The sequence below is a fragment of the Electrophorus electricus genome, chromosome 3 (assembly GCF_041902795.1).
Source record: "Electrophorus electricus isolate QZ-2024a chromosome 3, ASM4190279v1, whole genome shotgun sequence".
NCBI lineage: Eukaryota > Metazoa > Chordata > Actinopteri > Gymnotiformes > Gymnotidae > Electrophorus > Electrophorus electricus.
The window spans coordinates 24,789,547-24,856,910 of NC_137499.1; the positions used below are offsets into that span (position 1 = coordinate 24,789,547).

A 67,364-nucleotide genomic window follows, 5' to 3' on the forward strand; every position below is an offset into this window, starting at 1 on the left:
ATTTTGGGTTGAGTGTTAAAATGTTGTCAGTCATTTCACATTAAATAATATAATGTGAATGTTATCCTGTAATTAGCTGAAATAAAAAATAGGTGATTATTAAATATCTCATCTTGAAGGAATGGATATCCTCATAACTACCAGGAAAAAAAAATTCTCCCAATTCTTTTTTTTTTTTTTTTTACTCCCCCAATTGTTTGGAAGGCAATGAGCATACTGAAAACATTTTTATTCTAAAATGTTTTTATTTTAAAAATATAATGTGTCCACTACAGTGGACATCTGAACACGCTACCTATGAAACTGAATCGTAATCACAGTAAATCAATCACAAAGAAAATACCAAGTTGTCATAAGATTTATGATGAAAACTACCAACAGGTGAGAGAATCTATATGTAACTCTTTTCTAGTGTTTGTATTTTGATGTTATGGAGTTATATTTATGGCGTATGATATTTCAAAAAGCAATTCCCTTTCTTTGAAACACAGAGGAAGATCTTGCACTTTGTACACATCACATATGTTTTGCTGTTGCAACCAGACAAGCAACCCCTTGATGCATGTGTTTCATCCACCATCACATACGTTTTGCTGTTGCAACCAGACCAGCAACCCCTTGATGCATGTGTTTCACCTACCATCTTTGGGAAATGGATGGCCCCATGGTGTCTCAGAGCTGCATTTGGCTGAGGTTTCCACTTTTGACATGGGGGAGTGTGGTCATCTTCACTCTACTGGAGATTCCTACTTGGACCTGAATAATCATCTGCTCACCAAGGTGCAATTTGAATTCAAGGAACTTCAGTGGTTTCTTTCCCAGAACTTGGCAGTCAGTCTTATACTGAAGCCATGCATTGGTGATTGCCAAATCAAAAAAGTGGAAAATTGTACACACTGTCCATTTCCGAGTGCGAGTAGCCATCCTATAGAAACTTAACATCCTGTCAGCCATGTCCACATTACCCATGTTTTTGTTGTACTCAGAAATTGCTACTGGTCTTGACACCTGGACATACCTTTTCTCTTTCTTAGACCATCTATTGCATGTGTCCTGTGGCTCAATGCCATAGGCAGAGGATACCATGACCACTGGTTTGTTGTCTTGACAGCAAGTTCAGGATCTTGCCTGACCACCATCTCAGATGCCCCTCTTCCTTTCTTTTTGATTGCCTGATCCCCTATAATGTTGCACTCCTTTGGAATTCTGTTCTTCATGAGAGTTCCTGTAACTCCCAAGCCTTTCTCCATCATGGTGTCCAGGAGATTGACAGTTGTAAAGAACCTGTCAAAAAACAGGTGGGTTCCTCTGGGAACAGTCTCTGCCAAATGAAGGACAGCTTGTTTTCCAATGCCCAATCCCTTTGTGACTCTGAAGGTGGTCTTACCTCAGTAAACCACAAAATCTAAGACCATACCACTTGGTGTGGCCAAGACAAACACCTTCAATCCAGTATGGTTTGCCCAGTACATACTGGCAAATTGGGTAGCGACCAGTAAATGGAATCATTTGCTCATCAATGGACAATTTTCCTGTTCTAAGCTGATTTAGACATCCTTGCCTCACTTTGTTCAGAAGGGGCCTGACTTTCCACAAGTGTTCTCTGCTTTTGTCCTCATCTGAAATATCAAAGTCATTGACAATCTTAATGGAATTTCTTAGTTTATAGAATCAATTTTTGGTCATGCATTTTTGCCACTACTTGAACTCTGGTGTTTGAGGCCCCATACATCTCTATATTTGGATAACCTAGACAGGCCATGAAGACAGAACTAACAAAGAATGTTTTCAACTCTTCAGGAGTGGTGTTTAGCGTTGCCTCAGACACAAGGACTTCACATTGGTTTGTGCACATAGCCATTTCTTCAAACACAGAGTCCTCAATGTACTGTTGAAAATAATTCATTGGGGTCCAATTTTGGCGTGTTATGGCATCATTACTCTGAATAATGGGAGAATAATCCAGTTGAGGGTTGAATCTTAGGAAAATAATAAAGCTAGAAAAAGAATATGTCTGAATTATTGTTATAATGAATTATCAGAATAAATCATTTTTATGAAAAAAATGTAAGTAAAAATCTATATGTATATATATATATATAATGGTAATATATTATCTTGAGAATACAAAGTCAATGTGTACATTGTAGTCCTGCCCCAGAGTGGATGGTGACTGGATGTGGACATTTTTCCTTGCTCTGACTTTTCTGCCTCTGTTTGCCCTATCTCAGTTTCATCCTCTGAGCTCTCTGAGTCCTCTGCCTCAAAAACTGCATCTTGATTTTCCTCATCAGACAACTCGATATCTGAGTTTTCATCAACAATTCGTAGTCTTCTGTTGTTGGTATATTGTGTTTGTTCCCCGCATTAAGAGAAAGGAGGCGTATCGTAACAAATGTGGGTGGGGCTTTGGGTGGAGAGACTGTCTCTACTGCGCGTGCCCTAGCTCCAGTTTTACTCTATTGTGCAAGAACCCCCAAGATGGCAGCTCCCATGTCGGCCATGTTGGTGGCTTAAAAAAAATCACAGTGGGAGTCAGTGGTGGCTTACAGTGTATGGTCAGTTCACATGTAATGCTAACTGGCTGAAACTCAGAAATGATGGATTTTACATAGACAAATGCTAGCACAGCTAGCCTGCAATGTTTAGATTGTACAGTACCTTATTGTGTGAGTTGTAAGAATTGAACATAAGAAGGCAGTGTTAGGCTTTGTTCTCTCTCACTGAAAGTGATGAGATGAAAGTACTTGTCCATGTTTTGACATGTTCATCTCATCTATGTAACAGAATTAACCTTAGCATGGCAATAGGGGTTGGTGTGGGCAGTGGTCCCCACTACAGAGCTCTACCTTGGGCAGTCTGCAGTCATCACTGAGTGCTGCTTCAAAAGCCTATAATATAAACATTGACCACATTATCAGCATCTTCTTTTTCTATCAACATTGAGCAGGTGATGAATAATAATGGATTAGTAACTAAGTAAGTAACTAAGTAAATAAGGCTGAGCAATTAGAAATGTCTGCAATAGTCACATGCTGAAATCATACACTGCTTAAGGGTAAATGTGTATGTCTATTCTGTTGACATACAACTGTGAACTATAAATTATGAACTGAATTTGCCTGCCATTACCTGAGATTTGTTATAGGTTAAGAATGTTAAAAAAATCTGTAAAGAACCTGAAAATCTGGGTTCAGACCAAATGAGTAGTGTGTGTGTGTGTGTGTGTGTGTGTGTGTGTGTGTGTGGCCTTAATTTAGTTTAATATAATTTCACTCAGTGCTCAATGGCCAATGGTCAGAGTCACTGTGTGATGGCCACTGAGTCAAGGTTTTCCATTCAAATAAATGGGTGGCAGAAGATTTTATTCCATCCAAGCAACCTAATTCCCATTTGTTTAATCAATTCTCAATCTTCAGACAGCTGACTGATGTGTTGTTTCAGGTATCCACTATACAAACCTGCAGCCAGACTGGCTTTTTGCAGAAGATACTGGACACACTGGCTTTTGAGCACAGAGCATTGTTTCTCACCAATCCATACACAGATCCCTTCAAACACATAAAAACACTTGTTAAACATTAATTTATGGCATTTGTGTGTCTAAGCAATTTTTCATTGCCAGTGTAGTTCCACCTATACACAAATTCTAACTGTATCTTGCATTGCTACAGTATTACCTTTACAGTTTAAATGTTATGGTAATGTACTTATTTGGCTTGGCAGGTTCCCTGTCATCAAATAAAATTTTCTAGTTATTCTTAATCATAAATGTGATGCTTCAAGGCAATCAGGATGCGGGGAAGAGGCACGATCAGACACACGTTTATTATTTCAAACAGATAACAAAGCACAAATGTTATACACTCCTTAAACACCAACAAACTTATTATGACACATGAGACATATATACACTCAAGACGATTATACATAATACGGAACAGGTGGACGACACGAGAGGGCGTGGCAAGACAGACGAACACACACACAAAGACGTTTTAGGAGGGGGTGGGGCTGTAACATGACCGAGCCTCCCCTCAAGGGTGCGACTTCCGGCACGCCAGCCTAATGGGCTGCGGACCCAAGACCAATGCCAAATGGTGAGGCCAGAGGCAGCCCGCCACGGGCCAGCGCGAGCAGGAGCACGGGGGGAAGTACCGGGACTAGGATGACAACAGATACAGGAATACACACACTAAGGGGGACTGACATAGACACAGAAGGGAACAAAGTGAAATTTAAGGTAACGGGGAGAGGTACAGTGCTGGGCACAGGCACTACACCATACAAACTGAAAAATTGAACAGTCCGGGGAAGAGTGGCGGAACCCCAGCCAGTCCTCTGATTGTCGGCTGGGTCGGAGGCCAACCAGCCTAGGGGGGAGTGTCTCTCACCTGCTCGGTTGTCGGAGGCTGTCTGGACCCTGGCACATGTGCATAGGGCAGCGTACCATTTGTGTTGCCTGGTTGTGGAGCAAGCTCTGGTGCCGCTGCCTTTTTACCTCCCCGAAGCTTAGGCGTAGGTGCATGCACTTTAGTGCTCCTCGTCTTAGGAGGAGGAGTTTCCTTCTCTGCCGACCATGTGGCCTCTCTGCCAGTCGCCCTGGGCTGCTTGCTTGCCCCAGAGTGGCTTGCCCTGGGCGGAGCCTTAGGTGGAGCCTTGGGTGCTGGGGTTTCTTCATCCTTGGAGCCTATAGTGTCGTTCTGAGAGGAAGGATCCTCCTGAGGTACCTCCTCCACCTCCATCAATGAGTCCTCCTCTCGATCGGACCCCATGTCCGACTCCAGAGCAATGTCACTACACTCCCCTCTCTTGCCATACTCCACGTAGCCCTCTCTATGTTCCATGCAGGTTCCAGCAGATTCCACTTTCGAGTACCGGTCCTCATAGTTTGGCTGGTTTCCGGAAAACCCAGTGGAATCCACCTCCGAGTACTGGTCATCACAGCCAGTCTGGTCTTCGTAGGACCCATTGAGCGAGGTCAGGATGAGCGATGGTCTCTTGGTGGTACGGGAGAAGTCCACGGTGTCCGACTCCGAGGACTGGAAATCATTGTACCAGTCATGGTAGTCAGACGTAGTCCCATGTGGCTCCCCCACTTCCGCACCAGGAACACGCCTTCCTTTTGTGGGAGTCAGGAGGGTACCCAGGAACACAGGAGGCTTTCATGCATGGGCTGAGGAAGTGCATTTACTCCGCCTCTTCCCCTTCTTCTTACCCTTCCCATGCATCCTTCTTCGGTTGGTGTTTCTGTGATGCTTCGAGGCAATCAGGATGTGGGGAATAGGCATGATCAGACATACGTTTATTATTTCAAACAGATAACAAAGCACAAACACTATACACTCCTTAAACACCAACAAACTTACTACGACACATGAGACATATATACACTCAAGACGATTACACATAATACAAGACAGGTGAACGACACGTTAGGGCGTGGCAACACAAACGAACACACACACAAAGACGTTTGAGGAGGAGACAGGGCCGTAACATGACAATAAAATAATGTGAAAAAATAGAGAAAACATTTGGTTTGTGTCTCACAATGCTAGTCTCTTATAACTAGTTTGGGTTTAAATAACTGAAAAAATCTGCAATCTGCATTTTAGATTAAAAAATGAAAAACTTGGAGTCACAGGACAGTTTCATGATTACAGGTACACTTCAAAGGTTTTTGAAGTTGTTTTTTGAATCTTTGTGTTTAAATTCAATTAAACTAAATTAAATGAATAAATTAAATACATTAAATGACTTTATATGATATTTTTAATCACTTTATACAATATGCATTTATATTTATTTTTGGCATATTCCCTTGTCCAGAACAACTTACAGAAGTACTTTGTAGATTCTATCAAGTACTTAGCCTCATGTGACAATAGATAATGTTAATGTTAATAAGTCAATGTTAGGAATACTATCAGGCTAAAGCCCTAATTTGATTGGAGAAGAAGACAGTAAAAGAGTTTTAAGTTCATATTTAAGTGACTCATTGAAGAGGTGACTTCAGTTTTCCTTTGAAGACAGACATTGACTCATTCGAATAGTCAGCCAGTAGAAGTTCAGTGCCAAGACAGTGAAGAGTCTAAATGCATGTCTTCTTTGTTTCTTGAGGGATGGTGGTTCAAGTCGAGCATTGCTAGAGGCTCGAAGCAATGTGGGAATGGGTTTCATTAGAGCTTTTAGGTATGTGGGACCTGGTCCAGTGATGACTTTGTAGTTGAGTGTCAAGGTTTTATATCTGATGCAAGCTACTACAGGGAGACAGTGAAGAGAACACAGCAGAGGAGGGTGACATTATAACATCAGGAGGCTGAAAACAAGCCATACAGCTGCATTCTGGATGAGTTGTTGGGATCTAATGTCACTGAAAGGAAGGCATGCTAGAAGCGAGTTACAGAAATACAGTTTCAAGATGGCAAGGGACTGACAAGCACCTGGAGCTCTTATATTTTCCTGGTGTTTAGTTGAGGAATCTGCATTACAGAGAGAATGATAGTTGGATATGTATTAGTACCTTGTCAGCTGGAGAGATGCAAGAGTTCTCTAGTGAGATCCCAAGTGCTTGACCTGGTTCAGTCTTTCTGAGATTTAGCATCAGTAGATGAAGCCATGAAGAGATATCTGCTAGGCTGTGATACTAGCAGGAACCTGATTGTCAGAGGGTAGAAAATAGAAAATCAGGTATCACCAGAATAGAAGTGGAATGAGAAACCATGTGAGAATGTCTTCGCAAACAGAACAGGAGAGACCAGCAGAGGTCCAAGCACTGTGGCCTTGTGGAACACCAGTGGAGAGTCTGTATGGAGCAGATGTGAATCCCCTCTATGTCATCTGATATGACTGGCCCTCAATGTAGGCCATGGTATCTGCTTCATTACATTTGAGTTGTCCCAAAAATTAAGCCAACTGGTACTCTTAAATCCATGTAATATTATCTGTTAGTAAAGCCAATAAAGGCAAAAGAATGGCTAATCAGAGTTTTCTACTTAACTGTCACAGCAAGCTTCAGGGTACAATAAGGTTTTTTTTTACCCATTCCATTAGTGGCAGACTTTGCATCTTCACAGTAATGCCTGAGATTGTGAATTGTTCTGTAATGTTATTGTATAGCCTTAGTAGTGCAGCAAAGCAGAGCCTATTGAAAGGGGCAGGTGAACAGGCTGCAGATTGTTAGGCATAATGCTCTGCTACACTACAAAAGCATGTAAGCTCTTCAACCAGCAACCATGGGGATTAATACCCTTTTACACAAGCTTTATGTTTGCACTGGGATATGGGGGACCTTCCAGAAGAGCTGAGCTTTTGTTTCTTATGGCAGTGTGCAAGTCATTGATCAGGTAGTTGTACCTTTTAAAAGATTTTCCGACATCTGTTACCTCTGCAGGATAAGAGGAAGCACAGTCAGGAGAGCAGCACAGGGTTTTTGATGAGCCAGGCAGAGTGCAGGTAGAGCTTTTACTGAGTGGCAGTTTTAATGGTGCATGTCAGATTCTTCTTTATTCCACTGGCAGTGAATATGAAGACTGGTATGGCGCCCAAACAGAGGATTGTAAAATATCTTGTTTTTTTGTCTTTCCTTATTGGTGAGTAATTTGGTGTAGTTTTGTTGAAACCAGTAAATTAACTAACCCATGAAAACAATCCAGGAGCATCAAGTCAATGAGCAAATGTGTAAGCAAATTTCAGTTGAATAGAGTTTTTCATGGTAATGTGTTCAGTTTAAATCGTTAGTGAAAACATAGCTTCTGGAGTTACAATACTGGCTTCAGTTAGTTTTAATTTGTTTTTTTGTTGTCACGCAGTGGTCTTGGAATCCAAAGCTGCCTGCATCACTCGCCGATGTCTGGCTAATGAGTTTATTGAAAAGAACCTGATTAGTGCCCCACAATCACAAGAGTGCCTCATTGCTGTGAACCTCACATCCATCCAGTATGAAACTCTCTCTGTCGTAAGTATCAAAATATCATCTTCAAGTTGAGCTTAACCATTCTTGCATTAAGAAGCACATTTAAAAGCCTTCATGTTCACTATAATTATGTCTTCTGCTCTTTCACATCTTTCAAGAACACCAAAGAAATGAAGTTCTCTAGCTGCATTAAAGTTAATATGGTAAGTTCTCTATTCAAATCTAAACAGTACCAGAAGTATTTACATAGTCACACTGGTTATTATTGTATATTATTATAAGTGAATGACACTATTTTGGTTCATTTATTAGCTTTGGCGCTGAGCCAAATGGTGTTTAATGCAGTGTGATGCCACTCCTGTCCTCAGATTTACATTGAAATATGACCAAATATCACCACAAACAACAGTTTTATGAAAAAAAAAACCCCAGAAAAAACACAATTTAAAACAAAGGACAGAAGTTTATTCAGTTTTGCTTTAGATCTATCGCATATATGCACAGCTGATGAAGGATCTCTGTAATGAAACACTTGGTTGAATCTAAAACAAATGTTTTTCTCCATTTTCCAAATGTTAGAAGCATTATGTTTTTGTGCCACCCTCTCGTACTCTGGAGATATTTAAAAAACACAAACAAAAAAACCCTTCCACTACTGTTTGTTAGGAGTGGAAAGACCCAGACATGACATGGTCAGACTCCCAGTACAGATTCAAAGAACTTGTACTGCCTGCTAATAAAATATGGACACCTAAACTCACTGTGGACAATGCGTAAGTCAAATTGTGCTTAGCCATTGATTTTTGACTTGTCTGTGGTAAAGGTTTATATAGTTTTAGGTATAAATCACTATAATAAGTATTCATATAGAGCAAGATTACAAATGTTTAAAAATTGTCTAATTATTTTAGATATGGATTAAAATGCATTTTTAAACTTGATATCATATCCCATAAAATTTCTCATATTGTTTAATGTTGTTTAATTACTGCCTAGATTCTGAGGTGTGTCAGTATGCCCTTAAGTCATCTTACTTAAGTTCTGATCTCTCCAAAATCTTTCCATATTTATAGAATATATCTGGATGTGAAGCCTTTATCTGATGATGCAGTGGTGAGAAACGATGGCACTATAAACTATGCCATTCTCATCTACACCATAGTTGAGTGTGGAATCGACCTCCTCACCTATCCTTTTGCTCGAGGGACCTGCCCCGTGGCCCTCAACGGCTGGAACCAAAGCTGTAAGACCTTAACTAGTAGTCTGTTCAAACAGTACACAAACATGCATTTAAATGTTTATATAGAGCTCCTCACACCGAGGCTTTTTAAATTTACCAACCACATAACAACAAAACTGAGATTTGCACACTTAAGACTCATTGCTCATTGCCAATTTTGTAGTATTTTTTTTACATTCTTAGTGACTGTATTCAAAAGGTAGTGAATCATAAATTGGAATGATCTTTCAGCTATGCTGGTCTTGTCACACTTGTGTTGGTACAGCATGTGAGCTGCAGCTCCTCTATGGTTCAGTAACCTTTGTGGCAGCGGATCGAGGGGAATGGCAAACTGTGTCAGTGGAGCTCTACGAAAGCAACCGCAACTACCTCCAAGTAGTTTGTTACTTCCCTGCTTTGTTATGTCAATCCCCAAATGCACAGATAGTATATCATTATATGTAACTGTAGTAAAAGCTATTAGTGAAAAGGCTTTTTAATATTTCATGATTTTAAATGTGCATCATCATGAGAGTGATTAATAAGTTGAGGATAAGGATGTGTATCTAGAATTATGTGTCCTGAACTAAAGTTAATAGAAAGGGTACATTTTGACAGCAGTATATTAAAAGACAAAAACTGACCGCTAAGGGTCAATAATTAACTTCACACCCACTAAGCACATGTGTTAGAATATGTTAGCAAAATTTCAAAGAAACAAAGGAAAGTTCTAGAGCAAAACTAATGTGGCAAAACTGTTTTTTTCTATTCTCTCCCCCCCCCCCCCCCCCTTTAAATATACCATGACTGGAATCAGGTCAATATGTCTAGCAACCCATTTAAAGCGCTGGTATCCCTCGTCCTGCCCAGCGCATTAATCATGGTGGCTGACCTGGTGAGCTTTGCTCTGCCGCTGGACGGGGGGAAACGTAGCTCTTTCAAGATCACGCTGGTGCTCAGCTTCACCATGTTCCTCCTCATCCTCACTGACTATATTCCAGACAACGGTCCCTGCAGCCCCTTGATCCGTGAGCAGCAGCGCCACTGCACACACACACTGCCGAACACACGTTTTTGCTATGGCAACAAAACACCTATTTATTATCTTAGTACAAAGTACTGCAATCTTGTGTACTACACTTCATAGTAAGGTGGATATTTACTTCAGAGAGTAATGCAGTGATGCAAGCAAATTCTTAGCTTTTTCTGGGTTCCACCTCTTGTGTCTGTTCCTTGGGAGATGACCTGTAGTGTCTGTTAGGTTATCATCTCTAGTGTGTGATTGCTAAATCATGACCTCTAGTGTTTGTTTTTTTGGGTTATCACCCCTAGTGTCTGTTCCCTAGGTTATGATCTATAGTGTCTGTTTGTAAGGTTATGACCTCTAGTGTCTGCTAGGTTATGGAAACTAGTATCTGTTTGTTAGGTTATGGAAACTAGTATCTGCTCATTGGGTTATCACCTCTTGTGTCTGTTCCATAGATTATGACCTCTAGTGTCTGTTCATTAGATTATCATCTCATGTGTCTGTTCCCTAGGTTATGACTTCAAGTGTCTATTCATTAGATTATCACTTCTTGTTTCTGGTCCCAAGGTTATGACCTCTGATGTCTGTTCATTAGGTTATCACCTCTTGTGTCTGTTCGTTAGGGTATCACTTCTGCTTCTGCCTGTTTGTGCTGGTGCTGAGTATGCTCGCATCCATGGTGTTCACGAAGCTGACTACAGATGGCAGTCTCCAGCCCTGCAAACGTGTGAAGCAGAGTACACCAGGCAGGTTCAAAAGATATGTTTTATTAGGACATAATAAATACACTATGTACTTTAAATTCACATTCACTAGCAGTGTTAAAAACTAAAAACACTCACCAACTACTTTACTAGAAACACCTGTCCTAAAGGTGCATTTTATAGGTGTACAATTATAGGTGGCTGATCTGCCACCCTCTATCTTCTTGTTGAGGCTTTCTTAATCTCTAAATAAGCAGAGTTTCAGTGTGTGTTTAATAACCAGAGTATTGGTGATCTTAATGCTTACTGACTATGACCTAACCATTTGGCTCCTGGAAACAGTGAGAATGGTGTAACATCTTTGTCCTCCTTCTTTGGCTAGATCCTAAAGTTAAGGCCGCAGTTCTAAAACCATCCCATTTGACTGCAGATGGGGACACTCTGGCGAAGATTGTGAGTTTTGTGGAGAAATTAGATGAAAAGCAAAGGAAGATGCAAAAGAGGCAGAACTTTGCAAACTACTTGGATAAAATCTGTTTCTGGACATACTTGAGTCTTGATATCATTTACAGTACATGTGTAATTGCTTTCACCAGATTAGATGTCTGTATGGTCAACAATCTGGATTTCTAACAGCATTAATCCATTGTAATCTTCATCCTATACCTGAGCTATACTCTATCACACACACATACAAACACACCAAACTCTCACTCACACACCACACACACACAACATTCACACACACACACACACACACCACACACATTACACACACCACACTCACATCACACACACACCACAATCACACCCATACAACAAACACATACACCCATATACCACTATACACATACACCCATATACCACTACAGACCACACTCACATACACCATACTCACACAACTCGCACACACACACACCGCACTCACACACACACACACACACACACACACACACACACACACACACACACACACACACACACACCACACTCACTGCGCACATATACACCCATATCTTAATTCATTGTCTGAAACAAGTGGAACATTTTTGCATTTTGTTTAATTTTACATAAAAATTTAAATATATAAACAATAAATAAGCATGTTCCTGTCTATAAGTAATAAACTGGTTTTCCTATTGTCACAGTTGGCCCCTCCCAGCATCCCTGTCTCATGATGTTTCATTTTCTCCATTTATGTTCCAGTCCTTCTTTTGGTTTATTCTCCATGACTCTGGTTGTCTCCCTTGGATTTGATCACCTTTCTGCTCTGGCTTTTACTCTTGCCTGTTTTACTTTTACGATTGTTGATTACTCCGCTGTAAATTAAAACTCTGTTATCCGAAAGCATTTGGCCTGTTTGAATTTGTCACACCTATGCTTATCCATGAGGTTCATGTCTTTGCATGACAAGTCACATTTAGATCATGCATACAAATTCAGTTGGTGATTCAGAGAAAATGGTTATTCAGCAATCTTGATGGTCTCTTACTTCTTGGCAGGGATAATCATGAATAAATGAAATGTTCTGACTTTCACGTTAACAATGGAGGGGTATTGGTTTGAATATCTAGAACCTATATCATCAGTCCTCAGATGTAGTAGTGTAACCAATAAGAGGACGTTTACAAAAAGTTGAAACTCCACCAGTTGAAACTGACATTCATCTAATCACTGACTGCATTGGGTAATGACATCAGAAGGCTGAGCATTACAAAGTACTCAATTAATGGTCTGAACTTACCAAATAAAACATTAAAGCAAAAATTTATTATTCTGATGGAGTTTAAGCCAGGCTAAACTTTTCAACTAAACAAATATATTCAGCAATTTTTCATAACCTCATAAATGCTACTTGAGTAAAAAACAGTGAAGCCTGGAATGAAGACCATACCCACTCTTCACAAATGAAACCAATCACATTCAATACCTGTCAGGTCATCTATTTGCCCCTCCCAGTTCCCTGTTTTCTCTTTACTTTGTGGACTCAGTGGGAGTTTGTCCATCCATTGTAAAAATCCATTTGATCTATTTACAGACATGGTGTGTATTTATGAAAACCTGAAAGAGGCTTCTGCTACTATTATTGCTACAACTAACAGAAGGGAGCATAGGTGACATGAGAGACATTGCTAACAACTGTGAAGGAAAAATCAATAGGACTTGAGCCAGATGTGCAAGCTTTATTGGTTCTGTCCCTTATGCACTGAGGGAGAGAAGCCTCAAACATGAATTCATATACCCCCACCATTCCCCGTTGTTCTCTCATGAGGTAATCTCGTGACTCCAGGTGCCAGGCCTCTCAACCGTCCTTGAACATTCTTTCCTGCTAAAAACAAGTTGTTGCTCCCTGCTGCTGCACCCCTGCGCAGCAACAGTTAAGCGATAACTGTCATACTCCATCACTTCTCTATTCGCCTTTCTTGCAGACTGGTCGAGATGAGGGCAAAGGTCACATAAAGGTCACATATTCCTTAGTCCTCCTTTAAGCAAGCATTAAGCATTTTCCCTCACACACTCAATAATTCTACATCTCTTTTCTTGGGGTGATACGGTTCTGGCCACAAAGCTTATTAAGAGACAATTATAATCCATTTTGCAAGTATTAATTCAGCTGTTTAATGTATCACTTTAACATATAACAATAAAAAGATCAAAGGTAAGAACCTTATACTAACAGTGATATATATATATATATATATATATATATATATATATATATATATATATATATATATATATATATATATATATATATATATAAATACAGTATACTGATAAAATGCCTCTCATCCAGAACAAGACAGAAGCAAAACCAACTGAAGCCAGCTAATCTGGACCAACTGACCCCCATCTATCGATAATAACAAGCATTATACTACAGGTGTGCTGTACTGTGCTCTTTCAATAGCTGAATAATTAAAGCCCACAGAACAATCTGTGGGAAGATGAGAGGGGAATTAATTATTTTCAGATATGATTGCCTTTAGAAGTCCATCCAGGCATGGCCCCATCGCAGGTGAATATGGGTAATTAATGCTGTGTTATGACCATGTGCTCAAACAACAAATGAATGCATTGATGAATTAAAATTTTGATAGCTGAGAACTCCAGACCACAGTCTTTGGTCCATGTTTACATTTGTTTCTGCATGCTGTAAATATGAGCTGTGTATTTTGTTCATCTTACCTCATGCAATCGGTTGATTTCAGAGCTAATAGCGCTGCTTTATTAAGAGCCCTCTGCTGTGGGCCCCCTAGAACGGCTCAGAAGAACCACAACTGAGAAGCAGAGGCTCACCACCAAATCATTAAAGGTTGATTTAGGCTGTTTCATGTTCCCAGTGGAGGGTTTTGATTCTGTACTGCAATCAGACAAGAACAGCAAATTCCTCAAGACTGTCCTCAGGAATAAATACTTTGCCCAGCAGATGCAAACGTTTGTTTTGAGAGAAAGCTGATATGGCATTTTCAGAGAGAATCCTAACATCTTTCTGCTTCCTTTTACTTGGTAAGAAGTTTATGTTACTAACTAAATATTAAGACTTGCTGGTTACATCTTAGCATGGCTCTGGAAGGCTCTATTCATCCTCTAGTTAGCACTCTAATTCAACTCCGTAGCTTATAACAATATGTGCCATGAATGAAGCAGGAATGCTGGCAGCATGAAAACGCTACAGTCTGCTGTGCCGTGGCTCTTTATACATAATGAAAAGGTGTTTCTGATAGCCTTTTTTTAGAAGTACTATCACACACTTCACCATTGACACCTGCAGTGTTCATAATAATCAAAATGATCACAAACACTGTAGGAATTTATTCCACACCATAGTTGTAACCACGCTGCTGAATATGGTTTGCTTTGTTACTGTTCATCTTAACTGGTTTATGCTGAGTCAAGAGTCTTCTAGGGTGACTAAGTTTTCTTATGTGACAAAAAACCTTTGTGGGAATGTTTGCACTGGCTTTACTGGTCTCATAGTGTTGTGGCCTGAGGTCGTGGGATCTCAGGACACCTGTGTTTCACGCCGGTGCCTGGCCAACAAGCTCATCAACATGGAGCTGTTCAGTCCCCCTCAGCCTCCATCATGCCAAGTCAATGTGAACCTCACATCCATCCAGTACGAGACCCTGTCTGTGGTACATATCCATCTTTTTAAAAACAGAACTGTATTTCTTTGCTGCTGAGCATAAGTGATCGTTAATAAGTGAATGGAAGAAGTGGATGAAGGCACATGGCCAAACTGAAACTGCTTTTTTGTTCCTTCCTTTAACCATAGGATACAAAAAATCTGCGTTTCTCGAGTCGCATCGTGATTCAAATGGTAAGGGCTGTTCAGGACTGCAGATGTCTGCATTCAGCAGCAGCTCGATAAGCATTGGACATTCTGTATTGTTGCTGTATTTGACAGGCATGGAGAGACCCAGATCTAGCATGGACAAACAAGCCACAGTACAATTTTTCAGAACTAATGCTACCAGCTGATAAAATCTGGACTCCTGATCTGACAGTAGACAATGCGTGAGTTATCCTCCACTACCAATGTCATTACTCTGGTGTTCTGCTTGGCTTTGATTATAGACATAAGAAAAGGCTAAAGGTACATGAAGAACATAAATACATTAAGAGGGCACTATGTGGATTAATGATATTAGTATAGCTTTAATGGTAGATATGCAATAAAATAACTTTAGACTATTATTACAAAACATGTTTTACAGTTCTTGCATCAAAAGATTAACTTTCACATGAAGGTAAAAATCAGAACTACCAAAATTTAAATAAAATGTGTTCAATATTAATCAGGTGCTTACATAAGATCATTCAATTTTACTTATAGATAATTTTGTGCTTTGCAATTGTTGTATTATCCTAGATGTAATGTTGCTCAGTGTCTGATTAATCTCTTGTCCCCTCCTGCGGGTGTAGAGTGGAGACAGATGTGAAGCCCGTTTCCAGTGACATACTGGTGAAACGTGACGGCACTGTGCTGCATGCCATCCAGCTGTACATCACTGTGGTGTGTGCGCTCAACCTCTTCACCTACCCATTTGTTATGGACTCCTGCCCCGTGGCTCTGAACGGGTGGAGCGAGAGCTGTATGTTATACACTGGTTTGGATTCATTTTCAGTACTTAAAGTTATGTGTATAAAATGTATAGATTATTCATTTGGTCTTTCACATTTGTATGGCTTCAGCTTGTGGCCTGCATTTCCAGTATGGAGAGATATTACCTGTCGGACAAAGTCGAGGGGAGTGGCAAACCATGACTGTTGAGCTCCGTGCAGATGGAGGAGATCAGAACCGCAACTACCTCTCTGTAAATGTGCACATTTACTTTCACGAAAATTAATGTGCCATTAAGTGAAATATGGAATACCATTTAGCAATCACTAGGGTTTGATGTGTACTGTAATGTCTTGGTTTTACTGTCTAGAAAGCTGCCCTGCTGGGTATTAATACTGGAAAAGGGTCCATGGAGATGCACTTGTAATGCACTTATAGGCAAAACATTATCAACAGAATGCCATAATATAGTCACTGGCAAAGCATAACCCCTTGTTCTATCTTCAGCATTGTTTCTTACAAAAGTGCTGGCTATGAGCTGCAGCATCTTTTGGGCTTATAGGTGATCAATACCATTGCAAACTGCAAGTCATTCTTCATAATACTATTATTCTATTATTCCATATTCTGAATGATGCCTTTTTCCTCTCGTCTCCCAGGTTACGATGTATACCAACCCCTTCGACACTATAGTGACACTCCTCCTGCCCAGCTTGCTGATCTTGATTGCTGACCTGGTGAGCTTCGCGCTGCCACTGGACGGGGGGAAACGTAGTTCCTTCAAGATTACACTGGTGCTCAGCTTCACCATGTCCCTCCTCATCCTCACTGAAGACTTGCCCGACACTGGTATCTGCAGCCCTATGATCCGTGAGTAGGGACAGCACCCTGATGAAGATATACATTGGGAAGGGTAAAGGCATACCTCAACCAACAAGTGTCATTGCCATGGCAACACTGCATCGTGCTAAATGTGCTAATTGTCACTTATATCAAACTGAATTTGGAGATTAGCTGGTATGTATCTCAAGAGTAATCCAAAAACTTCCAAAAAAGCTTAACATTTATAAGAAATGTTTATAATAAAATAAACATCTCATTTGTATTCACCAGGCTATCATTTCTGTTTCTGCCTGATTGTGCTGGTGGTGAGTTTGCTGACATCCATGGTGTTGTCACGACTTGCTGCAGATGGCAGCATCCTTCTTTGTCCAGCACCAAAGCCACATGCATCAGACCATGCTGAAGCGAAGAACGACAATGAAAAGGGTAGGATGTGTAACCTCAGCAAATGAAATACAAAGTGTGTACATTACAAACCTTACCTATCACAATCAATTAGATTACCAAATTGTACAGACACACTGTTTTACTATGCTGACAGTTCTACTTTTTGTTAACAGATTGTCCACCACTGATATGCTCACAAAAGTAACTTTTAGACTATTTAAACACTTTCCAAAGAAAAAATATTCTGGGATTGATCAACATACTCACAAGTCAAGGTGTCGAAGAGAGAAATCCTAAAAGTAACAATTATAGAATGGTCAGAATGCTTTTGCCTCAATATATCAGTGATGGACAATCAAAGATGATATTCAACTAAACCTATGTCCTTGGGAATGTGTGAGTGATTTCAAAGTGCTCCAGCACCCTGATTGCTTTCTTTGAACAAACATAGACCTGAAAGGTGTGGCAACAAAGGCTGCTGGAGGGCATACTGAAGACAGGTCAATGCACACAATTGTGGCTTTCCTGCAGAACATGGAGAAGGAGCAAAAGGAGACAAAGAGGAGGCACAACTTTGCAAACCGTTTTGACAAAATCTGCTTCATGGTGTATCTTTTCCTCGATGTTGTTTATATCATGTGTGTAATTGCTATCACCAGAACTGACTTTTGTAAAGTTAACAATCTGGATTTTTGGAACTAATCCATTAATGAGACAACAACCAGGAACAGGAAAATGTCATATATCATCATATATGTAATATATGAATATGAAAATGGTTCCAAATGCATGTTCCATTTGAACATTTAAAGTTTAAATTTTACATTTGGCAGCCTTTGTTAAGATGAGATATCAGTTTGATCATACATGAAAACTATGAGAGAAATAAAACCCTTCAGTTAATTAAAATTATTCAAAAAGAAAAAAGGAAACCCTTTTTGGACAATCCATTTTTTATAATAAACTAACTATCCACTCATTGTCTATAACATCTAACAGAACAAATTTTGTAATTGTCAACTGCATGTTGGGTGTATTGTTATTGTATTGTTAACTGTATAATGAGTACCAGAAAGTAATTTTTGGTGTCCATTTGGACCTTAGTACCATCCAAATAAAACGACAATCAACATGTCTTCCTTCTTAGCTTCCATTTTTTATCTTCGGTTGAATGTTAATTGATTGTCACTATGCTGTAAATAGTATTCGAATTGATACTTCTGAAGCTCTCCTTTTCCTGAATGTGTATTTGTACCCTTCAACCCCAAAGAAGATGAAACATGTTTACTGATTGCATCCATATTTAAACATATCCCTACCTTACATTTCCATAACCCTTACCATAGCATTATGATCTCAATCAATCAGATATAAACTGAAATGAACCTATTTTCATTCAAACTTAATCTAGCAGTCAATTGGCCAATCTCAAAAACTAATTTTTCATTGCATAAAACACAAGACAAATTTTCAACACAGAAACATGTAGGCAGTAGTTCTTAGACAGGATGTTCAGAGCAATGAACATTTAGCTGATGCTTTTACCTAAAGCAACACACAATTATGAATGAATACAACTTGAGCAATTGAGGGTTAAGAGCCTTGCACAACAGCAGCAACTTGGTGGTATGGCTGGAACTGTCAACCTTCTGATTACAAATGAAGCAATTTAACTACTGAGCTACCCTAGTGGATGTTTAAATAATAATATTCATTCCATGGAATTCAAAAGCAGTCCCAAATGAGTTTTTTTTTCCATCTCGGGTTTATTAAAACAGTGTGTTTTAGCACTACTGTCACTTTAAAAAGTTACATTGCAGTGCTGAGCCCCAAACCTTTACATGCCCCTGGTAGCTGCTATGGCAATGCAAACATACATGATATTAATACCCATTAGCAATAAAATACCTTGTCCACTGGAAATTCACAAATACTTAATTCTGGTGGTATTAAATTCTGGGGGTACCTTCTCTTGGTTTCTCCAATGTACAGTTAACTGCATCTCTTGCAAAACATAAAATAGGTTCAGTAAAAGTGATCATTTATTCAGAAATTTAAATCTAACCCAAGTTTCTGTCTCAGTAATCTTCCCTGTTCACCTGTGTCTGCCTTTGTTTTGTCTGTTTTTGTTACGTGCCTGTCTTTTGCCATGTGCTTTTGTAAGGGAGACTTGTCCTTAATGTCAGGCTTCTAAAGAGGTGATGATTCCTCAAGCTCCTGAGCACTGAGATGCTTATTGAGAACAGCAGCATTCAAACAAGACCTCAAGAATCTGGCAACACCAGCTCATCCTTAGATGCTGTAGAGCCTTTAGGTGAATCATGACTTGTTCCACACCATAAAGCTCAGCACAATGGAAAACAACAAGTGGTATTCAATGGTTCTTTGAAGAGACCACAATTCTATCTAGAACCAGGTCTGGCATTAGGTACCTCAGGTCTGGAATTAAGTCAGTCACTTTTAGAGCTGTTATGGTTCCCTATGCACCAAAGGGCAGTCTGATGTAGGCTTGACCATGTGCCTATTTTTTTTAACTTGAAGACAATGTGTGTGTGCATACATGTCTAGTGATGGTTGGTGCTCTGTCCTGGTCTTAACCTCCTCCCCTTCCCCTGCACCCAGTGCAGTCCCCCAGGACTTTCCAATTGAAAGTATGCGGTGTGCAAATTGACTGCTGCTTCTCATTGGTGTGTGATTGTAAATGCTTATATCTGCCTGTAAAGCGTCCTTGAGTTTGAGAAAGACACTATATAAAAGTAACTAATAATAATACTATCCTGGCTTTTGGATAAGTGACAAGCAGATTTAGAGAACCTGGTATTATTATCATGCTTATTACCCACTGCCATGTGTTCTTTGGCAGATAGGAAGAGTGGTGAAGACCAACCCTTGATCTGATTTGTAAGTGAGAGTGGCATCTGACCTGTCAGTAGCTTTAGTCATTTTAGTCATTTTCAGTAATGTTAACCTATCCATGTATGCCTGTTGAGCCACAATGCACTTTTGGGCCTTAAGGACGGCATTTATGTGTTTGTGGTCCAAGTAATGCCTTCTCTTCCCCAGTCCACTACTAAAGCTTTCTTTCAACTCACAGGAACCATGGACATGAATGACTTGTTCAGAATTTGTGCTGACACCAAAATTTCATCCTTAACCGTGTACCTGGTAAAATAACATTCTAGATGTGCTTCCCACAATCCCACTCAGGTATGACCTCCCACTGTGCCACACACCCTTCATAGTGTTTCATGGAGGCCCCTGAGAATTGAATTCATTTTTGGCTGGTAGCAGGGTCTTGTATGAAGAAGGTGGCAGGGTTTTGCATGAAAAAATACAGCCTGTGGTATTCTTGAAAGAGTGCAGTCAAGCAGTCTGGCATTCCATAATGTAAGTAAATATATAAGGGGGAAGTATATAATGGGGATCACAGTGTATGCCTTGGAACTATGTCTGCCATAAAAGTACAACTCTACTAAAGCAATTATTTTTCAGTTTGCATTAAAAAAGAACAATAAGGATCATAAAAAATAAAATAACTGCACTTATCATTTCCCATTTTATTTTATGTGAACAATAGTACAGGGAATATTGTTTTATTGGTGCATTACACTGATTATAATATTCACACAAAGAAAGAGCTGAGAATGTATTCAACAACAGCTTTATTTATATAGCATTTAAAAGACAGCAAGTGTCAAGTGATGCACAATTAGACCAACTAAAATGAGATATTCTCTCAATTTTAGCCTTTGTTCATGTCTTTGGTGTCTGTATTTGGAATCTACAGGCATAAACTGAAACTCTACTTTCTATAAACAAATAGCACTTTAGATACTGGAAGAACAGTAGAAAAAAATAATATGCAAAATCTTGAAGGACTTTTCAATCAGCTGTGTTTGATGACTGAACAATGATACATGATTTAGACCTTTTTCATGGGGAAATGTCGCTGGATTCATTGGGTGGCAATTAACACTTCAGAATGGTCACCCAAAGCACACTGCAAAAGCAACCAAGGTCAAGGGAAACATGGCCAAACTAGCCACTTGATATAGCATTTCACCAAAAGGAGACTGGATTCGAAACCCCACAAAGGCATGTGTAAAATATCAGTTTAGTAGTGACATTGCAGTGAATCTTGATCTGCATGTTTTGTAGCTCTGAATTTTATATTAGTTTCAGACTATTTGATTACTCAAAGTTCATTTTTCCAAACACTATAGTAAAACAGTATAATACCACATATTTAAACTACAACATCAAATAAGTGTAGGCTGCACAAACTGATATCATTGTCAGTAAGTTAAACAATATCATATATCCATGTCAACATCAGCTAAAAAGTGAAATCAATTGGACCAACAGAGAAAGTTTATTTAGTAAATCCATTACCCATCTGTTAAAACAGGCTTCATAATTACAGTATTGTTCCCTGCTATTACCAGCAGAATCCACAGCATGAATGATTGAAAGCACAGATCAAATTGTACTTAGATGAGACTATCCATATGCAGTTTTCTGTCCTGCTTCCTCTGTCCTGAATGGGACAATATAGACTTGGTATACAAACTTATAATGCTTGTAGACATAATGTGATCATGCTTATGCTTACTCATGAGTGCTTTAGCTGCACATTTTGCTTTGCATTTTACGTCATGCACCAGACACATGGGTGAGCCAGTGGTGGTACCTTTTAAAGTTGCCATCCCATGTATGCCCTCTGAAGGCTGAAGAAGTACTGAAGTGCAGCTAAGACAGCTAGGCTTTTGACTAAACACTTCATTTTAATTGGGTAATAAAAAGTAGATTTCAAATATTTTTAATGCTTAATTGAGAACAAATGTATTTATCTAATGGTATTAGAGGGTTTCTGTTTTTAGATAGCGCTATGATACCTACCAGGAAGACTCTGAAGTCACTCCTCATCCTTTCTGTCTCAATAGGTAAGTAGTCAACTTGACTATTCAGTTTATTTCTATATAGCAAATGAGTCTTAAAAGTGTTACTTAAGATTTAGATACAATTTAGCTATACTATACATGATATACATAAATCTTTTGAAAATATTTGTTATTTCATGAGGAACTGCTAATGAACAAATATATAATTGACAAAAACTGTGTTTATATGAATGCTACTGTCTGGTTGCATAGTGTTGGCTGGATCCACAACAGACTGTCTGTCGCGTCGATGCCTAGCTAATCAGTTAATTGCAAAGGAACTATTCAGTCCTCCACAGTCTTCAGACTGTTTCGTCACAGTGAACCTCACATCTATCCAATACCAGACTCTTTCTGTTGTAAGTCTTCACCTATGTTATTCTGACCACAAGTGAACCTTACTGCTTTGAAAGGGAAAAAAAAACCTTTTGATCATACAAAAACTATTATCTTTCTGCAATTTTCCTGCTTTTGCAAGGATACTCAAACTTTGCGATTCTCAAGTCTTATAAAGATCAACATGGTAAGTGTTATACATGTTCATTCACGTTCTGAAACACAACTACACATAGACTGCAGTACATGCTGTACTGTTCCTAACAGGAATGGACTGACCCAGACCTAGCATGGACAGATACACAGTACAACTTTAAAGAAATTATGCTGCCATTTGATACAATTTGGACACCAAATCTGACTGTGGACAATGCGTGAGTTGACCATTAGAATACTTTCAACTTACTTTTACTTTTTTCTCTAGTTTTTTTTGTTGTTGTTGTTAATGTTGGCTTGTTTGTTTTTGCTGTTGTTTATATAAGTGTATAGTTCATGTTTAGTCATGCTAATTTTGTCTTTAATCTGCCGGTTTAATGAAAGGTTGAATGAATTATGATTGGGTCAGGGTTCTAATCTCTCCCCTTTCTGTAGAATTTACATGGTGACGAAGCCTATTTATAATGATGCCCTGGTGAGAAGCGACGGCACTGTGAACTATGCCATTGTTATGTATGTAACAGTGGGGTGTGCAATCAACCTCTTCACCTATCCCTTCATTCAAGATGCATGTCCCGTGGCCGTCGATGGATGGAACCAAAGCTGTAAGAAGCTGAGCTAAATAGTGGAAAGGAGCTTGAGTATGGAAACGCTGCTTTCACCTGTATAGCCAAACAGTTCTGCGCATGTAGAGTAAAATGTTCCAGTGGCATTTCCACATGGGGCAGGTTAAGCACAAAACACTTGCAAATATATTCAGTAGTGTGCTCCTTGGCACACTCAGTGCAGCAGGGTAGGACGTATGTTTTGAGATATGTATTTACTGATTGGTTTTACATTTACATTAATGCATGTTAACTCAATTATGGCATTCTAGCAGACAGGGAGAGATACACTTAAGATTGTGTTAGGGTCAATGAGGGAAATTTTGGTCCTAAATTGTATTTTTTGGCATATTGATACAGTTGTCACTGAGTTTTTTTTTAAAGTTCTGATTTAGCAGCTTAACAGGTGAAAAATGAAACTATACAATTAATCACACAAGTCCATGCTAATTCTGAACAACATGACGTGACTCTGCTAGCCATTTAGCTGTGAGGAAGAAAAGAGCCCGAACTGTTATTCTGACCTTCAAATGGCTGACACAGAAACTCCAGGTGGCACCAATATGGAGGAGTCTCAGACAGTGTTGAGGAGTCTCAGATGAGGTGTCTGGGCTCCCTTATGATGGTGTCAGTGATGAGGGATAATGGTGACTTACTGATATACTGGGCCAATTTCACCACCCTGTGAGGACTTATGAGCTCATATGGTACAGATGCTATATCAGATTGATGAGGAAGCTCTCTAAAGTAAAAACTGTATTCAGGAAGATAATTTAGCTCTTCTTAAAAAATGCATGATGCACTTTCTCCACTAGGGATGTATTGTTTATAGACCAGGAGAGACAACTCAGTCAGAGTCTGGGGAGCTAAAGGTGTAGTGCAATCAACAAACAGCATCCTCACCTATAAGCTCTTTTCCAGATGTGGAGGAGACTGTCTGTGTGTAGCTGTGAAGGCCATGGTACTGGCACTGTGATTTTGATATAAGCAATGGCTAAGCTTCAGTCTTCTTTATATCACCAGTGGACAGAATCTTTCATGTGGTCTTTTACCAGTATAGTACCATATCACAGTACCTATATAGAATCCTTATAACCTTAAAATAATTTAGGACTGCATGATAAGGACAATAATCTGATTATATACCTAAATACTGTTATTTGTTTGAGTGGGTTCACATTTGCATATTGCAATGAGGTTAGTGCAGTAGATATTAATGCAGCATTACCACTGTCCATATAAGAATTGAAACTAAAGTATAGTAAATTAGCAAATATACTGATGTTAATATTTGTGTTGGTTCAGCTTGTGCTCTGAAGCTCCTGTATGGGTCAATAACACCAGTGGGACCTGATCACGGGGAGTGGCAAACTATGTCGGTGGAGCTCCGCGGTGACAACCGTAACTACCTCTATGTAAACACTGTGTTCTATTTTAATGACAGAGACATAATTATAAAATGTTTTAGAAACTTTTAAGCTTTATATACATTAATGGTATTTAGTACAATCAGATGAACTGCAGAGTTAGCTAGCTACATCTGAAACATCTAAAACAGGGATGAGTTTCCTTTTCCTCATTTCAGTTTCTGTTTGGTCGGTTCATCAAATTTCCTGATATTTGCTGACATATTTCAGAGTAATTTCATTCTCCTGACCTGAATTTGTGTCCTGAATGAATTAATATCTTTGTCTGTCTTGGTAGATGGCTTAACCCCAAATCCTCACTGAACTTTCCCATAGATCACTGTGGCCAACAACCCGTTTACCGTGATGGTGTCACTGGTCCTGCCCAGTGCGCTGATCATGATTGCTGACCTGGTGAGCTTCGCTCTGCCACTGGATGGTGAACGCAACGCTTTCAAGATCAAGCTGGTGTTTAGCTTCACCATGTTTCTGCTCATGCTCAGCAAGCAGCTCCCTGGAGCTGGGCCCTGCAGCCCTCTGATCTGTGAGTGGGCTCTCTTAACCTTATCTCCCTTAACTCATCTCCCTTAACCCTAGCTCCCTTATCTCTACTCCCTTAACCCTAGCTCCCTTAAACCTAGCTCCCTTAACTCACCTCTCTTAACCCTAGCTCCCATTACCTTATCTCTCTTAACTCAGCTCCCTTAACCCTAGTTCCCTTAACCCTATCTCCCTCAACTCCATTCACCCTAGCTCCCACATTCAACTCCCTCAACCCTAGCTCTCTTAGGGAAAGAGATCACATGATCCATGAGTGGGGTTCCTTTAACCCTAGGTCCCCTAGGGAAACAAAAATTTTGATCACAAAATCCACATTAGATTCTGCCACGTAAACATACTCAGTATACTGTCGGACTTTAATGTTATGGTTTTGTTGTAGCTTTTACTACACAGGTTGAGACATTTCTGAATGACACAAAGATTTATTTTTTATTTTAGTTGAGTAGCAGGTTGATGTGTGTTTGATTCAGAACTAGAGGCTTAATGGAATATCCCCACTGATTCTGTTTTACATTTTGTTGAAAATGTATACCTTTTTCTTTTTTTGAGATTACCACTTTTGCTTCTGCCTGATTGTACTGGTGGTGAGTCTGCTGATATCCATGAAATTGACATGGCTGGCTAAAAATGGCAGTCTGTGGCCGAGCTGCCTCCAAAGGCTCCGTGCGTTAGACACACCCAAAGCTCGACAGGATGGCAGGACAGAGAAAAAAGGTAGTCAGGCCTTGTCTAGAAATTTATAAAGTAAAACACATATAAAGTGCATTGTTTTTTTTTCTTTTTGTCAGGTCATTGTATGAGGCTTTCGTTCTGTTGAAGAACAAGAGAGAACATGAATTTTCTGAAATGCAGTTATATCCATTATTCAGGGTGAGGAAGGGCAGAATCAGATAATGGAGTCCACACTGCTGGGAGAAAAGGGGGTTGTAGGAAATTTAGACTGCATAATTGAAATGAGACATATTGTTATTGTCACTCAAGAAGGTGAATATGTGTTCTGACTGCTGTATCATATAGATGGCTTTTTAGTCTGGTGGTCAGAGCACATGTTCCGTACCTGAAAGACGCAGGTTTGAGATGGGGTGTGGTTGCTGCCCTTTGGTACACATACCTAACTCTGAAAACATCCCAAAGTTCCCACACCAGGCTCAGTTTTATAGAGGCTGGTGTGGTGCTATAGAGAGTCAAAGGTTAAAGCAAAAATTAACTTTGACAGTATAACTTGTGAAAAACAACTAAGCATACTTTTTCTTGCCATAGCTGGTATGACTAAATTGTCAGCAACCAAAAAGAAGCAACTGGTTATGCAACAGTAGGAAACACTCTGGGTCAAATAAAAAAGATTCAGTTAATTATTTGGAGCATCTATTGCTCTTTCTGGGAGTTGTGATTTTGCAAACTATGACTTGTAAAGAAATCTAATGAAAACCCAAGCTGATACCAACTACTCTATGTGAACAGACCCAGACTGGGACATAAAATCTATAGAGCTGACTACAGCAGAGGAGTCCCTCCATAAAATTTCAAGTTTTGTGAAGAGCATGGACAAAGACGCGAGGGAGAAGCAGAGAAGACACAACTATGCAAAGTCCTGGGATAAAATATATTTCTGGTCATACTTGAGCCTGGACATAATTTACAGCTTAAGTGTCCTTGGTCTCACCAAAACAGAGTACTGCAAGACTAATAATCTGAACTTTTAAGAAGATGACAAAGAGTAAGTTGTTCTTTTTCGGCCTTAGCCATTGCCAGTTAAAAACAAACGCATACACATATTCATAAATCTTCAGTGAGGGTTAAGACACGGTTCAATAAATATCATTTTATAAATTATTTTTATATCATGTCTATTTTTGTTTTATTTCACATTTACATGGATGTATGGAAAACGGGCATAATGTTCTAAACTGATTTAAAGATTTTTTGCACAAATGATCTCTCAAACTCATTTTAGTCGATCACAGGGGTGTAAGTGTGCGCATTAATAGCCCAATGCCATTTACATTTACAGCATTTGGAAGATGCTCTTTCCAGACCAACTTACATATTAATCTTGATAATAGTATGTGTGCTCCCTAGGAATCCAACTCAAAACCTTGCTGTTTCTAGCATTTTGCTGTCTCCCTTCCCCTGTCTCTCCCACAGCCTGTCTCCCTCCCCAATCCTGATTCTAGTTCTCGGTTGTGTTGTGTGCGTAGATTTGTCTTCCTGCTGGAGTACACCAGCACAGAGCTCCAGTACCAAGTTCTCTGCGGTGAGAATGAAAAATGATATAATTAGTATATATAATTGCATTATTTATGGAAACATCTGATGCAACTGAATGACTGGTGTGTTCTGTCCTAACCAGTAAGTCAGAGGTAGTCCTACTGCTTCCAAACCAGATAGTTAATGACTGTAGTCATTTAATTCATCAGGTTTTTATTATTTTTATTTATGATTGCCTCTAAAGCCAGAGAGAAATCAAATGGCCAAATTATGGACTCCAGAGGTACAAAACCAGGGTTTTGAGTGATTCAGACAATACCTTTATCAGCCCATGAAACTAGCTTAACTGACCCAGGCAACTTGATAATATAAAACGACCAAATCCAGACATGTCGACGTCTGATCTAATTCTGTTTGATCTGTTTTACAGTCTCAGTATGTTGGTGCATGATGAAAAAGTTCAATGCATTTGCCAAAACATGAGAGGATTGATGTTTGTGAAACACAATTTTTATAAAAATTTGACTCATTATTTTCAAATAAAGTGGTAGCAAGTAGAAGACAAGACAATCCCAATGACACTGACGCTTAGAAATTTTATATTGACCAGTGCCACATTAACAATTGTATCTAACAATACCAACTTATCCGATCATTCTTCTGCTATAAGCTTAAGTTTCTAATTAGTTAGCAGTTGAGAGATACCCAAGAAATGAGGTCTTGGCTAACTGGAACTTTGTATATGACAACAGCGATACCTGTTGGTCAAAAAATCTCGGCTACGCTGAACGTGGCCAGTGGAGATTTTTATTATTGCACCTTATAACAAAGAATGATTAAATAAAATGCTTTAAACATTTTTATTACAAAAACGAATCCCCATATATTATTCACATTTCTTTCATCTACTCTTAAGCGATAAATGAACATCAGAGGCCACTAAAAGAACAATTTTCATTCGTCCAAAGGCCCATATATAAATCTAACATCAAAACGTATATAACAATACATTCTTTTTATTTTACAATATATTGGCAACATGTTATATATTTAGGAATTTGAAAATTAATTTTAGAAAACTGATGGAAACCCCACAGACAGTTTTAAATAAGAAGGTCAAAGCCCACATTCATTTTTTCAGAGGAAGAAGAAGAACAAAACAAACAAATGCAAGAGGAGGTGAGTGTCCCACTGAATGTGATTTTAAGAAAATAAGTTAAGACATTTGCAGCACCAACATAATGGATCTTTTGTAGGCACCTTAGGGTCTTTGTGAATTGTTCATTGCCTGTGAAAAAATGCAAATAACATCCATGAAATCAGTTTATGTTCATATTTCCTGTGAATTAAGTAAGATTTAATCTTATGAAACAACAAATTTAAATCTCATGAAACAACTTGTCCACCTGCTTAAAGAGCTGAAGGCCAAAATAGTTGGTTGCCATGGTTTTCAGATTGCTTCCACCCCCCACTTTGCAACGGACATACCCATAGAGGTTAGCCCACTGTAATACCAGTCCCATAATCACCACCACCTGCACAAACAAACAAAAAAGACAAAATAGAAACTCAGCAGACAGTTGCAGTAGAATAAACACTCTCAAGAATGAGACAAAAAACTTGACTGCTGCTCATGAAAAAAGCTAATGAAAGCTCATTAGATTTATGAAATTCATTCGACTTCATGAACTCACCAACCACTTGACGTTGAAGGAAATGAGAGCAAAGAACACAAAGAATACCCATAAGACTGGGCACATGACCAAACCCAGCCAGAACACTCGGACCTCTGAACTCGAGGTCTCTTTTTTACTGCTTTCCTAAAGAAGGAAATAAAGAGAATGGGTTTTTTCCCCCAAAGCAAGCAGCTGTCTTATGTTGTGTAACATAGTCTTTGCAAATTAAACCAATAGCTATGTGATGGAGACACTCAGGAGGTGAAATGGTGCACTAGCTGTTGTGCCAGAGAGCTGACTCTTTGGTCTGGGGGTCAGAGCACACATCGGTCTCCTGCAAGTGTGAAAGCATGTGTGGTTGCTCCCCTCAGTTTTCGCTACAGGCTAATCTTTTCTCAATTTTGTTTGTGCACAGTAAAGGCCTCAGAACATGTTGTAAGGTTTAGTTTGCACATGGGAAACATTCCAAAAAGGACAGAAATGACGTTGATGATGATGACGACTTTGATGCATTCACTGACCTTTCTAGACTCAAACACCCAGTGGCTCTTCCCATTGTCATCAACTTGGTTCCACCACCTCAATCCCACCAGAAGCCTTCCAGTAACATTCTGATATAGGGCACATATAAGATAAAAGCCTAACTAACATGTAACACAGTAAAGTTCTATTTTGTAATATGTTACATGAATGTAACACATGACATAAAATGAGTTATAATTAGTAATATCAATGTAACATAACACTAATAATAATTAGCAGGATGATATAACAATGTAACATGACATAATACTAGATTAGTCCAATGATATCTAAATGTATCGTGACAAAATGTGATGTTATATGCAACAATTGTAAGCTGGAACTATACATTGTGTACATACATTTATACATATACATATATACACATTGTACATTGTGTATATAAACATATTATACATATATTGTACATACATTGTTAATATATTTTGTGTGTGTGTATAGATAGATAGATAGATAGATAGATAGATAGATAGATAGATAGATAGATATTTCCCTATACACCCTTGTTTTTTTTCTCCTCAGTTTGGACAGAGCACTCTCAAACCATTTCACTGCGAGTTATACTGTGTATGACTATGTATGTGCCAAATAAACCAAACTTGAAAACTTGAAACTTGAAACATGTGACTTTGTCTGAGCGAATGGTCTGTGTGATATTTTTCAGCAAATGTATAAATAGCTCATCAAATGTATTCTTAAAATGCACCAACATCATCTGTAGCATTCAGTGTTATTCAGAGAAAGCGTCTATGTACCTTAACTGCCCAGAAATCACAGGAGAGAAGGAGTATGATGGTAACCATGCTGGCAATGAAACTGCTGCTAATACGCTCACACAGCAGGTACACGACGATAGCACTTATTCGAAAGAACAGGTGGAAGAAAGTGGCCACAGGGTGTCTAGGAGAACATTAAATCAGACAATCAGTGATGACCTGGGATATCAGTAATCTAATATTCCAAACGAAGAGACCTAAGCAGCATGTAGCGTTAACGTATTTCGTGTAATACAGAACTTTTAGCCTGCTAATATGTAGTAGAGAGATGTGTTTTATGTCACATCGGGAAAACCTCATAACCCACAGCGACAGGAAAGCAGACGTGGATATATTTTTAAAATAATACCACCGAGAAATTCACACAAACTATAGTATAAACTTTATTTTTAAAACTCACTGGATTTTTAACTTGTTCTTTCTGAGTGCAGTGTCATCCTCATCGAACAGTGGCACGTCGCCTTGTGAATCCTGTCAACATCAGCCCGATGACTTTAAGCAAGCTTTATCAGGAGTATCAAGCTTTATATTTTAGTAGTAACGCAAGTGAAGGTGTTTTTTTTTTTACATTGCAGGGTACGGTAGCGTTAAATTAGCGTAATTCCTCACATTAGCTGGTCATGTCCTATTCCCTGCTGTGCCTTGCTGCATTACATGGTGTAACTGTTATTGTAAACTGAAAAAGCTTAATGGGAGATAAATACATTTTTTAAATGAATATCTAGCTACCAATTTTAATATGAAATGTATATCTATCTTACTTACCTGTCTCAACATTTCGAAGTTTCTTTTACTTCCTGGTGACGTGTATGTAAACAAAGGTATCCATAGATTTGCCCAACGGACCTCCTGGGGCAAATAGAAAATCTGATGTTAACATGGAATGATGTGAAAAGAAATGTAAAAAAAAAAAAAAAAAAAAAAAGGGCTGGTCAGCGAATGATTTTCTAATACCCCTGTTTAGAGGTCTCTGGTGTTATCAGAGCCTGTTTACGATGGGAATACCCACTTCCTATTCCTCCCGTTACGTCAAAAACCGACAGAGGGCGAACGCGAGATTTCCCGGTGAATGTGGGTGGAATGGAGTTAAATGGCTAAGTCATCTATTCAGCTATGTGCACTTTTCACAGATTAATTGAAGAAAAAAAAATGTATTTATCAAAATCAAAATGCCATGTTTATTTAGGCCTAATTATTAACCCTTTCATATTCTAGGCTACGTGCTCTTTTTTATAGTACAGTGGTTCGCACCGTGAACTTACATGTTTGACATATAATACATTAAATAACACTTAAAGCTCTAAATACAGCTGATCCTTACATTTATTCTGAACAAATTCTTCATTCTTATCGGGAATCACCAAATGCTGTGGTCTGATTTGTGTATATTACATCATAATAAATAGAGTGGGAAAGAAGGGTTTTTGGTTAGAATCTTGTGCAAATGGGATGTTTCTGAGATCCACCTTTCTCCTTAAATTTTTTCCAGGTTTTCAATATTCTGTGAGAGCCCCATAAACACAGAACTTATAAAACACAGAACTTATATTTAAAGATATTTACATTTTGTTACTTCCTTGCTAAATATAGTGTTCCAAATAGTTAGAGACCAGTGTGAAGAAGTGAGTTTCCAATTTCTTGCAATCCCAGTGTGCAAGGGGTGTGGTTTTAGGAGAGACAGGATAAACCTGTTTTCCAGAACATGCAGTGCTTTGTGGCATGTTTGGAGCTGTGGTAAATATTTGACTGACAAAATGGCTGTTATGAATTCTCATTAACAAAACTTTTAGTGTTTCATGTGATAGTCACATTCTTACTCACAGTCCAAAGGTCATTCTTATTACTTTCTATCCTATTTCACCATCTCTCATGATGGCAATCACAGAAGACGTCTTTCTTTTCCTCTGTATTCTCAGCTCTGCATGTGCGCTATACAAACAATGGGTCTCAGACACTAACTTTGAAAATGCAACAAACTGGGACAAAGATTTAGTGCCTTGCGGGAGTGACCAAGTGGAGTTTCCAGAACAGACCAAAGTAGCTGTGTATGTGGGGGCAGCTCATGCACTTTCCGGAATGATCCTGCCTATGGATGGAGAGTTTATCCTAGCCTCAAGAGCTGGTTTTTCCATCACAGAAGGTCATGATCCTGCTTGTGGTGAAGGTGTCATCACACAGTTCAAAGACCATAACTCTCTGAAGTGGTTCGACCCAGCTCTGTGGAAGGCGGCAGCTTCTTTAGATGACCTGCACAGAGGCTCATATCTCTTCTTCGTCCATGAGGAGAGTGTTCCTTGTCAGCATGACGATGCAGTGTTCCGGGATGCCTCGTCTTTCCGTGTGGACATATCGGCGAATGGAGGCAGTGTACTTGTCAAGAGTGTATCGATTTTGGGCCAGACTTTCAGCAACAACTTTGACTTTTCTCATTACATGGCATCAAGTCTGGGTAAACTTCAGTTCCATGGATCCTCCTCACTCAGAGTTGATGGGTCAGCCTGCAATGACCCCACGGGGTGCCCGTGCGGAAATTCGGCCAACCGTGATTGGATCTGTGCAAATATAGAGTGTTCCCAGCTCGACTGCAAGAAACCCCTGCATCCAGTGGGCCACTGTTGCGATGTCTGTGGTGCCATCGTGACCATTCAGTTCTCTGCCAACTTCAACCTTGAATCATATCGCCAACACATGCAGAATCTCTTCCTCAGCCTGCCCAATTACAGGTCTCTCCAGATGGCTTTGTCAAAGGTGTCAAAAACACACAGACTGCTGGGAGTCATTCCTTATGAGACTACTCATGAAATCCAGGTGGTTCTCCAGGACCAGAATGCAGGTCCAGCATCTGGCATGTTAGCGGAGGCTCTTGCCCGTGAGGTACTGAAAGACGCCAGCGCCCATGGTTCTGAGCTGGGCATTGACCGTGCAGAATTCCATGCCTCTTCAGGGGCAAGTAGTAGTGATGTGTCTGCAGCGATAGCTGGAAATGTGGCAGCGGGTGTGCTGGGCACTTTGGCTGTGCTGGCTTTCATTGTCCTCATGGTAGTTCTGCATCGGCGAGGTAGGCTCAGCATGCCACATTTGCCCTCTCTCAGAAGACGGAGGAAGGATGGTGAGATTGGAGAACCAGGTGGGCCCATAGACCATGGCTTTGACAATCCCATGTTTGAGAAGACAAACATGATACCTGATGTACCTGGGCTATATGGAGTAGAGAGTCTGAATACCATTACTTTAACACAGTCAGGTGTGCATTTCATAAATCCTGTGTATGATGAAACTGATTTCAGTGCATGAGATGTACACAATCTTTCTACCAGTAATTTGATTATAGAATAATCACCTTTGAAATAGTTTATTGAAAGCATGACTTTAGTTGTTGACATGACAAACAAAACAGTTATGAATGCACACTCATTTATCTCAGTGATGTAATGTCAAGATAATGATGAAAATGGCATCTGATTTTAAAAAATGTTAATAGATTTTTAAAAATTATTTCACATCAAATAGAATTCAAAATGAGGTCATCTTTGGCTCATTAATGCATACATGACACTGTAGGGCAATGTTGTTAGTTTTCATTAAAAAAGTATTTGCTCTTAAAGAGGCTATGAAACTCTAAATTGTAATGTTCTAAATCTGAAATTACTAATCACTTGGCTTAACTAGAACAACCATATTGTCCTTCTTGGAGAGCCAGAACACAGGGTACAATGGCTCCAGAAACCGAACGCTATACTTATGAAGAAGGTTCATGGTCTCAGCTATGCCATAGAAGGCCAGCAGACCTTTCTTATAGTCAACATAGCAGCCAATCTTCGTGAACTCCTTCACCTCCACAGAGGTTTCCACGTCGCAATGCCATGCAGAGTAGCCATGGCTTTCTCTACCGAGGCACCATGAGAAATCATTCCCTGTGACACAGCAGCTGTTTTCTTGTCCTTTGCGGTTGATGCTTTTATAAGTGAGGCCCACATATGCCCCCTCACCACTCAGCTCCACCTCGAAGTAATGGCGGCCCAAGTAGAGGCTCTCAGAGGTCATGACCTGGCGCCAGTGCTCGAAACGCTCAGCCATATATGGGTAGCTATGTTGCCATGGCGTTGTGTTAGTAGCTTTTCGGTTGTCCTCAGTGAGCCTGAGGAACTTGTGTGTAGAATCAGGATCGAAGCTTAGATTGGTAGCATCTGCAAAGATATTAGCATAAATGACAATCACGAATACCCACAATGCCCTGCATTTAGCACCTTTTGATGAAAAAGTTAATGTGATATTTAGGAAATAAATGCTTGAAATTAATTTTTGACTTCTTATGGAGTAAGCTTATCTGAATATAATTTAAAGTGAGTCATCTTAAAGATGATATGTCAAAATGTACATAATACACTGCCTGGCCAAAAAAAAAGGTCACCATCTGGATTTAACTAGGCAAATAGGTAAGAGCCTGCCACTGGATAATTACTGCATGGGTGATTATGTTTCAGCTGGCAACAAGTTTTTTAACCCTAATTGATGCAGTGAGTAGCTTCTCATTTGTTAAACAACCATGTCGAAAGACACATCCTGTGGTCCTGGAAAAGATGTTAAACTGTTTCAGAAGGGTCAAATTATTGGCATACATCAAGCAGAGAAAACATCTAAGGAGATTGCTGAAACTACTAAAATCGGGTTAAGAACTGTCCAATGCATTATTAAAAAGTGGAAGGGCAGTGGGGAAACATCATCTTCGAGGAGGGAATGTGATCAGAAAAAAATCTTGAATGATCGTGAGTGGCAATCACTTAAACATGTGGTGAAATCAAATCGTAGAAAAACAACAGTAGAACTCAGGGATATGTTTAATGGGGAAAATAAGAACTTTTCCACATGCACAATGTGAAGGGAACTCAAGGAATTGGGACTAAACAGCTGTGTAGCCTCAAGAAAACCATTTGTCAGTGAGACTAACCGGCAAAAATGGCTTCAATTTGCTAGGGAGCATAAAGATTGGACTCTGGAGTAATGGAAGAAGGTCATGTGATCTGATGAGTCCAGATTTACCATGTTCCAGAGTGATGGGTGCATCAGGGTAAGAAGAGAGGCAGCTGAAGTGATGCACTCATCATGCCTAGTGCCTACCGTACAAGCCTGTGGAGGCAGTGCTATGATCTGGGGTTGCTGCATTTGGTCAGGTCTAGGTTCAGCAGCATTATCTGCCCAAAGAATGAGGTCAGCTGACTACCTGAATATACTGAACAACCAGGTTATTCCATCAATGGATTTTTTCTTCCCTGATGGCACAGGCATATTTCAAGATGACAATGCTAGGATTTGTGAAAGAGTGGTTTGTGGGCCATGAGACATCATTTTCACACATGGATTGGCCACCACAGAGTCCAGACCTGAACCCCATTGGGAATCTTTGGGATGTGCTGAAGAAGACTTTGCGCAGTGGTCCAAATCTCCCATCATCAATACAAGATCTTGGGGAAAAATTAATGTAACTCTGGACAGAAATAAATGTGACATTGCAGAAGCTTGTGGAAACGATGCCACAGTGAATGCATTCCATAATCAAAGCTAAAGGTGGTCCAACGAAATATTAGCGTGTGTAACCTTTTTTTTGACCAGGCAGTGAATCTTCTCATAAGAAATATCAGAATATTATTTAAATTCAAAATTTCTGCATTTTTAAAATATTGTTTTTTATAACAGCATCAGTGCAGATAAGCAGTTATTGGCTTACAGGTGAGGAAGTCGTCCCTGGTAACAGGATCAGGGCTGAAGGCTTGTAGCTTGGTCGGAGAGCTTGGATGAACCATGGTTTTAATACCCAGTCTGTCTGTGATGGAAAGGCACAGGTCACCTAGATGGAATTCCACACTTGGACTGTATGAGATCCCTTTGCTTTTACTCTTACCACTTTTACAGAGCTCCTTCAGCTGAACATTGTAGGTAGACTTCAGCTCATTGCATGTGGCCTGTGTCGACTCTTTGATGAAATTGCTGAATGTGGCCAGCCGGTCTATGAGGCTGATGTAAACACTGGGCAACTGGACATCTGTCGACACCTTTCTCCACTCCGCGTACTCCTGCAGTCGGATCAGCGTGAAAATTACTCTTCAGGTCACTTCGGTTTATGCATATACTTCATGGTCTTGAACATCTCAGTTTGTAAGTGTTGTGAAATGGTTCATGACCTGATTCTAAATTGAAATATTCTAAAGTTCAAAAAACTCTAAAGAGTGGCCTTGCTGTTTCTGTGTGTAATTAAAGAATGCTATCATAAATTGTGTTTATTTTTAATAGCTCAACTTAATGTTACAAATTAACAAGTGTCTAACATTTTACATTTGCAACTTACAATTATGACTGAGTACAACTTGAACAATTGAGGGTTAAGGGTCTTGCTCAGGAGGCCCAACAGTGGCAACTTGGCAGTAGAAGGGCTTGAACCAACAATTTTCCAATTATAAGTCAAGTACCTTAACCACTGCCTAAGAGTAACGCTACCACTGTCTAACAGTAAATGATGGTCAATAGGAGTAATTTAGTATCATTTGACTTGCTAGCCACCTGATGTAACGATTACCATGATTCCTTTACATAACCTTAAATGTTCTCACACATAACTGTAGTATTCTTAGACAGGCTGACCTGTAAAAAGTCTACATCATTCTTCTTCTTGGCAAATCGCTCCACTTGTGTCATGGTCTTCTTTAGTTCACCAGACTTCTGCTCCAGATGAGTCCTGATGCTCTCAGCCTGACTTAGCGCTTGCTTGTGTTCCCCGTCCAGCATGTCCAGAGAGCTCCTACAAGCATCCTCAACCGCCACTCGCAGTGATGAGAACTGCTGCTCAATCACTGCCTGCACGCCAGCCACTGAACTCTGAGCACATTCACAGAGGGAACTTTTATAAAGCTGATGTAGGCCCTTTTTTTCAGAAAGGTAGTACTGGATGAGGTTGATTATTTTCAAGTTTTAGACAGATGACTTTTAACTAATGTAAAAAAAAAAAGAGAGTCTAGATTTGGAGAATAGGCATTATATAACTAGCCTGTGATTCTATAGATAACCCTGAGTGGTGAGGCCATGCATCAGTAGGAAAATCAGTGTTTGGTGTATCACTGTTGCACAGAAGAGACTCACATCTATGGATGCAGTGTTCTTCTGTAGCTTGTTGATGGCCTCCTCTGCTGCTGTTAAAGTCTTTACCATTCCCTTCTGTTTGTCTTGGAGCTCTCCCTTCAGATGATCATACACACACACACATACACAAATACACATCAAAGATCCAGATTTGTGCTCTCTTACTAATGATAGCAGTGTATGAGAGGAAAATGCTATCTGAAACAAGAGCACTGCTAGAGGTAAGTTATTTGGTAGTTAAACAGATTCAAAATGTACAACAAGGCATGTGACCAATATATTCAAAACTTTCCTTTATGAAAGCCTTCCCTTTGAGGGCCAAACAGTTTTAACAAACACAGTAGATTACACAGTACTTCAAGGGCATTTTAAACAAATTTATGAAGGAATGAATTAAATATCTAGCCTTGTCTTTAAAAACATGGCTAATCCGAAGGCTAGCCTAAGCCACTATTAGGTAAAATCAAAGTGCTCCTTGCATACACCCATACACATGCACGCACACACACACACACACACACACACACACACACACACACACACACACACACACACACACACACACACACATACACACATGCACAGATGCACACACAGATTCATAGCCAGACCTCTATGTTTTTGCGTGCCTCTGCTACATCAGTCACGGCATGGCCCTCGTGTTCCTCTGTCTCGCAGCTGGGGCAGATGCAGCAGCCGTCTGTTGCGCAGTATAGCTGCAGGGCCAGGCGGTGGCACTCACATGCCCGCAGCTCTGTGTCCAGCTGCGGCTCCACCAGCTGGTGGTTCTGGAACTTGCTGTTCTCCAGATGTGGTCGGAGGTGCTCCTCACAGTAGGACACCATGCAGGTGAGGCAGGACTTGGAAGCTTGCCGGGGCTCCTCCATGCAGGAGTCACACATCACCTCCACCCCTGACTGCGGGACAGCGGTGCATTGTGAGGCACATTCACAAGCCTCCAAAGGTGTGTTGTTGTCGCTCAGAGTCTCTACGGCAGCTGTGCATTTCACTGACTCGTGCTCTTCTCCGCAACCTTCTTTGTGGTTATTTTCCATGGTTGGCCAAGTGCCAACTGGAATTTCTTTAGGTAAAGTGACTTCTTCCATGTTCGGAATTCTCTCCTACAGGGTTTCAGTAGTGCTGAAGTTCTCTTTAGTCAGAAAAAGTTAACTATGCAGTGTTTCCTGTTGTTACAGTGTTATCTTTTTCCCTTCCCCCACTTGCTTCTGCTACAGGCAGACTGGTATGTAAAGTTGTCTGAGGTCAGTGAAGCCACACCTTGTGCCTGGGTGTGCATGGTACTTCTGTAGGGACTCCTGAGAAGAGGGAGGAGTAACATAATAGCATGTTACATAATAGCAGAAGTAGAATGGGAAGGGGTCACTCCGAACACCAGCATTGGCCTCAGTAGTGTGGTGTTTTTCTTATCTTCTAGAACCTTCCCTGTTTATACTTCACTAACAGCGCATCTTAATAAAAGAAAAAAAACAAAAACAACTGGCATAAATATTCAAGAAGTGGGTGAAATTAAGCTATTACATTAACACTAACTCAAAAATAAATTGTTGTAATAGTTTGGTCTCTTTGAGTTATAATTTTTTGGGATATCTGTGAGCAAAGGTGAATGTATTTAAATTGATTATATTCAATAATTTTATCTACGTTTAAAGTTTTATCAAATTTTAGTGTTACTACCACATTACTTTCCCATTATTAAACTGTATCAATGTTTATGTGGCGGCCTATGTGTTATTATGATTCATTAAATGGCTGAATCACGATGCATTTGTTCTGATTCTACACCTATTAGGCAGACTGTAAAATTGTTTTTCCATACAGAGCTTAATACATATGATATAAGATTTCACAATACAGTGCTTGGTTTTAACCCATTCTGTAAAATAAATCTATTGGACTTAAAAGACCAAAGACTACAAATGAATGGATTCATAGCATGGGAATATATGCTTTCAGAAGATAAGCACTATGGTCCTGCACAGTCGACATTTGTTATCTCGTAAGTAATAACAAATGTGAATATTTAAAGCTGTATAGTAAATTAAGAAAACTTGTTTGCTACATTACTGAAATCGCTGCTTGAAACAACGTGATTTAAATATAATATTTCAGTCCACCCTCTCCATACATGTCTGTTCCTGTAATAAGCATGCCTGAGCTTGTTAAAGGAGGTTGGTGAAAAGACAGCGCCTACTCTTCCTTAATTGCCACGGGTTATTACAAGGTCTATTACTCAATCATATTGTCTGTATTGTTCAAACTCAATAAAAAAAACAATAAGTAAACCATTCTGAGAAATGTATGTATGGAAACTCTGATATAGTTCACAAACCTTTTAAACAAACTGGACGCTGCAGAAGGAAATAATTCCAAATGTTGAAATAGGCATAACCACCATTTAAAAGGGTTCCAGTGTTTAAATGTGTAGATTAATTATTTTTTACCATGAGCAAGAGCTAACAGTGTTAACAGGGATGTCATCAATATTATCTTTATTTCTGATGTAGGCGTGCTAAAGAGAATATGGTCATGGTAAATATGGAGCAAATTAACTTTCAAGGGAATGCAACCTAATTGAATTCCTAAATTCAACAAATTCATTGTTCAGTTAGGTGAACATATTTAGTGTTGTTTTACTACATATTTGTGCAGAAGCCATTGAAAAATCTGGGGTGTAGGTGTAGGGGTGGGCTAGGGGTTGGGGTGATATGTCTGGCTTTTAATAGTCTGACCAGCAGTGCTCAAAGTGGTCCAGTACTCACTGCTACGCAGTACTTCTACATCTACTTCTACTCTTTGGCATACTGTGACTTTTTCTTGCGTACCAGCATTTCTCACAAGCTCCCTGTATTCTTTTCTACCCTCTCCATATCAGGTTCTGAGAGATCATGATGACTCCATATAAACTACATTATGCAAGGGGCAATATGTGATACCCACCTGTGCCAGTTCTCGCAGTTAATGCCAGACAAGATAAGTAATATTAATGCTAGTCTAAGTAATGTTAGTGCTAAATAATGATGTTGGCCTGGCTCCAAAAGGAAACTGAAACTGCATGAGTCAGACAATGACGCAACAGAGCTTCACCCAGAACCAGTACTAAATGCATGCCAGGAGCAGCAAGCTAACATTAGTGCCACTCCTCTCAACAAGAGCCTGTCAATGTAGCATCAGCAAAACACCTGAAACTACGATGTTAACAATAACCTTAGTAAAGGAGAAGAGTCCAATTTGTTGGTCAAAGGATCAAATGAAGTATTTATGTGTGCATAAACACATAAGAGTACATACAAACATAATATATAGCATCAGTTTGGGAACTGCACCGCCTTTGACCGCAAGACCCTCCAGAGAATAGTGAGAACAGCTGAGAAGATCATTGGGGTCTCTCTTCCCTCCATCACGAACATTTACATAACACGCTGCATCCGGAAAGCCACCAACATTGTGAAAGACCCCACACACTCCTCACATGAACTGTTCACCCTTTTGCCATCTGGAAGAAGGTACCGCAGCATCCAGTCCCGCACCTCCAGACTGTGCAACAGCTTCTTCCCAGAAGCCATTAGACTCCTGAACTCTGGCTAACTCCAATTCCAATTCAGATTCCAAAATGGGCACTTTTATACATGCTTATACACAGTCACACACACACACACACACACACACACACACACACACACACACACACACACACACACGTACATACATACATATCTATACACACTCACACATTGTTTTGCATTGGACTAGTGCTAAAGTCAAACCTCACACAAATAAACTATGCACTCCTGTTGCAGTCTTGCACATTATCCTCCTTGCTAGAGTACTGTACTAAACCAGCACTGTACTCTGAACTGTTCTGGCTGCTAACAGTGACTGCTCTGTTCAGGGTAGCATGTCACTGATTCCTATGCACAACTCGCTTTACATATGCCTAGTACTGTGTACTGGACTAAATAATTGCACTGTCTACTCATTTTGTATTTGTCCTGTCCTATATTTATTATTGTTTATTTAATGTTTATTTAATGACATTTTTGCACTATATTGGACTGTTTGCACTTGTGTAGCATGTTGTCTGTTGCACTGTTGTTTTGTGTTGCACCATGGTCCTGGAGGAACATTGTCTCGTTTTTGTTGTGTACTTGTATATAGCTCAAATGACAATAAAACCTCTTTGAACTTTGAACTTGAACTTGAACTCATATAGATATTGGCATTATTAAATTATTCTATATTATTATTGTATAATAGAAAATTAATAGCTTGGTAAATGCTTGTCACTCTGAGTAAATACATTTATGTTGTGAACATCAGTAATATCTCCTAGTCCTAGTATTTTTTATTCACTGTAGAAATTCAGAATGTAATACTTAATGAGACATAACTTATACCATTCACCATACTTTTCCCAGTTTCCTCAAACTTCATACTGAGTCTTTTTTTTTTTTCTTAGTCAGTTTTGGGTGTTTTTTATTGTTTTTATTTTATTTGGATTTGTTGTTGTTGTTGTTGTTGTTGTTTTTGTGTGTTTTCATACTTAATTAGTTGTGTTGGCTTTACTGATCCTTTGTATGAGTGGGAAAATATGATGAGTTAGCATCAGTATATTTCCCTGAAGTCACTGCATAACTACTGGGAAGATATATTTTCTTTATATAATGGCGTCTTGTAGCTGTATCATTGCTCTGTACAATTTAACAAGCATTTTACCTCCACTGGATTACAGTTGCCTTATCAGTAGGAGCTATTTAGACATGCTGGGGGGGACACATGGATATTTACTCAGAGTGACAGCGAGACGCCTGACAAAGCGTTTCCTGCAGATCCCACTGTGTTGCCCAGCTCTGGAGGGGCTCCTCTCACTGCCGAGCTTTAGAGAGTACAACTCAACATTGGGGCAGGGTGAACATGACGGGGCCTGGTGTTACAGCACATGACTCAACCCCACAGCAGGGTGAACAGGACTGAGCCTGCACCCAGGGATACAGTGAGCCCATCTCGGTTGACATCCATGCTGGATCAAAAGCTTCCACGTGAGAATAACATTTTTATTTTAAAATATTAAGGTCAAGGGTCAAAGGTCAAATGCCACTGAAACTGACTTTCTTCCTTTGTTTTTAGAGGTGACGTACTACAGAATGTATGTTAATTAAGTTTAAAGTTAATTACTCTGTGTCTAGTTTATAATAGTATTGTATTATTTTTAATGTATACATTTTAAAATATGCAAATGTGGCAACTAGCCAGAGGTCATCATTACTGAGATTCCAGTTCTCGGTTGTGTAGTACATGTAGTCGGAATGATACGCTTTCCATCCATTCCTTTACTAGTAACAAGAGCATCTTTTGGTACATATAGCCCACTTGTGACATCTAGTGGTTAAAGTTTGTCAAAGTGTCTGTCAGACATTTCCTTGTACGCCTATGAAACAAAGCTGCATTTAGATAATACTCAACCTGGTAAGATAGAAATGGGTGGATAGAAATGGAGTCATGAATGTTGGGTTTTAAGACTGTCAAAGTGACTTTAAGACTTTCATAAGTGCCAGTCAGTATTGGTGCAGTAACATGTCAGTCTTAGACTATTTTTGTGCTTTAACTGGACATGTAGAAAATATCAGCATTTAAAACTTTTAGTTTTATAAGAGAGATGTGATATTTCATTTGGTCACAAAATCTTTTGAATCAACTTGAAGTATGTAGTATGAACAAATTAGAGAATAATCCTTTTAATACAAAATCCTGACAGAAATAATCAAAGTTAGCACAATATATTTTTAACCATGATTAACTGGAAATTGGGAGTGGAAGTTTACATTTCCCATGAATCCCCTCTGTGTAAAACTGTATTTTCTACAGAGCCTGTAGAAGCTTATCTTTCATGCTGATCTATGAGCAGTTTTAATGCTTAAGATTTGATGCTGATAATGCAACTGGCAGTGAAGAGACTGCATATCAGTCTGTTCTGGAACTGGGGGATTGAGGGGGGAGGTGCCAGAACCAGATGAATGCACACACTAGTTGGGAAAACTAAGAGAATTTGTAAATACTGTTTATACATAAGGCACTCTCTTAACACTCTCTTATCACCCTCTATTAACAATCAAATGACAGATGAGCAAATTAACAAACCCCAGTGAATAATTGTATGGCCAACACCTTCGTCTGGAATCTATGATGGAGTTGTGAAGAGTTAATTATGCAATTTTCATTTGCTGTTCTTTGTCTGTGTTGCTCATTCTTTTCTTGTTTAAAAATTCCAACCAAATTCCAATTCCAGATTTCAGAAATTTGTTGAATGTCCTTTTATTCTGTTTTTTTTCTTTCAACCTAAGATTCAATAGCTGATAAATGATATCTGTAGATAAAGTGATAATATCATTAAGTTGTTCAGTTGTTAACTCAAAGATTTGATTGTTATGATAAGGTTTTTTTCTTATGCAATCAAATTGCTATGTTCAATAAATAGAGCTGCATTAACTCAGCCTTGACACCTTGGCTTGACCTTTGAACTCAAGATTTGTTTAAGGCTAAGATTGCATTATGTGTCATAATAAAATTGGGTGCCCCTTCATAAAAGTACACAAAATAGCTGAATAGCTGCTAAATAGCTGCTCCAGTGAGAGAGGAACTCACAAGTCTGCCTGTTTTGCCTGCTGCTGTGCCCCCTTCAGGCTGATCGGGCTCATTTTGCTTGCCTGAGTAGCATTTTGCCAAGATTTTCAGGGAATTGTAGGAACTCAGTGCCAGAATCAGATGGACAGTATATCTGTGTAAATTCTTGGCAGGAAAACAAGAAACAAGAATGAGAATATACATTGATAGCAACTCCTCTCAAAATATCCAAAAATGTGATTTGTATAAGGCTATGTTAGGAGATGAACATTTGGGTATTTCAACCAGTTCTTAGCAAGAACAATAAGAGGAGTCAGTGGACAACAAAAAGCTCACACCCCCAATCAGAGAAATAAGATAGTCTTTAGGAAAATACGGCCATAAACATCACTAACCTTATTGTTGGCCAGTAAATCTCCATACCTTCTGTCTGAAAGAGATAACTGAATGACTTAACTTATTACCCGAAGTGACACTTGTCACTGTAAAACATAAGGTTAATTTCAGCTGAGTATCTTTTACAACAAGTTTACAAGCTATTGCTGCCACTGATGGCTTGCTTTGACATCATAGCTTTTCAGGATTTAACCCTTAGATGGAAGACAGGTCATTCTGTTCCTGTATTGAGCTTTGTGTCTCTGTAGTTCTGCAACAAATGCATTTCTGATTGCATCATTGCTCATGGCTATCTCCAGTATATTCAAAATTCTGCAGGCAGAGAGCTAGTACCTGTTACATTGACTAACAGTTTCAGAGTGTTTGCACTATAAAATCCTGCTGTTAGCCTTCATCGCTCTTCATGGCCCTGCACCCACCTATCTTTCTGAACTATAACTCCCATATGCCCTGTCTCACGAATTCTGGTGCTCTGATTTGATCTGCTAGCTGTCACCAGGTTCAGGCTATCTAGTGTGGACACTGTTGCTGCCCCTACCCTCTGGAAAGTCTTATGCACATCTATTCTTTCTTGCACCTTTCTTTCTACCTACAAAGCCTAGCTTAAAACCTTTCCTCTTAATAATAATAATAATAATAATAATAATAATATAATTATATATATATTATTAGTATCTAGCTGTTAATTAACACTGATTTCATATAAACACTAAAGGTACTAATTAACATTGGACTCATATAGATATTATAGGTGTTCATCAACACTTGTCTCATACAAACAAAGTAGGACTCGTAAAACAAAATGTATTTTATTTAACCCTGAACTCTGTATGAATACTGTAGATGTCAACACTCTGGGCTTTTTGCTGTATGGTTTCAAATTGCTGTGTGTCCAAGCAATAAACCATGAAGACTAGGGTTAGGGTAACAGAACTCGATACAACCAGTTTTGTGAGGCTTATAATAGTGCCATGGTGTCTGAAACACTTTGTTTAGCTTTTGAAAGTGAACAAAAATAGACAGACTTGTAGTCTGCTGATGTGAGGAGATATGATTCAAAAGCACTTACTTTGGCAAGCTTTCCAGAAGTCACAAGTTTTGTGAAAACGACAACCATCATTGTCCATTTTTTATACTGTTTTGTGAAAAAAAACAAAAAACAAAAAAAAAACCTGTAAAAGCGAGACAGGTGAAAACCCTTTACAAATCTATCTGCAATACCAGTTTATTGTCTTGCTCATAAACATGATAAAGGCTTTCAGTGCTGGATGTCATGTTCTATCATTTTTATGAAATAACAAAAGAAAAACATACTAAAAATATAAAATTAATGTTCATGTAGTGAGCGTGGACTGGGTACTGTGAAATAAATCCACAGGTGTACTGAATGCCAAAAATATGGGTGTATGAGTTATGTAGCATGATCAGATTGTAGAATGAGAATCTGTAGAGTGTTTCTGTAATGATATGACATGATTGCAAACTAAAGATAATCAGCAAAGAGTAAGATGTTTCACCAAAAAGGCAATAAAATAATTAAAAAACAATGATAAAATGTCCCATGTCTTAAAATTATATATGGCTTGATACGTAAACAAAGTGACGGAAGTCAGAGTGCACTATTCTAGTACAGATATTAACTGACCTGCAAAAGAACTCACAACTGCTAATATTTCCATTGGCGATCAGCAGTGAAACTGGGGGGTGGCGGGGGTGGGGGTTTGACAGAACCTTGGCATCGCATAAAAGTTCTTCAGCTTCGTAATGCAAGGTCTAGAAAACATGCCCCATATTCTGCAAAAGTGTAACATTTCAAAACTGTTTATAACTAGAAGTCTACGTCATAAAAAAAAATCAAACATTGCACATACATGTCATGCCTGAAATGACAAAGGACATGCATGTGTGTTGGGAGCACAGGCCCATAGCCTTGTGTCCCATTGAGGCACATGTACCAGGCTGAGAGTCTGATTGGGTGTGACTCCAGCAGGCATCTCGGTAGCATCTGCCCACAGACACTTATGGCAACCATGGAACTTCAGCACGATTGCTGCGTCCACAGGCTAGACAAGGACGTAATAGCATCTGGCCAGTGGTCTTATGATAAAGGCCCAGCCCTAAGCTGCAGATCTGCAAAGCTGCATTCAGTTACTCCTCCAGTGAGTCCTTCACTAAGTCCTCGAGTAAGTCCTCCAGTGATTCATTTGGTGAGTCCTTGAGTGAGTCCTCCACTGAGTCCTTCAGTGAGTCCTTCAGTGAATCATTCATTTAGCGTTTCTGTCTGTATCACATGCACAGATGCCCCCTGGTATGTGCAGAAGAACAGGATAGGTGACAAAGACTATGACCTCATTATCTGAAAAAATTAAAAAATAATAATAATGACACACTTGAACATCAGAACATACTGAGAAAAACTCTTGTCCTTATAAAAAAGAGGACACCACTTATATTTTTCTGAAAAGCTAATTATTTCTATAACTAATAATATCAGTTTGTTTAAAAAATAAAACATAAAATGTTATGTGGTAAAAACTGGACTCCAGTAGTATTAAACTGACTGACATGAAAGTCTTAGTAGCATTAAAACATGTAAAATGGCCTTTCTGTAGTTTTTTTTTTAAATATGGTGGTCAAGCAAAACACCGTATTTAAAAAATAAGTTATAAACATCCTTAGCGCCTGGCATTATGCTTGATTACTATTAAAAACAGCCTCCAGTTGTCACGTTACGGCCCCACCCCCTCCTCAAACATCTTGGTGTGTGTGTGTGTGTGTGTGTGTGTGTGTGTGTGTGTGTTCGTCCGTGTTGCCACGCTCTTTCGTGTTGTCCACCTGTTCTGTATTATGTGTAATCCTCTTGTGTGTATATATGTCCCCTGTGTTGTAGTACGTGTTGTTGTTGTTTGAAAGGTGTTTAGTGAAGTGTGCAGTGTTAGATGTGTCGTCTGTGTATTAATTAAAACATATGTTTGAACGTGCCCCTTCTCCGCATCCTATTTGCCTCGTCGCGTCACACCAGTATATAATTATCATAATAATAATTTTTATATACCTAATAATACTTAATAACACTTAAGTAGATGATACTTATATAGCAATTCTAAGAACCCAGTGGCACGACTGGTTATCTGTGTCTTTTTAGTGGTATTTTTGCTGATATCAATAATTCTGTGGAACTTTAATATCAGCTGATTTTATCAGCCAAACAATATATCAGTCAGGCTCTAATCAAAATTAATCACCCTGTAAGTAATCTTAAAAATACAATCATTCATCCTGGAAAAGTCTGGAAAATATCATCATGGATAATGCAAAGGTGCCTGCTCTTTGCATATATTTAGATGAGCAGGGCAAAGTCTGCAACTTACAACTGAGTGTCCTCTATGTTGTCGGGCTCCTCAATGGTCTCTAGTCGCCTCTTGCATGCATCCATAATCTTCTTACGAGGCCCCAGAGGGATATGAATACCCTTGAGGTCGTCATCGGAACACAGCAGCAGTGCTTCCAGGTCGATCTTCTCCCTCTTAAAGATAGAAATGAACTCATTCATGCTCAGGGTGGCCAGGAACACCTCCAGGGGGCTACTCTCTGGTTCATCGTCATCGTCCAGCCCAAGCTCCACCTCCTCCCAGGGAAGTTCCTGGATGTTCCTCTCCTGGAGGCTGTGGGCACTGCCGATGCTGTCCTCATCCAGGCTGGGTGAGCGCTGCAGACGGCTCCTCAGGCGCACGTTGGGTGCCTGCCCACTACCCACCACACTACTGTCATCTTGGGCACCGATGCCAAAAAGGCCCCCACTCACATAGTTCCTCCTGAAGACCATGGTGCCAAGGCCAGGGCGGTTGAAAAGTGAGTCGTGGCCGGAGTCCGTGCTGACCTCAGAGTAGTCCACGTCTGGTCCTTGTAAGTCCGGCTCACTGATGGCACGTGAGATGGCGTCCTCAGTGTCCCGCTGGAACATGTCGCGGATGTTGCGCCGGCCGCGGTCCCTGGGGTTCACATAGGTGCCCTGCTTCAAGAACATGACATCATTGCCCAGCTGCAGGCCGGAAAGGGAGCGCACACTTTTCCGACCGTCCTCGTAGATCTTGAAGGTCCCGTCACCCTGCTTCTTCTTCTCCAACTTCTTCTGAATCTTTGTTTTTCCTCTGGCTGTAGCATGTAAGGTAGCCTGAAACAACAGATGCCCCAACACCAGAATCAACACCACAATCTCACAGCACCTAACCTTACAAAAGCATACCAGACAATCACGTACACTTCTTAGTCAATGCTAGCTAACGAGCTCTTTCCCACCCAATGCCTGAGGCAGACCTGTGAGTATGGCACACTGGTGGCAGTGTTGAAGTGGTTCGGCTTGCGGCTGAGGGTGCTGCTGGCGTAGCTGGAGAAGCTCATGGCATCCGAGATGGAGGCAGCCTCCGTAGCCTCCTTCTGGAAGCGGCGCTCCATGCGGAGGTGGTGCTTGTGCTGCAGTTTGACGCAGTCCCTGATGCGCCGCTCGGCATCCCCGAAGGCTCGCTTCTTCATTTTGGCCACCAGCTTGGGGTTGAGGGCCGTCTGCTTGGCGGCGATGGAGTCCAGGTAGCGCACACAGTTCATGTGGTTCTTGGTGGCGGCCATGTCCAGGGGTGTGTGGTAGTCGTTGTCGAGGCACCATGTGTTGGCGCCAAACGACACCAGGAAGGACAGGCAGTTGAGGTGGCCATTAGCAGCGGCAAGGTGTAGCGGCGTGTTTCCCCATATGTCACACTTATCAGGGTTCCCTCTACAACACCACCAGAGGAGACAGAAAATATCGAATTTATAATTCAGACTTAGCATTGCATGCTCAAGCACCAGGCTTTATGGCCTGTGACTGTTATTGTGCATGGTGTAATTTCATCTGCATGAATGTGATGTGTGATATGTGGCATAAGAGGCGTCGTTTGTGTTTTGTACAACATGACGGTTATGTGCTCAACACTTCAAGGTGTTGAGGAGAAACTTGATATGGCTATGTTTTATTTACAGCATCCATCAAATAGCTAATTTTGTCTACACTGCGTTCTCAAGCTTGCACAAGATTACAGATGCTATGTCTGAATATTAATTATATATCATATATAATTATTAATACAATGATAATTTGACAACTTAATAATTTGACAAATAACTCCCACACAGAAGCTGCACTACTAAATGATTAGGATATATGGCCTACAACCCTGTGACCGAAAGTTCATGTTCAATGAAGCTGAACCTGGGTATGTAATTTGACCATCGATTTCTCTGTGTGGTGACTCTACAGGTATCTTCTTTCAGGAAAGACCAGTAGCATGGCACTCTGTGTGATGTCAGCTTGGAATCCGACAAAGCTGAGCTGCAGAAGCCTGGTCCAATGTGTTTAACCCTTGGAATGTCAGTGCTTGGGGACCAAACCACAGATCAGGTTTCATGACAGGTCCTTTCTCTGAAGGCTGACTCAGAAGATGTGGTTGGACAAAGTATGAGGAAATAACCTTTTCTTCCTTCCAGGACCATACACTTCTACATTTCCTACTCAAAAATAAGGTTTATTGCACAAATTTCAAATGTTCCTCATGTGTGTACTGTAAGAAACTTATATACGAGCCATTCCATATGTACATGTATGACACAGAAATGCAGTGTCTCTTACTAGATGATTCTGCAAAGCAGCTGTGCATTTCACAAGTGGTCTTTGTCAAGTGTGCTTAAAAAAGCAAAATAGTGAAAAATCATCTAATTGTTAGTTTCACTAAAACTAATGAAAACATTAATGAGCGTTATCTAAACATTAATGTCTCACTCACTCTCACTCACTCACTAACTCACTCACTCTTACTCTTTACATCTTGCAATTTTCTGTGTCCTTTCTACTTTGCTAATCACATTATTTTAAATCATATTTTTCCTTTTCCTAACACTGCAAGTTAGACCACTGTGAAATGCTTGTCCAATCCTGAAAGTATAAATAGTTACTAGAGTAGAGTATGAGTGATATTGCCTAGACTCTTCCCTGATCACATAAATGAATTTATTGGGAAAATGGTCTCAGATCAGTGGTCTCACTTGGAGAAGATTAATACATGCAGCTTCTGATCTGGATCTAGACAAGCTCTGTGGCACCTATGCAGTGGATCTCATCAATATTTGAGGTGGTGCAGGCAAAGGCTGGCAGCAGTGCATTATAGATGAGTGAAGCTGCGAGGTTCTCACAGAGAGCAGTAGTGAAACCGTGTGCAATGCTGTACTTAGTCAACACCGGAATTGTTCATCATCCTGATCTTGACCTTCTCTTGGACATATTATCATTACATGTCTCATTTTTTTCATGTAGATCAATTATACAGTGTTTGAAAAGTACCAGGAAGAAGGTGGGGTAAAACAGAAACATTTTCTGTGGGAGAGAAGCTGCGTAAATAAAAATCATAGACTTCCTGATCTGCCCTTCCCTTTCATGTGTAAGGAGTTTCAAGAGTTTCCTGTGAAATTACCTTCATGTGTGAGCAAAGTGCTTTGGATTGAGGTAGCACATTCACACATCTTGTGTTTATACAGGTGTGCTAGAGTGAATAGTGTTCTTTGTAGTACGGTGTATCTTAAATAAAGGGATACATTGCTAATCTACACAGTTCACATACAAATTATCTGGGTGCAGAAACATTTATTTAAAAAGCCAGCTAAAAGTTCCTAAAAACTTACAACACCTCAAAAGCAGCCCCAATAATTCCACACCAAACCCTATCTTGCCTTGACACTGTTAATAAATCCTGGCCACTAGACAGCAAAAGCCATTAACCTGACAGTAAACATATGCAGCAATCTCACAAGCATTGACTGCTATATGAGCTACCATTAGTTATAAATGTCTGTCTTATGTGCGAGTAAGTTTAGATGAGAAAAACAGGCTTCCCTGTGGACTGTTCTGTGCCACAGGCTTGTGTGGCACAGGCCTTGTGTTCAAAGTTCACTTGCAAGGAGGGGTGGGAGCATTATTTTGGCGTGCTGTTTGTGCCTGCATCCACTTTATCGTAGACAAAAGGGAGTTGGGGCCAGAGCATTAATTTTGTCCCTTTGCATGCATGGAGGTATATTAACAGACATTGTGCATGGAACTGGAAGGGATCCCACAATGGCCAGCGCCTTTCACTGGCCAAACCTGCTGGTGTGGTAATGACTAGAAGCCTGACCCTTTGAGGTAATCTGTCCTTAAAATATTTCCTTATGGGCCTGTCAGTCAAGCTTGGCATGAAAAGCAGGCCAGCCAGAAAGGCTTTTGTATGTTCTGGTCACTTTATATGTTGTCATCAAATGATGGCCAGGAGATCATGTGTTAATTAATAAAGTGGAACAAGGCAAAATTATTAGTCCTGCTGCATGAGCTATGATATTAAAAAATGTTAAAGAGGCACACAATCGCAGGTGGAGAACTGGAAATGATACTGGAATGCTGGACACCTCTGCAATGGGTAGACTAAACATGAATGCTGAGAACTCTGCAAGGGGAAAATATGAACTTAGAACTTGTGCAACTCAAATGTGAATGTCGAGAACAACTCAAACATGAATGCTTAAGAGATTACGTGAATGTTGAGAAATTTGCTAGATTCAAAAATATGCCTGACTGAAGCATCCTTTCAATTAATGCAGAACTTGTCTTTGAAAAGGTTAATTTGTGAAGTGCAAGCACACTATATGGTTGAGTTGATACCCAGTGATAATATAAACAATCATGTGTTTCTTGTGTAAGATGGATATACTGTATAAATCTGCCAGCAAGAAAAAAAAGTGAATAATATGCATTTGGCCTATCTTGCCTTCATGATATTTGTTCTGTCAAACCCCCAACAGATTTGATATATCCCTTTGCTGGGAGCAGCAGGCAGTGAAATGCTATATTTGGACACTGAGAAGGAACTTCTTCAGAACACCAACGTGGGAAACCAATGTTTAATGACAGCCTCTTATAACTGTCACCTTGCCCAAAGTTGGATACACATTCCTCCGCATTAAACACACGCGTTATACGGATTCTGAAACTAGCAAAGATGGGGAACTAAGAAACAGATCGAAGCTATGCAGCTTAATAACATAGCTCACCCTCTCCCCACGATGAGTCTCAGCGCTTCAAGGTTGCCATGGTAAGCGGCCCACAACGTCGGTGTCATGCCATCTTCGTCGGGGGCGTTTAGGTCCTTCCGCGTAGCCTCTTTCAGCAAGTTAAGGTAGCCATCTCGAGCCGCCCTGTGATATTTGTCATTCATGTTCATCTCGAACTTCAGCCTCCATCATTTTCAACTTTCACTCGACAGCACTGGGTGTAAACGCCAGCCCTTGGCAGTGGTGGGCGTCATGTCCCCGGCTTTGTCGCAAGCCTGCTCCCAAACAGCGATCACGCGTTGCCACGGACACCAAAGACGCTCGTGGTTGAACTTGTGGTCCGAGCATCATCATTACAACGTCGATGATGACGCCACGACTCTTTAAACTATTTTAAAACTTCAGATGTACTTTGCAGCTCTGAAGCACTTTGGTTCGAAACGTCTTATTTTTCCGCAAACTTTGCACTAAGCTGTAGTTTTGACTACCTCTTGATAATAAATAAAATGCAAACTGTTCCTCTAGTTTCAGTGGGCTACATACGTCAAAAGAGTGCTGAAAAGAACGGCGACTAACTGAAGAACCTCATGTTTACATGCGCATACATTATACTGTGTCGAAATAGTAGTATCTGAAAAGCGCTTTAACTTTATGATTTTTAATACCAAGGACAAAACTATGCATCCAACATTATGTGATAGCTATATAAGATGTTTATAGGGTTTAAACAAATCTAGTGCAAATACGTATATCAAAATAGACCCTCCAGAATCAACGCTGAAACTCCAGATAGCGCTTATTTTAAAAACAAAATGTGAATGGTGTAAAAGTTATACGTTGTTATGCTTGTTAATTCATTACTCATTCTGACTTACACCCTAAGTTGTTACAGAATCTTCTTGTTGAATGCAAGAAGATGAGGTATTAAGGGTGTTATGGTTTGAAAATATATTATTGATAACCTAGTATAAAATATCACGGTACCACGACATTAAAAAACCCAAACCGATTGTGAAAATCTTTACTACTTTTATTTATTTATTTTTAAAATGCACACAGTAGCATATTGCTGTACATAGGCTTTAATTTATATATTTTGGATTGCATGTACTTAAGTAATGTACTGGTTATGTTCTTTTTATGAGAGAAATTCTAATTATTTAACTATATTTAAATAATTATTTCCATGTTCTAATTATTTTCTCAGATACTGTTTAAGACTATGATTTTCAAAGTGGGAGTTTTAAAAGAATTGTAAAAGAAGTGTGAGGAAAGCTGAACACAGGATTTTCCACTGTTGTCTGCATTTAATATTACTGTTGTACAATTTATTAGGAATCCAGAGGAAGGGGGGCTTGAGCCCAAACCTAGATTTTTCGGAAGTTGCTGGACAAAAAAAAAATGGATGACAGCAAAAAATGAAGAAGTAGATTGTAATACATACAAATGCATATTAACTGGTATTTTGAACAAGTCTCCACTGAGGTAACTGTTGAGTCATGCACCATGAAATAACTGAAAAAGACATTGTAACAACCCTACTTCAAAGTATTAGAGCTGCTAAAATTGGACATATATTATCACTAGTCCCTATAGTGTGGTGTTATTAAAGTAAACCCCTTTATACTCCTGCAGGCCTCATTTGGTAGAGTGTCAGGCCTCAGAGAAAAGATTCCTTAACAGATCCAAAACAGAGTATGTAGGGTTTTTTTTCTCCCTTTGTTTCTCTTAGTATCATTGTAACCAGTTGCTCCCCACACGATAGACCTTTTCCTTACCACACAACAGTAACTCTGGGAGGTTTATGTAGCATTGTCAAGCCTCTTACCACCTTCAGAGATGAAGACCAAGTGACTAACAATGAGAAGGAAAGATACCTGGATGTCCTCACCTCGCTATGAAGAGAAGGCCAGTTTTATTGTTGGCCAGCTGAGGTTTGAATCCAGTGAACCAGCCCATCCATGTGGTCACATGGTACAGCTGAGGTTTAAATGCCATTAAGCAGTGCATCCAGATGGTCACATGGTGTTACATATTGTGCCCAGCCCACTAGGTTTGCCACACCCAGACCTAGCAGATCACCTTCTCTGGAGTACTAATGGGCAACACCTGTTTATCTCTATCTGTCCCAATATATAAAGACTCCCGCCTCACAGACCTCTTTGCAAAGTATTGCCATCCTAGTATGCATACCAAGTGTTCTCTTCCCCCTGTTGATTTTTCTGGCTACTGACCTAATGTTTCCTCCCCAGACTATGCCGGGCTCCTAGCCCTTTGGTTCCCTCTGGACTCAGCCTACCTGACTACTCTGTATCATATCCTCCTTACTGACACCAATCCTACAAACTACAGTCCTTATCTGTATTATGAATCTAATAAAGACTTTTGCATTTGGATCCAAACATACCTGTGTCCTAGCGTTTGTGACAGAATACTTCACCATACAATGGATCCAGTGGAGTTACAAAGCTAAACTCATGGAACAGGAAGGTATCATCTCTGACTTATGAAGTACCATCCAGAGACTCACCAACGGTCAGCTATCATTTCCTTCCGAGGAGACTTATTCAAGAGATGCCATGTTTAATCAAGTTTGTATACCCCTGGATTTGACTCTCTGCATCATGATCTTATGGTTACACTGATTCTACAAACTACTCTTACAGTCCTTATCTGTATTGTGAACTTAATAATGACTTTTGCATTTGGATTCAAACATATCTGTGTCCTAGCATTCATGACACATTTGGCCTGAGGAAGATGGGCCTCAACTTTAAGTATTGGTTTTTTCCTCATGCTCTAGGGAGTTTTTCCTTGCCACTGTCACCCTTGGCTTGCTCACTGGGGTCTTGGACTTGGACATTTGTAAAGCTGCTTTGTGACATCTGTTGTAAAAAGAGATAAATAATTTTTTATTTGATGATACATGGTAGAGCTGAGGTTTGAATCCCATGAAGCAGCTTGTGCCTAACTGCTCCCTCAGGAGGTCTCAGTAAAAAGGTACAAATTTTAAAAAGGTTCATTTTTGCTGATGAGAATCTATCAAAGGCTTATATTAAAAAACAAAAAAAAAACAATGCAACCTATCAGTGTAGCAGGAATAATCATATAAGGAAGTACAAAGAAATTAAACAAAGATCAGAAAAAAAAAATGTAGCATGTCCCATGTGAAAATTAATAGTACTTCTAATACAAGTAAATATGTTTACTTAACAAAAGCACCAGACTACAAAAGCTACACGAGGACAAGAGGCTACAAATAATCTGAACCCAAATCCACAAAATAAACATCAGTTACAGCAGCGATAGGCTATCTGCAAAACAAGCATTACTCACCATTAGTTTCAGTACAAGCAGCTATGTCACCATGGAAACAGTAGACGCAGATTAATGTTGTAAACATCGGTGAACAATTATCTGTAACTGGACTAAGTAAGGGAAAATGTAGGTGTTGGGAAGTGACAACATTTAAAAACTCAGACCTAAATTTCAACGACTGATAGATGTCTATAGTATTATCTTGCGTGTTATTGTGTTGCTGAGTGAATTCCTAGGTGTATGTGAAGTCTGGGTTAGAATGAACCAGGCATTTATTTTGTTGTGTGTTAAAAGTATCTGGAGGTCAAATTTGTGTAGGTTTTGTGAGAACAGACACTTTGCAACATTTTAGAGACAAATCAAGGTGTTTAAAATGAACAATATGAATTTGCATTTAATGTGAAAAGCTGGTGAGTTTTTGGTGATTCTATAAAAAACTAAGAACTGTAGTGTGTTGCTATAATAGCATGCACTTATTATATGATAATATGACAATATAGTTATAAGAAGTGCATGCATTGCAACTACTGTTAATGTATAGCATTAAACTCCAGGAACTGTTAAATTGCATGAGATTGGTGGTAAGTGAACTAAAACATTTTTAAATTAATTAATTAATTTTTTTATTGTGGTGTAAATATCAGTTAGCCAGTATACCTGGTTACTTGTATAATTTAAAAACAAGTATGTTATGTGAGCGTTGTCAATCCTTTTGCTTTGTGTGATGTACAATTTTGCATAATATGCAAATTAGCTCAAAATCTAAGTGGGCAGACTTTATTGGTTCTAGAGATTTTTTATACAGTGGAAGACTAGTAATGACTGCAAAAAAATTTTTTGTCTGCATGACAAAGTGAAGGAATTATGGACTGGAACACCTTTGGGTATGTTACAGTGCCACCTATAGTCTGATAGTGCTCGTTTGTGGGCTGACTTAGCTTGCCAGACTTCTGAGTATTTGACTAAGATTCATGCATATATTACTTACGGATTGGTCTACACAACTGGTTTTAAGGGGGGGATTAGAAGAAGAAGAAGAAGAAGAAGAAGAGGAAAAAAAATCCTAATAAATTCCTCTACTGGCACAACAATAATGTAAGGGCCAGATATCCGAAATCTTAATAAGACCATGTACAGCATGATTCCTTATATTTAAAGCCAGTGGATCTGTGTCTTAGTGCTAGATACGTTCTCACAAACTCATATGGATATTTTCCAGGCATTCTTGGTGTACTTGCGCCCACTCATCTATGCTGGCATCTCCTACCCACCAAAAAATCAACAGGCACCTGTAGTATTACAAGAATATGTCACCAAAGACTATGTGGTATTATAGGAATTTGTCAGCTAATGAAGTGGTTAGCACTTCTTCTGGTCTGGAGACAAGGCATACAATAAGTCATGCAGTGTATAATTAAATTGCTTAAATCGAATTTGTAGATGGTATTAGGTGGGTTATATTTTATCAACTGGCTCTCTACATTTGAGCTGAATGGAGCATCTGCAACTGTACAGGTCTGCTTGATGTTTGTGGGTACAGCTTCAGTGCACTTAGAAATTAACATTAGCACTGTCTCCTTCCTAAATCCTGATGGTTCCTATAATTTGATGGTTCAGTGACAGTCAATGTCAAATCAATGACTAAAACCTCATGCGGTCAGCAGTTTTTCGATGAAGGACTTCCTTAGCCAGCACACGTCTCTTGTGTTCCTGACACTTCTTTACGTCCCTGGCTATATATGTTCAGCATGATTGTAATAACTGTAGGGTGTGTTGCATCACCTGATCCCCATGGTTATTGTGCTAGCTGTCCAAGATGTTCTTCTGAAGTCTCTGTGGCAATAAAAGCTGATAAGTGGTCTTAACTTCTACAGGGGTGTAAATTCATCTTCACAAAATATTCTTCTCTTGTGCCCTAGCTCTTCATTAGTACCTTCTAAGCTTCTTTTTGAGATATTCCTCTTTGTAAAATGTCCTAGAAAGGATAAGTAACACAGTCATAGTGCTTTAAGTCAGTTGACAGACCTGATAATATAGCACCTTCAGTCTAGATACCTTAAAAGTTCCTGATCGAGTATCCTTAATTGCTCTTATGGTTCATTCCCAATGGTAAATCCATCACATACACTGGAAAGTACTCACTCCCCCTAACATGTTACATGCTTTGCTGCATTGTGGATTTGATATTGAATGGATATAATTGCAATTTTTATCCATCAATCGGCCATTAAATGGAAAACTGTATTTACCTTGACATAGTTATATAAGGAGACTTTGGTACATGGAACTGATAAACCATCAACCTCAAACACTATTGTCTTCTCCTTCAACTGCAAATCCTGCATTAGCATAATATTCACTCAAAATTCATCAGCCCAGGTAATATTAGCATAGACTTGCACAGCTGAAACTTCAACAGTACTTGGCACTTTTCATACCTCTCCCAAGGAACTGAACTGTCAGTGGGCATGGGTGATGTTCATATTTAAAAGGTAGTCAGTTGGCATTGCACATTTCACTCTGGGTAGTTCCTAAACCTTTGATAATATTACCAGACTTCGCTCAGTGTTTGACACCAAAGAAAGGGTCAGTTCCAACTTCACTGGCATGACAACCCAACCACAGCCTTTAAGTAGCTTGCCATGCTGTGCGATTTTATCCACTTTTTCTTTGCTAAAGACAGGTCTTCTTAAATTGGAAGCTTCATAGTGAACTAACAAGTTTAATTTACTTTGTGTTGTTGTCGAGATCTAAAGCAAGTAGATAGTATAGGTAAGATTAGTTAACAGCAAGTTCAAAGTAACTAGAATAGCTAACTAAACAGTATGATGATCTAATTTATTTAAACATAGGTTCATTTTAATTTCCTGCTGTAATGGCCAGAGTTCCACAGGGCAAAGAGCAGGATGTTCAGACTCTCTAGATGGTAACTGACATTTATTGAGACACACAGAAGACAAGGACACTCACATAAATGGTGCAGATGAAGCACATGAAACAGCATGAATACAAACACTAACAAACAAAGAAAAACATACGGAAACTTGATCACTCTACACAGCAAACATCAACGTCGGTTTAAATACACACAGGCAATATACACTAAACCATCTGCAGGTGTGTGCAGACAACAGTGGCATGGCTACAAACAAAAACAATTACACTGAATTCCCACTGCACGCCGTATCACCATCTGAAGCTGCTCATAGCCAGTGCATAACTTTGGACAACCAGTTGTCATTCTCAACTCAAATCTCAAATTTGACCCAGTCTTGCAGCTTTCTCCTTTGTAATATATGAAGGATTCAGCCCTTTCACTCAAGGAAGCCTCCCAGATACTTATGCAGTCTCTTGTAATCTCAAAGCTAGACTACTGCAACTCACTACTTGCTGGTCTTCCTGTAAGAGCCATCAGATCTCTACAACTTGTCCAGAATGCAGCAGCATGACTGGTCTTCAATCTTCCAAAGCTCACACATCACTCCACTGCTGCACTCCCTTCATTGGCTTCCAGTACTTGCACGCATCAGATTTAAAACCTTGATGCTTGCCTACAAAGCCAAAAATGGACCAGCCCCTCCATGATGTCAATGATCAAAACCCAATCTGTACCTCAAGTACTTTGAATCTCAAGTATGACTTGGCTTAAAATACCATGCTTCAAGTCTCATGGAAGACGAACATTGAGATTATTCTCTGTCCTGGCTCCCAGATGGTGGAATGAACTTCCATTTGCTGTCCAGACAGGAGAGTCCCTTGCAGTCTTCAAATGCAGACTGAAGACCAATCTATTTGTGGAATATTTAAATGACCACTGACCCTGCTCCTATGTTGATTAACTGAAACTAGTATTGTAGGTTATTGTTTATTAAACTGATGTTGACTAACAAACTCTTATTGTTTTACTAATTGTTTATTGCACTTATTGTCTGAGACAGAGCTTTTGTATTTTGCACTTCTAGGCATCAGCATCAATCCCTGTATTTCAACAGTATTCTGGTTCATTAACCTACTGTACTGGATATGATGTATTCTATGAGTAAATATACAAAGCACTTTTGTAAATCGCTCTGGATAAGAGCATCTGCTAAATACAGTAAATGTAAATAGGGCAGTGGTATCTTAGTGGTTAAGGTACTGGGCTTGTAATAGGAAGGTTGCTAGTTCAAGCCCCACCATTGCCAGACCCCTGAGCAAGGCCCTTAACCCTCAACTGCTTAAGTTGTACTCATTCATAATTGTAAGTTGCTTTGGATAAAAGTATCAGATAAATGTAAAAGCTTGCACACCTGGATTTGGGGAGTTTGTCCTGTCTTACAAGACAGATCTTGTCAAGCTTCTTCAGAGTGGATGACAAGCATCTGTGAACTGTCATCTTCAGGTCTCTCTATAAATGTTCAGTAGGATTTAAGTCTGGGCTACAACTGTAACATTCAAGAGCTGCTTTGGCTGTATGATTCAGGTCATTATCATGTTTAAAGTCTGAGTTTGTGTTCACTCAGGTATTTTTCAAGGATGTTCCTGAATCCATCTGCCTCTTAGTTGTTACCAATCCCCCTGTCCCTGCTGCAGAGTACCACCTCCACAGCATGATACTGTAGGGATGGTATTAGCTAGGTGACAAGCAGTGCCTGTTTGTTGTGCCTAAATAGTTCAGTCTCATTGGACCAGAGAATCCTTTTACACATTTTGCAAATTCCAAGTGGGCTTTTATATGTCTTTTACTCAACAGTGTCTTGCCATTCAGCAATAGAACAATTGATTTTTGGAGTGCTGCAGAGATGGTTATGGATATTATAAAGAAGCATTTAGTTCATCCTTTTGTCCCTGACCAAGGCCTTCTTGCCCAGATGCCAAATTTGGCTGGACAGCCAATTATAGGCTGATTCAATGTTGCACCATGCTTCTTGTCTTTCAACATTATCAAGGCCACTGTGGTCATGGGACTGCTCAAAGCCTTACTTATTGTTTTATATCCTTAGCATGAGCTATGCTTTGCTACAGAGCTACTGACAGTTCCCTGGACATCATGCATCATCCAGCTGAGTGCTAGACCCATTAAGTGGTTTCTAGACCCATCATTTGAGTTCTAGGCCTATCACTGAGTTCTAGACCTTTCACATGAGTTCAAGACTCATTACATGAGTTCTAGACCCATCATGTGAGTTCTATGCCCATCAAATGAGTTTTTCTCCCATCACTGAGTTCTAGACCCATCACATTCCCAGAATTTGGAGTGCCACAGCAAAGAGTCTCAATACTTTTGCCAATAAGACATTTTAGTTTTTGACTTTTTAATTAATTTTCTCTAAAACATGTGTAGATTGATTTACAAAATACCTGGTGACAATGGTCACCACAATAATAACAATTTAAAAAAATGAAAAGATAAGCAGATAATGTCTAGTCCAATTTTCCAGAGGTCCTAGTCTTGTTCTGATGGTGTGCATGTGTCCAAAACCCATCCCACAAGAGAATGTTCATTTAGGGCAACAGAGAAGTAGTTGGCTAGGGTGGAGGTATGGTGGGCTACAGCAGGGGACATCTGGCAGTAGACTAAGACATGTTGAGGCTCAGTAATGTCATGACATCCCACAAGAGAATGTCCATTAAGGGCAATGGAGAAGTATTTGGCTGGGGTGGAGATGTGGTGGGCTACAGCAGGGGACATCAATGGGTGTGGGAGTAGCCATGGCAGCTGATAGGGGGTGATTCTCAGTAACATCAGGGGTATGTGTACTCTGGCAGAAAGAAAGACTATATTATTAGGCATGTCCAGGTATGAGGGTGTGTAGGGAACAATAATGTGCAAAGATGGACTCTGGCAAATCTAGCTATGGCAGCACAGCTAAAAGGATCGAGCCAGAAGGAAACACAGGCATAAGGGCACCTTGGAACATCAGCATTCTGCTACTCTCAGTAAACAATCTTGAGTGACAAAAGAGAAATGAAGTGACAGCATCGTAAAATCCCAGTTTACCATAACTTTCAATGATGATGCACCCCCAGATATACACCTTTACCTAAGATGGGAAGTAGTTAATAAAATGCCCGACTACACATAGATTTTCATTTTAGCCTTAAATGTTGAGACTCTGTCTGAGTCTCAAACATTTACAGGAAGGTTATTCCATAGTGTGGGGAGCTTTATAGGAAAAGGCTCTGCTCCCTGCAGTAGATTTTCTTATTCTTGGTACTTGTAAAGAGCCTGCACCTTTTGATCTAAGCAGACGTGCTGGGTCGTAATGCACTAGGAGTTCTCTAAGGTACTGTGGGGCAAGACCATTCAGTGCTTTGTAGTTCATTAGAAGTATTTTATAATCTATACAAAACTTTACTGGGAGCCAATTTAAAGTAGCTAAGATAGATGTGACGTGATCAAATTTTCTAGTTCTAGTAAGCACTCTGGCTGCTGCATTTTGAACTAGCTGGAGCTTGTTTAAGCACTTAATGATACAGCCAGATAGTAAGGCATTACAGTAGTCCAATCATGAAGTAACAAATGCATGGAAAAAAAAATGTTTGCATCATGTGAGTAGAGCATATTCCTAATCTTTGAAATGTACCTAAGGTGGAGAAAGGCGGTCCTAGAGATATTATTTACATAAGCTTTGAACGAGAGACTGGGATCAATACTAAACCAAGATCTTTAACTGTTATAGAAGATGTGATTGGGAGGCCAATGAGGTTAATTGAGTAATTAGAGAACAAGGACCTAGCTGTCTCTGGGCCTAATAGAAGCACCTCTGTTTTGTCAGGATTAAGTGAGAGAATGTTCCTCAACATCCAGTGTTGTACATGTTGTTTTCAGAGGTCCAACTGTTATTTTGATATTTTCATGTGGAGGTTTTTTTGTGTGTGTGTCTTACTATTATACCAACTGATGCTAGGATGCTGCCATTCTTGCAAACCCTACCACAAACCCAACTCACATACTCAAACGTTCAGCCTAGTCAGTGGTGGTCTCCTGATCTCAAACAACTGCCACCTTGTCTGGGTCTGTAACAACACCCTGAGAAGAGACCACATGCCATAGATAAGATATTCAACTTGCTTCTATTTAATAAATGGCATTTGAACAGTTTAATCATCAAACCTTGATAACAGAACCTGAAAAAAAGCTGTTCTGTTACATCATGAAAGTACTGACATAGAGACTGATAGTTATCAAGCCTGTGCTCTGTGGGGGGTTGATAAGGCCAAAAGAAATGTAACTGAACTCCTAAAACCAAAATGAGCAAAAAAGGCAGTATAAACATTATACTGGGGGTTATACCGGCACAATGGAGATGTTGGTGGAAAGGAGGACACATAGTCAATCACACACACACACACACACATACACACACACATACACACACACATACACACACACACACACACACACACACACACACACAGGACAGTTTTATTAGGGTAGACATAACTAGGTATGCAGACAGTCATTCAAACGCACTTATACCAGAACAATTTTATTAGGCTAGCCAATTTGACCTGACCTCCATGTTTTTAGACTGTGGGAGGAAACCTGAGACCCTGGAGGAAACGCCTGAAAGAATGCTACCTGCCAAATCCTTGGACATTAAAAGTTTGTACACAGGCATCCCTAATAAAGATAGTTTGAGAGCTTTAAAACATTTTCTTGATGCAAGATCTGAGAAAAATTATCCCACAGAAATTCTTCTAAGACTGTCGGAACTTGTATTAAGTCTGAAGTGCTTCACCTTTGACTCCAAGTACTACTTACAATTAAGAGGAGTTACTATGGGTAGTAAAATGGGATCAACCTATGCAAACCTCTTTTTTGGATTCACTGAGAAACATTTTTTGAGCAATATACTGGACCTGTAGGAGGATGCATATCTTCAAAACTGGCAGTTTCCTGAGGAAGTCACAGATGATGCCTTCATATTTTACCTGCTCAAGGAGTGGATGCACTAGCCTATAAACAATCTGCTGTTAAGACTACAAGAATAGCCTTGGTGATGACTTATAATCCTACAAATATACCAGTGGCTAATATTATACTTAAGCACTTCAGAATCCTCCAGGACAATGGAGAGATCACATCCCTTTTTAAGGATCCTCCACTAATCTCCTACAGACCAGACAAAAACATTAAAAACATGCTTGTCAAAAGTGAAATAAATGACCATTCAAATAATGGCTGTGAGTACTCATGGCTGTGGTACTGTAGCCTGCAACCACTCTAGATGTGCTACATGTAAATATATTAACACAGCCACTAAAATAACTGGCAACAAAGGATGAATTATCATCACCCATTTCTCCTCATGCATCACTGCAGGAGTTGTCTACAGTATTACTTGTAGGAGATGTAATCAGCTTTATATTGGAGAAACCATGGCTTGCTGATCGGTTTGTTGAACGCCTTTGAATTAGAATTAAGGATTTGTGATTTCCAGTGGCAAGGTATTTTAATACTAAAGGACTCTGCATTAATGGCATATCTGTTTGCATTGCCAGTTGTTGCTATGGCAGCAATTAAATTAGGAAACTCAATGAAAAAGAACTGATCTACACTCTTGGAACTTTAGAACCCCATAGAATGAATGTTATGATTTAAACCTACTTTTTCACATATACAGCCATGGCCAAATGTTTTGAGACTGACACAAATTTTGTTTTTCACAAAATTTACTGCCTCGGTTTTTTCGATCCTTTTGTTAGATGTTTATGTGGTATAGTGAAGTACAATTATAAGCATTTCATAACTGTTTGTTGATAAATACATCCAGTTTAAACAAAGACTTAATATTTACAGTGTTGGCCCTTCTTTTTTAAGACTTCTGCAATTCGCCTTGGCATACTGGATATCGGCTTCTGGGCAAAATCTTGACTGATGGCAGCCCATTCTTGCCTAATCACTACTTAGAGTTGATCACTGTTCTGTGTTTTTGTTTGATCACCTTCTTTTTGAGGATTGACCACAGATTATCAATGGGTCCTGGCCATGGACCCAAAATTTCAATGTTTCTTTCACCAAGCCACTTGGTTATCACTTTTGTCTTGTTACATGGTGTTCTGTCATGCTGGAAAAAGCATTGTTCATCACAATATCCAGCATGCCAAGTTGATCTGCAGAAGTCTTAAAAATAAGGGTCAACACTAAGTCTTTGCTTAAACTGGATGTATTTGTCAATCACAAGTTTTAAAACATATGAAATGCTTATAATTGTACCTCACTATACCATATAAACATCTGACAAAAAAACTGAGGCAGTAAACTTTGTGAAAACCAAAATTTGTGCCAGTCTCAAAACTTTTGACCACGACTGTACACTGGCTCCTCCTACTACTAAGCATTATCTTAATCAGCAGTGTTTACTTCGACTCCTTAGCTAGCCAAATGCAAATCCACAAATCTACCAATCATATAAACACCACAAATGACAGTCATAAAAACACTGTAATTAAATTCTATCATATTACATTACCTTTTACACAGTGCAAGTAACTAACTCATCGTCAGCATCAGTCCAAGTATATTATCCAACCAGGAAACTGTAGTTGTAACTTGTTTCTAGGAAATCGTCCCCAATGGCAAGGTGTCACTGGAATTAACTTAAAGTTCTAAGTAACTAAGTACTTCTATATAATTATAGCAACAATCATGGTCAGTTTAATAATCATCATACCCAGAGGAAGGATGTGTGCTGCCAAATGCTACACTAAAAACAAAATGTTTTGCTAAAATGTTCAGATCACATAACCATAAAAAAAAACAACTGCTTAACTCATTGCGTCTGTACAAACCATACCCTATTAGGTAATTATCATTAAATAAACTTTGAAGGCATTAGTAAATGTGATAGTTAGACTGAGTTAGACAAATAGCTAACTATAGCTAGTTTAATTTATCTGGCATGAAAGAAAATGTGCTGCTTTAATTTGAGAAATATGTTCAGTCAATTACTTTTTTGCCAGAAATTATTTACAGCAGAAATGTTATGCCCTTTTACCAGACAGTGTGAGACTGTGTTAGTATTTCTTTCTGACCAAATATTAACCATAAGCAAAATGTTCCTGATTATTAACCACAAACATTATGTTCATCAACATTCTGACCATCCCTGAGAGTTTTATGTCTATATACAGATACTCTTCCAGCCATTATCCAATAAATGCTATACTGGATATTATATATGATGCTGCCTTGCTATATAACAGTAGATCTGGCATAGTCATTTTTATTTATTACAGTGTGGCTTCATGTCCTTGCCTGCATGTTTAGTGGTGAGCATAAATCTTTATGGTATGTGTGGATATAAAACCAGTGAAGGTGGCTCTTTTTTCACATTCTGAAGACCTGCTACAGACACTGCTGTAGGTAAGGCCCCCATACAAGTCTATATGGAAACATCTTCAAAGCTTCTCTTTATAAATCATGCCAACTATAGTATTTCAAGTTTAAAATATCTACAAGGTACACATTCCCACTTTTAATATGCACTTTTGATATTGAGAAAATCAGTTATTCCACATACCTAAGAAACAGTTATTTGTTCTTCTATTTCTTCTGTGTTTTTTTAAATCAGACTATAAAAATGAAAATAGGTGAGGTTCGATATCTGGCTGATCATTAGTACAGATAGGAGAAGCTTGAAGTACAATTTATATTTGTTGGTTTGAATGGATACAAGGTTAAATAATATGTTCTGTCTGCATAGACCCAGAAAATAATAGAGTCCAAGAATGACCTCGCACGCCAAATACTGTTATCAAAATGACACACTGGCTATCAACTGGCCTATGTTCAGTTCAAGTAGCGGTCATCTGGTATGGAACATATATTCATACCTCCAATATTCCAAAGGTAAATTTGTAGGTGTAAGTCTTTGGTTTAGTCTTTAGTTTAAGCTTAAGTTCCAATGTTAAATTTACAGATATAAGTCTTTAGTTATAACTCTTGGATGTGGGTTGTGGTCAAATCTATGATACTGTTGTCAAGTGAGACAGCAGTTGATCATTAGGGTTTCGTACAGTCCACGTTTCATCTACTGAATAGGTGGATTCTAAATATTTGTAGTCAGGCCGGTTGGGAAGTTATGTTGTCATTTTAGGTAAGTCGATAAGGTGTATTTAGGAGTGAGTCATCCTGCTCAAAATCCCCTTCTTAAGACATATCCAACTGTTATGAAAAGTCGATTGTTATTATAAGCTGGTAGGGCACAATAATCAGTATTTTTTCAACAGCACTGTGAGATTTTGAAAGGTAGGGCCTACTGTCCTATCATTTATGGAGAAATTATGACTTTCAAAGGCCAGTGGTTTTAACACCAGTTTGTCCAGGGCACACAACAATGATCAACAGACCTTGATCAAAATATTAAAGAAAGACTAGCTCCCTATCTCAGTGCCCTTTCTCACAGCCTGTGAT

General features: G+C 39.4%; 7 protein-coding genes across 11 annotated transcripts; 4 read left to right on the forward strand and 3 right to left on the reverse strand.

The window, feature by feature from the left end:
* The first annotated feature begins 7,427 nt into the window (after positions 1-7,427).
* On the forward strand, positions 7,428-11,257 carry LOC145653813 (5-hydroxytryptamine receptor 3A-like). Its single transcript, XM_081708067.1, has 9 exons — positions 7,428-7,595; positions 7,815-7,960; positions 8,077-8,121; positions 8,585-8,691; positions 8,992-9,161; positions 9,424-9,533; positions 9,955-10,165; positions 10,788-10,914; positions 11,251-11,257. The coding sequence occupies exons 1-9, from the start codon at positions 7,487-7,489 to the stop codon at positions 11,255-11,257; spliced, it is 1,032 nt and encodes a 343-aa protein (XP_081564193.1). The 5' UTR covers positions 7,428-7,486.
* Positions 11,258-14,243: 2,986 nt separating this feature from the next.
* LOC145653737 (5-hydroxytryptamine receptor 3A-like) lies at positions 14,244-18,236 on the forward strand. The gene is made up of 9 exons (XM_081707689.1): positions 14,244-14,378; positions 14,850-15,007; positions 15,148-15,192; positions 15,280-15,389; positions 15,798-15,967; positions 16,068-16,189; positions 16,596-16,806; positions 17,050-17,210; positions 17,614-18,236. The coding sequence occupies exons 1-9, from the start codon at positions 14,330-14,332 to the stop codon at positions 17,866-17,868; spliced, it is 1,281 nt and encodes a 426-aa protein (XP_081563815.1). The 5' UTR covers positions 14,244-14,329; the 3' UTR covers positions 17,869-18,236.
* A 3,818-nt stretch (positions 18,237-22,054) lies between these two features.
* On the forward strand, positions 22,055-26,917 carry LOC145653815 (5-hydroxytryptamine receptor 3A-like). The gene is made up of 9 exons (XM_081708073.1): positions 22,055-22,109; positions 22,320-22,465; positions 22,585-22,629; positions 22,710-22,816; positions 23,034-23,203; positions 24,509-24,618; positions 24,946-25,153; positions 25,720-25,884; positions 26,638-26,917. Exons 1-9 carry the CDS (start codon positions 22,055-22,057, stop codon positions 26,871-26,873), a joined length of 1,242 nt encoding a protein of 413 aa, XP_081564199.1. The 3' UTR covers positions 26,874-26,917.
* zgc:112148 (Golgi apparatus membrane protein TVP23 homolog B) lies at positions 26,755-31,381 on the reverse strand. The gene is made up of 8 exons (XM_027000388.3): positions 31,139-31,381; positions 30,774-30,844; positions 30,353-30,497; positions 29,576-29,665; positions 29,073-29,198; positions 28,785-28,913; positions 28,639-28,666; positions 26,755-27,419 (listed from the first exon to the last, which is right to left on the reverse strand). The coding sequence occupies exons 1-7, from the start codon at positions 31,148-31,150 to the stop codon at positions 28,640-28,642; spliced, it is 600 nt and encodes a 199-aa protein (XP_026856189.1). The 5' UTR covers positions 31,151-31,381; the 3' UTR covers positions 26,755-27,419; position 28,639.
* Positions 31,382-32,156: 775 nt separating this feature from the next.
* On the forward strand, positions 32,157-33,672 carry amn (amnion associated transmembrane protein). Its single transcript, XM_027000387.3, has one exon. It carries the CDS (start codon positions 32,243-32,245, stop codon positions 33,665-33,667), a length of 1,425 nt encoding a protein of 474 aa, XP_026856188.2. The 5' UTR covers positions 32,157-32,242; the 3' UTR covers positions 33,668-33,672.
* A 338-nt stretch (positions 33,673-34,010) lies between these two features.
* LOC113571443 (tripartite motif-containing protein 16-like protein) lies at positions 34,011-46,280 on the reverse strand. Of its 3 annotated transcripts, XM_081710766.1 has the most exons (10): positions 46,185-46,280; positions 45,609-45,674; positions 44,539-44,573; positions 44,165-44,308; positions 38,116-38,820; positions 37,505-37,600; positions 37,010-37,243; positions 36,273-36,444; positions 36,099-36,194; positions 34,011-34,560 (listed from the first exon to the last, which is right to left on the reverse strand). In XM_081710766.1, the coding sequence occupies exons 5-10, from the start codon at positions 38,608-38,610 to the stop codon at positions 34,022-34,024; spliced, it is 1,632 nt and encodes a 543-aa protein (XP_081566892.1). In that variant the 5' UTR covers positions 38,611-38,820; positions 44,165-44,308; positions 44,539-44,573; positions 45,609-45,674; positions 46,185-46,280; the 3' UTR covers positions 34,011-34,021. The 3 variants fall into 3 exon arrangements, with proteins under 3 accessions (XP_081566892.1, XP_081566891.1, XP_026856187.2); XM_081710765.1 differs by lacking the exon at positions 46,185-46,280 and having other exon boundaries at positions 45,609-45,720; XM_027000386.3 differs by lacking the exons at positions 44,165-44,308; positions 44,539-44,573.
* A 441-nt stretch (positions 46,281-46,721) lies between these two features.
* Positions 46,722-53,024, reverse strand: ush1ga (Usher syndrome 1Ga (autosomal recessive)). 3 transcript variants are annotated; one of them, XM_081710767.1, is made up of 4 exons: positions 52,646-53,024; positions 48,857-49,310; positions 47,911-48,713; positions 46,722-46,844 (listed from the first exon to the last, which is right to left on the reverse strand). In XM_081710767.1, the coding sequence occupies exons 1-4, from the start codon at positions 52,813-52,815 to the stop codon at positions 46,826-46,828; spliced, it is 1,446 nt and encodes a 481-aa protein (XP_081566893.1). In that variant the 5' UTR covers positions 52,816-53,024; the 3' UTR covers positions 46,722-46,825. The 3 variants fall into 3 exon arrangements, with proteins under 3 accessions (XP_081566893.1, XP_026856173.1, XP_026856172.1); XM_027000372.3 differs by having other exon boundaries at positions 46,758-46,895; positions 52,646-53,020; XM_027000371.3 differs by lacking the exon at positions 46,722-46,844 and having other exon boundaries at positions 47,907-48,713; positions 52,646-53,023.
* Between the last annotated feature and the right edge of the window lie 14,340 nt (positions 53,025-67,364).

Coding starts and splice junctions, on each gene's coding strand:
- LOC145653813 (XM_081708067.1), top strand. CDS start 7,487: ATGGTGCATGTCAGATTCTTCTTTATTCCACTGGCAGTGAATATGAAG. Junction 9,162..9,423: donor CAACGGCTGGAACCAAAGCT/GTAAGACCTTAA, acceptor GTGTTGGTACAG/CATGTGAGCTGCAGCTCCTC. Junction 10,166..10,787: donor TCCCTGCAGCCCCTTGATCC/GTGAGCAGCAGC, acceptor TCTGTTCGTTAG/GGTATCACTTCTGCTTCTGC.
- LOC145653737 (XM_081707689.1), top strand. CDS start 14,330: ATGGCATTTTCAGAGAGAATCCTAACATCTTTCTGCTTCCTTTTACTT. Junction 15,193..15,279: donor GTCGCATCGTGATTCAAATG/GTAAGGGCTGTT, acceptor TGTATTTGACAG/GCATGGAGAGACCCAGATCT. Junction 16,807..17,049: donor TATCTGCAGCCCTATGATCC/GTGAGTAGGGAC, acceptor TGTATTCACCAG/GCTATCATTTCTGTTTCTGC.
- LOC145653815 (XM_081708073.1), top strand. CDS start 22,055: ATGATACCTACCAGGAAGACTCTGAAGTCACTCCTCATCCTTTCTGTC. Junction 22,466..22,584: donor AATACCAGACTCTTTCTGTT/GTAAGTCTTCAC, acceptor TGCTTTTGCAAG/GATACTCAAACTTTGCGATT. Junction 23,204..24,508: donor CGATGGATGGAACCAAAGCT/GTAAGAAGCTGA, acceptor GTGTTGGTTCAG/CTTGTGCTCTGAAGCTCCTG.
- zgc:112148 (XM_027000388.3), bottom strand. Junction 30,498..30,773: donor AAGAACAAGTTAAAAATCCA/GTGAGTTTTAAA, acceptor ATGTTCTCCTAG/ACACCCTGTGGCCACTTTCT. Junction 29,666..30,352: donor GTGATTTCTGGGCAGTTAAG/GTACATAGACGC, acceptor GCCCTATATCAG/AATGTTACTGGAAGGCTTCT.
- amn (XM_027000387.3), top strand. CDS start 32,243: ATGATGGCAATCACAGAAGACGTCTTTCTTTTCCTCTGTATTCTCAGC.
- LOC113571443 (XM_027000386.3), bottom strand. CDS start 38,610: ATGGAAGAAGTCACTTTACCTAAAGAAATTCCAGTTGGCACTTGGCCA. Junction 36,195..36,272: donor GAAGGAGCTCTGTAAAAGTG/GTAAGAGTAAAA, acceptor TTTCCATCACAG/ACAGACTGGGTATTAAAACC. Junction 34,561..36,098: donor CAGGGACGACTTCCTCACCT/GTAAGCCAATAA, acceptor ATATCTTTGCAG/ATGCTACCAATCTAAGCTTC.
- ush1ga (XM_081710767.1), bottom strand. CDS start 52,815: ATGAACATGAATGACAAATATCACAGGGCGGCTCGAGATGGCTACCTT. Junction 49,311..52,645: donor AGACTCATCGTGGGGAGAGG/GTGAGCTATGTT, acceptor GTGGTGTTGTAG/AGGGAACCCTGATAAGTGTG. Junction 48,714..48,856: donor CCAGTGTGCCATACTCACAG/GTCTGCCTCAGG, acceptor CTGTTGTTTCAG/GCTACCTTACATGCTACAGC.